General features: G+C 51.2%; 2 protein-coding genes across 11 annotated transcripts in view; one reads left to right on the forward strand and one right to left on the reverse strand.

Annotated features, from left to right (window-relative positions):
- The first annotated feature begins 5,537 nt into the window (after positions 1 to 5,537).
- On the forward strand, positions 5,538 to 51,425 carry LOC138647057 (von Willebrand factor C domain-containing protein 2-like). 9 transcript variants are annotated; one of them, XR_011314860.1, is made up of 5 exons: positions 5,538 to 9,357; positions 37,623 to 37,752; positions 48,827 to 49,497; positions 49,547 to 49,613; positions 49,666 to 51,425. XR_011314860.1 is itself a non-coding variant. In XM_069735859.1 (3 exons), the coding sequence occupies exons 1-3, from the start codon at positions 9,037 to 9,039 to the stop codon at positions 49,012 to 49,014; spliced, it is 639 nt and encodes a 212-aa protein (XP_069591960.1). In that variant the 5' UTR covers positions 5,538 to 9,036; the 3' UTR covers positions 49,015 to 51,425. The 9 variants fall into 9 exon arrangements, 1 of the variants encoding a protein (XP_069591960.1); XR_011314858.1 differs by having other exon boundaries at positions 48,827 to 50,901; positions 50,957 to 51,425; XR_011314854.1 differs by having other exon boundaries at positions 48,827 to 50,406; positions 50,659 to 51,425.
- Positions 51,426 to 62,428: 11,003 nt separating this feature from the next.
- B4GALT2 (beta-1,4-galactosyltransferase 2) overlaps positions 62,429 to 72,089 on the reverse strand; it is a 51,872-nt gene continuing 42,211 nt past the window's right edge. The window contains exons 5-7 of one of the 2 annotated variants that reach the window (XM_069735861.1): positions 71,960 to 72,082; positions 66,252 to 66,356; positions 62,429 to 63,865 (exon numbers count right to left, since the gene is read on the reverse strand). In XM_069735861.1, coding sequence (XP_069591962.1) covers positions 63,715 to 63,865; positions 66,252 to 66,356; positions 71,960 to 72,082 — 379 coding nt within the window. In that variant the 3' untranslated portion in view covers positions 62,429 to 63,714. The remainder of the gene's footprint in view (positions 63,866 to 66,251; positions 66,357 to 71,959; positions 72,083 to 72,089) is intronic. The other variant, XM_069735862.1, reaches the window with a different exon arrangement.

Consider the following 72,089-nt stretch of genomic DNA (forward strand, 5'->3'; position numbering starts at 1 on the left):
GGCCTCTCCGGTATAAGAACACGGGCTCCGCGGCCTCTCTACTATAAGAACACGGGCTCCGCGGCCTCTCCGGTATAAGAACACGGACTCCGCGGCCTCTCAGGTGTAAGAACACGGGCTCCGCGGCCTCTCAGGTGTAAGAACACGGGCTCCGCGGCCTCTCCGGTATAAGAACACGGGCTCCGCGGCCTCTCTACTATAAGAACACGGACTCCGCGGCCTCTCCGGTATAAGAACACGGGCTCCGCGGCCTCTCCACTATAAGAACACGTGCTCCGCGGCCTCTCCACTATAAGAACACGGGCTCCGCGGCCTCTCCGGTATAAGAACACGGACTCCGCGGCCTCTCCGGTATAAGAACACAGGCTCCGCGGCCTCTCCACTATAAGAACACGGGCTCCGCGGCCTCTCCGGTATAAGAACACGGGCTCCGCGGCCTCTCAGGTATAAGAACACGGGCTCCGCGGCCTCTCCGGTATAAGAACACGGGCTCCGCGGCCTCTCCGGTATAAGAACACGGGCTCCGCGGCCTCTCCGGTATAAGAACACGGGCTCCGCGGCCTCTCCGGTATAAGAACACGGGCTCCGCGGCCTCTCCGGTATAAGAACACGGGCTCCGCGGCCTCTCCGGTATAAGAACACGGGCTCCGCGGCCTCTCAGGTATAAGAACACGGGCTCCGCGGCCTCTCCGGTATAAGAACACGGGCTCCGCGGCCTCTCCGCTATAAGAACACGGGCTCTGCGGCCTCTCCGGTATAAGAACACGGGCTCTGCGGCCTCTCCGGTATAAGAACACGGGCTCCGCGGCCTCTCTGGTATAAGAACACGGGCTCCGCGGCCTCTCCGGTATAAGAACACGGGCTCCGCGGCCTCTCCGGTATAAGAACACGGGCTCCGCGGCCTCTCCGGTATAAGAACACGGGCTCCGCGGCCTCTCCGGTATAAGAACACGGGCTCCGCGGCCTCTCCGGTATAAGAACACGGGCTCCGCGGCCTCTCCGGTATAAGAACACGGGCTCCGCGGCCTCTCCGGTATAAGAACACGGACTCCGCGGCCTCTCCGGTATAAGAACACGGGCTCCGCGGCCTCTCCACTATAAGAACACGGGCTCCGCGGCCTCTCCGGTATAAGAACACGGGCTCCGCGGCCTCTCCGGTATAAGAACACGGGCTCCGCGGTCTCTCCACTATAAGAACACGGGCTCCGCGGCCTCTCCGGTATAAGAACACGGGCTCCGCGGCCTCTCCGGTATAAGAACACGGACTCCGCGGCCTCTCCGGTATAAGAACACGGACTCCGCGGCCTCTCCGGTATAAGAACACGGGCTCCGCGGTCTCTCCACTATAAGAACACGGGCTCCGCGGCCTCTCCGGTATAAGAACACGGACTCCGCGGCCTCTCCGGTATAAGAACACGGGCTCCGCGGTCTCTCCACTATAAGAACACGGGCTCCGCGGCCTCTCCGGTATAAGAACACGGACTCCGCGGCCTCTCCGGTATAAGAACACGGACTCCGCGGCCTCTCAGGTATAAGAACACGGGCTCCGCGGCCTCTCAGGTATAAGAACACGGGCTCCGCGGCCTCTCTGGTATAAGAACACGGGCTCCGCGGCCTCTCCGGTATAAGAACACGGGCTCCGCGGCCTCTCCGGTATAAGAACACGGGCTCCGCGGCCTCTCCGGTATAAGAACACGGGCTCCGCGGCCTCTCCGCTATAAGAACACGGGTTCCGCGGCCTCTCCGGTATAAGAACACGGGCTCCGCGACCTCTCCACTATAAGAACACGGGCTCCGCGGCCTCTCCGGTATAAGAACACGGGCTCCGCGGCCTCTCCGGTATAAGAACACGGGCTCCGCGGCCTCTCCGGTATAAGAACACGGGCTCCGCGGCCTCTCCGGAATAAGAACACGGGCTCCGCGGCCTCTCCGGTATAAGAACACGGGCTCCGCGGTCTCTCCACTATAAGAACACGGGCTCCGCGGCCTCTCCGGTATAAGAACACGGGCTCCGCGACCTCTCCGGTATAAGAACACGGACTCCCCGGCCTCTCCGGTATAAGAACACGGGCTCCGCGGCCTCTCCACTATAAGAACACGGGCTCCGCGGCCTCTCCGGTATAAGAACACGGGCTCCGCGGCCTCTCCACTATAAGAACACGGGCTCCGCGGCCTCTCCACTATAAGAACACGGGCTCCGCGGCCTCTCCGGTATAAGAACACGGACTCCGCGGCCTCTCCGGTATAAGAACACGGGCTCTGCGGCCTCTCCGGTATAAGAACACGGGCTCCGCGGCCTCTCCGGTATAAGAACACGGGCTCCGCGGCCTCTCCACTATAAGAACACGGGCTCCGCGGCCTCTCCGGTATTCGCCGCGCTGGCCCCTTAACTTAACTCTATAATGGCCACTTGTAGCACAGACTCCCGGGCACTGCGGGCAGGAGCTGGCTGGGGCGGTATAGGGGGCGGAGGCGGTAGAGAGGGGTCGGATCACATGCTGGAGGCCCCGGAGACCGAAAGAATGAGAGCCCGGCCCCTCCCTCCTCATAAAGTGCAGCAGGCGGGGGGCTCAGCCAGACCCCCGGCCTCACAGCTCTCTGCACACCAGGAATAGCCCAGCACAGTCTAGACCAGGAGGCGCGAGCGGGGGCGACACATGGTCACTTCTGGGACCTTCAACTTTACATAGGAGCAAGTCTGATCCCACCACCCTGCCTGGACATACAGGGCACCTCTGATCCCACCACCCTGCCTGGACATACCGGGCACCTCTGATCCCACCACCCTGCCTGGACATACAGGGCACCTCTGATCCCACCACCCTGCCTGGACATACAGGGCACCTCTGATCCCACCACCCTGCCAGGACATACAGGTCACCTCTGATCCCACCACCCTGCCTGGACATACAGGGCACCTCTGATCCCACCATCCTGCCTGGACATACAGGGCACCTCTGATCCCACCACCCTGCCTGGACATACCGGGCACCTCTGATCCCACCACCCTGCCTGGACATACAGGGCACCTCTGATCCCACCACCCTGCCTGGACATACAGGACACCTCTGATCCCACCACCCTGCCTGGACATACAGGACACCTCTGATCCCACCACCCTGCCTGGACATACAGGACACCTCTGATCCCACCACCCTGCCTGGACATACAGGACACCTCTGATCCCACCACCCTGCCTGGACATACATGACACCTCTGATCCCACCACCCTGCCTGGACATACTGGGCACCTCTGATCCCACCACCCTGCCTGGACATACAGGGCACCTCTGATCCCACCACCCTGCCTGGACATACAGGGCACCTCTGATCCCACCACCCTGCCTGGACATACAGGACACCTCTGATCCCACCACCCTGCCTGGACATACAGGGCACCTCTGATCCCACCACCTTGCCTGGACATACCGGGCACCTCTGATCCCACCACCCTGCCTGGACATACCGGGCACCTCTGATCCCACCACCCTGCCTGGACATACCAGACACCTCTGATCCCACCACCCTGCCTGGACATACCGGGCACCTCTGATCCCACCACCCTGCCTGGACATACAGGACACCTCAGATCTCACCACCCTGCCTGGACATACAGGGCACCTCTGATCCCACCACCCTGCCTGGACATACCGGGCACCTCTGATCCCACCACCCTGCCTGGACATACAGGACACCTCTGATCCCACCACCCTGCCTGGACATACAGGGCACCTCTGATCCCTCCACCCTGCCTGGACATACAGGGCACCTCTGATCCCTCCACCCTGCCTGGACATACAGGACACCTCTGATCCCTCCACCCTGCCGGGACATACAGGGCACTTCTGATCCCACCACCCTGCCTGGACATACAGGTCACCTCTGATCCCACCACCCTGCCTGGACATACAGGACACCTCTGATCCCACCACCCTGCTTGGACATACAGGACACCTCTGATCCCTCCACCCTGCCGGGACATACAGGGCACTTCTGATCCCACCACCCTGCCTGGACATACAGGTCACCTCTGATCCCACCACCCTGCCTGGACATACAGGGCACCTCTGATCCCTCCACCCTGCCTGGACATACAGGGCACCTCTGATCCCTCCACCCTGCCTGGACATACAGGACACCTCTGATCCCTCCACCCTGCCGGGACATACAGGGCACTTCTGATCCCACCACCCTGCCTGGACATACAGGTCACCTCTGATCCCACCACCCTGCCTGGACATACAGGTCACCTCTGATCCCACCACCCTGCCTGGACATACAGGACACCTCTGATCCCTCCACCCTGCCGGGACATACAGGGCACTTCTGATCCCACCACCCTGCCTGGACATACAGGTCACCTCTGATCCCACCACCCTGCCTGGATATACAGGACACCTCTGATCTCACCACCCTGCCTGGACATACAGGGCACCTCTGATCCCACCACCCTGCCTGGACATATCGGGCACCTCTGATCCCACCACCCTGCCGGGACATACAGGACACCTCTGATCCCACCACCCTCCCTGGACATACCAGGCACCTCTGATGCCACCACCCTGCCTGGACATACAGGACACCTCTGATACCACCACCCTGCCTGGACATACAGGGCACCTCTGATTCCACCACCCTCCCTGGACATATCGGGCACCTCTGATCCCACCACCCTGCCTGGACATACAGGACACCTCTGATCCCACCACACTGCCTGGACATACAGGATACCTCTGATCCCACCACCCTGCCTGGACATACAGGACACATCTGATCCAACCACCCTGCCTGGACATACAGGACACCTCCGATCCAACCACCCTGCCTGGACATATAGGACACCTCTGATCCCACCACCCTGCCTGGACATACAGGACACCTCTGATCCCACCACCCTGCCTGGACATACAGGACACCTCTGATCCCACCACCCTGCCTGGACATACAGGACACCTCTGATCCCACCACCCTGCCTGGACATACCGGGCACCTCTGATCCCACCACCCTGCCTGGACATACAGGGCACCTCTGATCCCACCACCCTGCCTGGACATACCGGGCACCTCTGATCCCACCACCCTGCCTGGACATACCGAGCACCTCTGATCCCACCACCCTGCCTGGACATACAGGGCACCTCTGAACCCACCACCCTGCCAGGACATACAGGTCACCTCTGATCCCACCATCCTGCCTGGACATACAGGGCACCTCTGATCCCACCACCCTGCCTGGACATACAGGGCACCTCTGATCTCACCACCCTGCCAGGACATACAGGTCACATCTGATCCCACCACCCTGCCTGGACATACAGGACACCTCTGATCCCACCACCCTGCCTGGACATACAGGGCACCTCTGATCCCACCACCCTGCCTGGACATACAGGGCACCTCTGATCCCACCACCCTGCCAGGACATACAGGATACCTCTGATCCCACCACCCTGCCTGGACATACAGGACACCTCTGATCCCACCACCCTGCCTGGACATACAGGACACCTCTGATCCCACCACCCTGCCTGGACATACAGGACACCTCTGATCTCACCACCCTGCCTGGACATACAGGACACCTCTGATCCCACCACCCTGCCTGGACATACAGGACACCTCTGATCCCACCACCCTGCCTGGACATACAGGGCACCTCTGATCCCACCACCCTGCCTGGACATACAGGTCACCTCTGATCCCACCACCTTGCCTGGACATACCGGGCACCTCTGATACCACCACCCTGCCTGGACATACCGGGCACCTCTGATCCCACCACCCTGCCTGGACATACAGGACCCCTCTGATCCCACCACCCTGCCTGGACATACAGGTCACCACTGATACCACCACCCTGCCTGGACATACAGAACACCTCTGATCCCACCACCCTGCCAGGACATACAGGACACCTCTGATCCCACCACCCTGCCTGGATATACCGGACACCTCTCATACCACCATCCTGCCTGGACATACAGGACACCTCTGATTCCACCACCCTGCCTGGACATACAGGTCACCTCTGATACCACCACCCTGCCTGGACATACCGGGCACCTCTGATTCCACCACCCTGCCTGGATATACCGGACACCTCTGATACCACCACCCTGTTTGGACATACAGGACACCTCTGATCCCACCACCCTGCCTGGACATACCAGGCACCTCTGATACCACCACCCTGCCTGGACATACAGGGCACCTCTGATTCCACCACCCTGCCTGGACATACCGGGCACCTCTGATACCACCACCCTGCCTGGACATACAGGGCACCTCTGATCCCACCACCCTGCCAGGACATACAGGACACCTCTGATGCCACCACCCTACCTGGACATACAGGACACCTCTGATCCCACCACCCTGCCTGGACATACCGGGCACCTCTGATCCCACCACCCTGCCTGGACATACCGGGCACCTCTGATCCCACCACCCTGCCTGGACATACAGGACACCTCTGATCCCACCACCCTGCCTGGACATACAGGTCACCTCTGATACCACCCTGCGTAGACATATCGGGCAACTCTAATCCCACCACCCTGCCTGGACATACAGATTACCTCTGATCCCACCACCCTCCCTGGACATACCAGGCACCTCTGATACCACCACCCTGCCTGGACATGCAGATTACCTCTGATCCCACCACCCTCCCTTGACATACCGGGCACCTCTGATCCCACCACCCTGCCTGGACATACAGGGCACTTCTGATCCCACCACTCTTCCTGGATATATCGGGCACTTCTGATACCACCACCCTGCCTGGACATACAGGACACCTCTGATCCAACCACCCTGCCTGGACATACCGGGCACCTCTGATCCCTCCACCCTGCCTGGACATACAGGGCACCTCTGATCCCACCACCCTGCCTGGACATACAGGTCACCTCTGATACCACCACCCTGCCTGGACATACCAGGCACTTCTGATCCCACCACCCTGCCTGGGCATACAGGGCACCTCTGATCCCACCACCCTGCCTGGACATACCGGGCACTTCTGATCCCACCACCCTGCCTGGACATACAGGGCACCTCTGATCCCACCACCCTGCCTTGACATACAGGATACCTCTGATTCCACCACCCTGCCTGGACATACCGGGCACTTCTGATACCACAACCCTGCCTGGACATACCGGGCACCTCTGATCCCTCCACCCTGCCTGGACATACAGGGCACCTCTGATCCCACCACCCTGCCTGGACATACAGGTCACCTCTGATCCCACCACCCTGCCTGGACATACCGGACACTTCTGATACCACCACCCTGCCTGGACATACAGGTCACCTCTGATACCACCACCCTGCCTGGACATACAGGGCACTTCTCATCCCACTACCCTGCCTGGACATACAGGGCACCTCTCATCCCACCACCCTGCCTGGACATACCGGGCACCTCTGATCCCACCACCCTGCCTTGACAAACCGGACACTTCTGATACCACCACCCTGCCTGGACATACAGGTCACCTCTGATACCACCACCCTGCCTGGACATACAGGGCACTTCTCATCCCACTACCCTGCCTGGACATACAGGGCACCTCTCATCCCACTACCCTGCCTGGACATACAGGGCACCTCTCATCCCACCACCCTGCCTGGACATACAGGACACCTCTGATACCACCACCCTGCCTGGACATACCGGGCACCTCTGAAACTACCACCCTGCCTGGACATACCGGGCACCTCTCATCCCACCACCCTGCCTGGACATACCGGGCACCTCTGATCCCACCACCCTGCGTCGACATATCGGGCACCTCTGATCCCACCACCCTGCCTGGACGTACCGGACACTTCTGATACCACCACCCTGCCTGGACATACAGGTCACCTCTGATACCACCACCCTGCCTGGACATACAGGGCACTTCTCATCCCACTACCCTGCCTGGACATACAGGGCACCTCTCATCCCACCACCCTGCCTGGACATACCGGGCACCTCTGATACCACCACCCTGCCTGGACATACAGGGCACTTCTGATACTACCACTCTGCCTGGACATACCAGGCACCTCTGATCCCACCACCCTGCCTGGACATACAGGATACCTCTGATTCCACCACCCTGCCTGGACATACCGGGCACTTCTGATCCCACCACCCTGCCTGGACATACAGGATACCTCTGATACCACAACCCTGCCTGGACATACCGGGCACCTCTGATCCCTCCACCCTCCCTGGACATACAGGGCACCTCTGATCCCACCACACTGCCTGGACATACAGGTCACCTCTGATCCCACCACCCTGCCTGGACATACCGGACACTTCTGATACCACCACCCTGCCTGGACATACAGGTCACCTCTGATCCCACCACCCTGCCTGGACATACCGGACACTTCTGATACCACCACCCTGCCTGGACATACAGGTCACCTCTGATACCACCACCCTGCCTGGACATACAGGGCACTTCTCATCCCACTACCCTGCCTGGACATACAGGGCACCTCTCATCCCACCACCCTGCCTGGACATACCGGGCACCTCTGATACCACCACCCTGCCTGGACATACAGGGCACTTCTGATACTACCACCCTGCCTGGACATACCGGGCACCTCTCATCCCACCACCCTGCGTCGACATATCGGGCACCTCTGATGCCACCACCCTGCCTGGACATAACGGGCACCTCTGATTCCACTACCCTGCCTGGACATACAGGTCACCTCTGATCCCACCACCCTGCCTGGACATACCGGACACTTCTGATACCACCACCCTGCCTGGACATACCGATCACCTCTGATCCCACCACCCTGCCTGGACATACCGGCATCGCCGATACCATCACCCTGCCTGGACATACAGGACACCTCTGATCCCACCACCCTGCCTGGACATACTGGCATCTCTGATACCACCACCCTGCCTGGACATACTTTGCTATTTGCCGAGTTATTCTGGCATAAAAGGAACACTTTTTAGGATTTTGCATATTTCTGTGCCCTTGTCTAGTGTAAACTTCCACTGTGGGCACAATGGTAGATATCTGGCTACCGTCCTCCCTGCTTTGCTTGCTGTTCTCTGTGCACGTGAGCCTGTCCTTGAACCCTCAGGTGAACACTTGTGAGGCCAATGGCAGCATCTATTATGTTGGGGAGTGGTACTTTCTGGACTCAGATCACTGCACCCAGTGTGAGTGCACCCCGGAGGGCCCAGTCTGTGCCAGGACAGAGTGCACTGCTCTGCCACCCGCCTGCATGCACGTCAGCCATTACCCCACGGACTGCTGCCCACGCTGTGAGAAGATCGGCTGTGAGTACAGAGGAGAAGTGTATGAACTTGGGGAGCACTTCCAGGTAACTTTGTGCATGTTTTACCCCTCCGAGCAATTCCCTTTCTGCCCATTATTTGGTCTGTTTACTGCTTCCCTGATTGTAACATGCCGGAGAATATGCCGAGAACAACACCAGATAAAACTTTCTACAGATACCCCAACATACATACACCGAGAAGAACCCACGTTATATACAAGCCGAAGGGCACCCACCTCTACGTCATACACAACCTGAAGGGCACCCACCTGTAAGTCATACTCAAGCTGAAGCACACCCACCTCTACCTCATACACAAGCTGAAGCGCACCCACCTCTACCTCATACACAAGCTGAATGGCACCCACCGCTACGTCATACACAAGCTGAAGGGCACCCACCTCTACGTCATACACAAGCTGAAGGGAACCCACCTCTACCTCATACACAAGCTGAAGGGCACCCACCTCTACGTCATACACAAGCTGAAGGGAACCCACCTCTACGTCATACACAAGCTGAAGGGCACCCACCTATACGTCATACACAAGCTGAAGGGCACCCACCTCTACGTCATACACAAGCTGAAGGGCACCCACCTCTACCTCATACACAAGCTGAAGGGCACCCACCTCTACGTCATACACAAGCTGAAGGGCACCCACCTCTACGTCATACACAAGCTGAAGGGCACCCACCTCTACCTCATACACAAGCTGAAGGGCACCCACCTCTACGTCATACACAAGCCGAAGCGCACCCACCTCTACCTCATACACAAGCTGAAGTGTACCCACCTCTACCTCATACACAAGCTGAAGGGCACCCACCTCTACGTCATACACAAGCTGAAGGGCATCCACCTCTACCTCATACACAAGCTGAAGGGCACCCACCTCTACGTCATACAGAAGCTGAAGGGCACCCACCTCTACGTCATACACAAGCTGAAGGGCACCCACCTCTACGTCTTACACAAGCTGAAGGGCACCCACCTCTACGTCATACACAAGCTGAAGGGCACCCACCTCTACGTCATACACAAGCTGAAGGGCACCCATCTCTACGTCATACACAAGCCGAAGGGCACCCACCTCTACCTCATACACAAGCCGAAGGGCACCCACCTCTACGTCATACACAAGCTGAAGGGCACCCACCTCTACCTCATACACAAGCTGAAGTGTACCCACCTCTACCTCATACACAAGCTGAAGGGCACCCACCTCTACGTCATACACAAGCTGAAGGGCATCCACCTCTACCTCATACACAAGCTGAAGGGCACCCACCTCTACGTCATACAGAAGCTGAAGGGCACCCACCTCTACGTCATACACAAGCTGAAGGGCACCCACCTCTACGTCTTACACAAGCTGAAGGGCACCCACCTCTACGTCATACACAAGCTGAAGGGCACCCACCTCTACCTCATACACAAGCTGAAGGGCACCCACCTCTACGTCATACACAAGCTGATGGGCACCCACCTCTACCTCATACACAAGCTGAAGGGCACCCACCTCTACCACATACACAAGCTGAAGGGCACCCACCTCTACGTCATACACAAGCTGAAGGGCACCCACCTCTACGTCATACACAAGCTGAAGGGCACCCACCTCTACCTCATACACAAGCTGAAGGGCACCCACCTCTATGTCATACAGAAGCTGAAGTGCACCCACCTCTACGTCATACACAAGCTGAAGGGCACCCACCTCTACGTCATACACAAGCTGATGGGCACCCACCTCTGCATCATACACAAGCCGAAGGGCACCCACCTCTACGTCATACACAAGCTGAAGGGCACCAACCTCTTCGTCATACACAAGCTGAAGGGCACCCACCTGTACGTCATACACAAGCTGAAGGGCACCCACCTCTACATCATACACAAGCTGAAGGGCACCCACCTCTACGTCATACACAAGCTGAAGGGCACCCACCTCTACGTCATACACAAGCTGAAGGGCACCCACCTCTACATCATACACAAGCCGAAGGGCACCCACCTCTACGTCATACACAAGCTGAAGGGCACCCACCTCTACCTCATACACAAGCTGAAGGGCACCCACCGCTACATCATACACAAGCTGAAGGGCACCCACCTCTACCTCATACACAAGCTGAAGGGCACCCACCTCTACATCATACACAAGCTGAATGGCACCCACCTCTACCTCATACACAAGCTGAAGGGCACCCACCTCTACCTCACACACAAGCTGAAGGGCACCCACCTATACATCATACACAAGCTGAAGGGCACCCACCTCTACCACATACACAAGCTGAAGGGCACCCACCTCTACGTCATACACAAGCTGAAGGGCACCCACCTCTACGTCATACACAAGCTGAAGGGCACCCACCTCTACCTCATACACAAGCTGAAGGGCACCCACCGCTACGTCATACACAAGCTGAAGGGCACCCACCTCTACCTCATACACAAGCTGAAGGGCACCCACCTCTACGTCATACACAAGCTGAAGGGCACCCACCTCTACATCATACACAAGCTGAAGGGCACCCACCTCTACATCATACACAAGCTGAATGGCACCCACCTCTACGCATACACAAGCTGAATGGCACCCATCTCTACGCCATACATAAGCTGAATGGCACCCAACTCTACGTCATACACAAGCTGAATGGCACCCACCTCTACCTCATACACAAGCTGATGGGCACCCACCTCTACATCATACACAAGCTGAAGGGCACCCACCTCTACATCATACACAAGCTGAAGGGCACCCACCTCTACATCATACACAAGCTGAAGGGCACCCACCTATACGTCATACACAAGCTGAAGGGCACCCACCTCTACGTCATACACAAGCTGAAGGGCACCCACCTCTACCTCATACACAAGCTGAAGGGCACCCACCGCTACGTCATACACAAGCTGAATGGCACCCACCTCTACATCATACACAAGCTGAATGGCACCCACCTCTACGTCATACACAAGCTGAATTGCACCCACCTCTACGTCATACACAAGCTGATGGGCACCCACCTCTACCTCATACACAAGCTTAAAGGCACCCACCTATACGTCATACACAAGCTGAAGGGCACCCACCTCTACCTCATACACAAGCTGAAGGGCACCCACCTCTACGTCATACACAAGCTTAAGGGCACCCAACTCTACGTCATACACAAGCTGAAGGGCACCCACCTCTACCTCATACACAAGCTGAAGGGCACCCACCTCTACGTCATACACAAGCTGAAGGGCACCCACCTCTACGTCATACACAAGCTGAAGGGCACCCACCTCTACATCATACACAAGCTGAAGGGCACCCACCTCTACATCATACACAAGCTGAAGGGCACCCACCTCTATGTCATACAGAAGCTGAAGGGCACCCACCTCTACCTCATACACAAGCTGAAGGGCACCCACCTCTACATCATACACAAGCTGAATGGCACCCACCTCTACCTCATACACAAGCTGAAGGGCACCCACCTCTACGTCATACACAAGCTGAAGGGCACCCACCTCTACGTCATACACAAGCTGAAGGGCACCCACCTCTACGTCATACACAAGCTGAAGGGCACCCACCTCTACCTCATACACAAGCCGAAGGGCACCCACCTCTACGTCATACACAAGCTGAAGGGCACCCACCTCTACCTCATACACAAGCCGAAGGGCACCCACCTCTACCTCATACACAAGCCGAAGGGCACCCACCTCTACGTCATACAGAAGCTGAAGGGCACCCACCTCTACCTCATACACAAGCCGAAGGGCACCCACCTCTACGTCATACACAAACTGAAGGGCACCCACCTCTACGTCATACACAAGCTGAAGGGCACCCACCTCTACGTCATACACAAGCTGAAGGGCACCCACCTCTACATCATACACAAGCTGAAGGGCACCCACCTCTACATCATACACAAGCCGAAGGGCACCCACCTCTACGTCATACACAAGCTGAAGGGCACCCACCTCTACCTCATACACAAGCTGAAGGGCACCCACCTCTACATCATACACAAGCTGAAGGGCACCCACCTCTACATCATACAGAAGCCGAAGGGCACCCACCTCTACGTCATACACAAGCTGAAGGGCACCCACCTCTACGTCATACACAAGCTGAAGGGCACCCACCTCTACATCATACACAAACTGAAGGGCACCCACCTCTACGTCATACACAAGCTGAAGGGCACCCACCTCTACATCATACACAAGCTGAAGGGCACCCACCTCTACATCATACACAAGCTGAAGGGCACCCACCTCTACATCATACACAAGCTGAATGGCACCCACCTCTACGCATACACAAGCTGAATGGCACCCATCTCTACGCCATACATAAGCTGAATGGCACCCAACTCTACGTCATACACAAGCTGAATGGCACCCACCTCTACCTCATACACAAGCTGATGGGCACCCACCTCTACATCATACACAAGCTGAAGGGCACCCACCTCTACATCATACACAAGCTGAAGGGCACCCACCTCTACATCATACACAAGCTGAAGGGCACCCACCTATACGTCATACACAAGCTGAAGGGCACCCACCTCTACGTCATACACAAGCTGAAGGGCACCCACCTCTACGTCATACACAAGCTGAATGGCACCCACCTCTACATCATACACAAGCTGAATGGCACCCACCTCTACGTCATACACAAGCTGAATTGCACCCACCTCTACGTCATACACAAGCTGATGGGCACCCACCTCTACCTCATACACAAGCTTAAGGGCACCCACCTATACGTCATACACAAGCTGAAGGGCACCCACCTCTACCTCATACACAAGCTGAAGGGCACCCACCTCTACGTCATACACAAGCTTAAGGGCACCCAACTCTACGTCATACACAAGCTGAAGGGCACCCACCTCTACCTCATACACAAGCTGAAGGGCACCCACCTCTACGTCATACACAAGCTGAAGGGCACCCACCTCTACGTCATACACAAGCTGAAGGGCACCCACCTCTACGTCATACACAAGCTGAAGGGCACCCACCTCTACATCATACACAAGCTGAAGGGCACCCACCTCTATGTCATACAGAAGCTGAAGGGCACCCACCTCTACCTCATACACAAGCTGAAGGGCACCCACCTCTACATCATACACAAGCTGAATGGCACCCACCTCTACCTCATACACAAGCTGAAGGGCACCCACCTCTACGTCATACACAAGCTGAAGGGCACCCACCTCTACCTCATACACAAGCCGAAGGGCACCCACCTCTACGTCATACACAAGCTGAAGGGCACCCACCTCTACCTCATACACAAGCCGAAGGGCACCCACCTCTACCTCATACACAAGCTGAAGGGCACCCACCTCTACGTCATACACAAGCTGAAGGGCACCCACCTCTACCTCATACACAAGCTGAAGGGCACCCACCTCTACATCATACACAAGCTGAAGGGCACCCACCTCTACATCATACAGAAGCCGAAGGGCACCCACCTCTACGTCATACACAAGCTGAAGGGCACCCACCTCTACGTCATACACAAGCTGAAGGGCACCCACCTCTACGTCATACACAAGCTGAAGGGCACCCACCTCTACATCATACACAAGCTGAAGGGCACCCACCTCTACATCATACACAAGCCGAAGGGCACCCACCTCTACGTCATACACAAGCTGAAGGGCACCCACCTCTACCTCATACACAAGCTGAAGGGCACCCACCTCTACATCATACACAAGCTGAAGGGCACCCACCTCTACGTCATACACAAGCTGAAGGGCACCCACCTCTACATCATACACAAGCCGAAGGTTTGAATAAGTAACTGATGTTTTTCAGGGGTTAAATTCCTTTGGGGCACTGATTACACACCACCATTACATACATATTGATCCCCCGCATCAAACCCAGGTCCCTCCAGCCTGGCCAAAATAGTTTCTTGGCATCAGAACTCAGTCGAGGGGTTCAAGAGAGGCCTGGATGTCTTCCTGGAGCAGAACAATATTGTATCATACAATTAGGTTCTGTAGAAGGACGTAGATCTGGGGATTTATTATGATGGAATATAGGCTGAACTGGATGGACAAATGTCTTGGCATCCAAGCATCCAAGTTGGCAAACCGCAGATTTTTTAACAGATTTGAATAAGTGATGATTTTGGGCTACTGATCCCACTCTAAGAATACATAAAAAAAATCACCTCCGGCACACTAAGGTGAAATTTAACAAATTTTATTGCAACTTAAAAATCCAGATGGTGGACTCCATAAAAGTAAAAAGTACAGGCTTGTGTACTTCTTACAGACACATATAATTCAACGTTTCGGCTATCAAGCCTTTGCCAAGAAATGTCTGTCTAGCTGACATTCTTTCTGATTTGGGTCGCTCACTTTTCCCATCTTTTTCATCTGGCCCAGAACGACATGACAACTTCTCCAGCCAGGACTAAATGACTGAGCGCGCTCCTGAATGCGCCTTATACCTTCCAAGCCTGCCCCATTCTGCCCTAATGCACCATGCTATTGGTGCAAAGCGGAAAGAACGTCAGTTAGACATTTCTTGAGAAAGGCTTGAAAGCCGAAACGTTGAATTATCCGTGTCTGTAAGAATTACACAAGTCTGTACTTTTTACTTTTTTGGAGTCCACCATCTGGATTTTTAGGTTGCAATAAAATGTGTTACGGTATATACCTGAGTATAAGCCGACCCGAGTATAAGCCGACCCCCCCATAATTTTGCCACAAAAAACTGGAAAAACGTATTGACTCAAGTATAAGCCTAGGGTGGAAAATGCAGCAGCTACCAGTAAATTTCAAAAATAAAAATAGATACCAATAACAGTAAAATTAATTGAGACATCAGTAGGTTAAGTGTTTTTGAATATCCATATTGAATCAGGAGCCCCATATAATGCTCCATACAGTTCATGATGGCCCCATAAGATGCTCCATATTAAAATATGCCCCATATAATGCTGCACAAAGGTTGATGGCCCCATAAGGTGCGCTCCGTAGAATAATATGCCCCATATGCACTGCTGTGATTAAAAAAAAAAGACATGCCTCTCATCGCTGGGAGCCAGGTGTTGTTGCCGCTAGCTCAGGACACCGGTACTTGTGATATTCACCTGTCCCCATTCCACTGCCGCACGCCACTGTGTCTGCCGGGTCTCTGCAGTGACTGTTCAGGCAGGGAGCGTGCACTAAACACATCAACGCACCCTCTGACCAGAATGTCACAGCCAGAGGACGCAGAAGACAGAGCCGCGCGGTGGAACGGGGACAGGTGAATATCGCAGGGGTTAGGGGTGCGTTGGGGTTTGGATTAGGGTTAGGGGTGTGTTCGGGTTAGGGGTATGGTTAGGGTTGGGATTAGGGTTAGGGGTGTGTTCGGGTTAGGGGTATGGTTAGGGTTGGGATTAAGGTTAGGGGTGTGTTGGGGTTAGGGGTATGGTTAGGGTTGGGATTAAGGTTAGGGGTGTGTTGGGGTTAGGGTTGGAGTTAGAATTGGGAGGTTTCCACTGTTTAGGCACATCAGGGGCTCTGCAAACACAACATGACGTCCAATCTCCATCCATACAATTCTGCGTTGAAAAAGTAAAAAACGGAACTCCTTCCGAGCTCTGCTGTGCGCCCAAACAGTGGTTTACCCCCACATATGGTGTATCATTGTACTCCGGACAAATTATACAACAACTTTTGGGGTCCAATTTCTCCTGTTACCCTTGGTAAAATAAAACAAATTGGAGCTGAAGTAAATTTTGTGTGAAAAAAAAAGTAAAATGTTCATTTTTTTAAAAAATATTCAAAAAATTCCTGTGAAGCACCGGAAGGGTTAATAAACTTCTTGAATGTGGTTTTGAGAACCTTGAGGGGTGCATGTTACAGAACCCCCCAGCACCAAGAATGTTATGCAGTATATGTATGTATAATAGTTTCCATGTGAAATGCATCAGTCCACAGGCTGTGCCCCTGGACAAGATATTCTCTTTCTGACCTCCCCCCACCTTTGTAATTCCCACAGTAAATAGCGGCAGGCTCCAGCCCCCTGCGGCTATTGTAATGTATGTCTGGCCTCCTGTGTTCCTATTGGCCTGTCCTTTGTATCTGTGTTATATATTCTGTGTGCTGAAAATAAAGGTTGTTCTTTTAGACTGGAAATACGTGGGGTAGCAGTCAGCTTTTATATGCTCTCATGTAACCAAGGAATTCCAGCCAGCGTCCTTCATTCAGAATCCAGCAAAAGCAGCGTGGACCTCCTGAAACACGGGGTGGTACTGAAAGAGGTACCCCAGCTTGTTAGACCCCATTACACTGGTGGCGGACAGCGGGATCTGATACCCCTTCTACAGGAGGAAAGGAATGAATTGAAGACAACTACCAGAAGTTAAAGAGGACTACATTAAAAGATCTGGTGGAAGCCCGAGGGTTAATCGCCAGCAACAAAACAAAAGCGGATTTGATAGCAGCCATCATGGAACACGACAGTGCAGCGCCCCCCAATGTGAACGTGGAGGAGACTGAATTCCAGAGGGAGGTAAAGAACAGACTGGCGTTCTATGGCCCAAACCCTGCAGTAGACATCATACGAGAGGTGATGGCTGATGTGCGTGCTGATCTGAAGGAAGAGATGGCCGAGCGGACCAGGATAGAGCTGGCCAAGATGGAGATGGCAGAACGGACCAAAGTGGAACTGGCCAAGATGGAGATGGCAGAACGGACCAAAGTGGAGCTGGCCAAGATGGAGATGGCGGAGCGGAGAGAGGAGAGTAAGCGAGCAGGGGGAGCTTTGGCTTCCGCCCAGGTACCTTCAACAGTAAGCCACAAAAAGATCCAGTATAATGCCTTCCGACAGTTGGGGGAGGCAGAGGAAGACATTGATGGCTTTCTGCAGGACTTTGAGCGGCAGTGTGCCCTTCATCAAGTAAAGGCGGAGGAACGAGTTCAGATTCTGGCCAGCAAGCTGACAGGCCGGGCAGCGGACGCCTACCGCACGGTACCTGATGAGGACTGTATGGACTATGAGCGGATCAAAGAGGTGATCTTGCCCCGGTATGCGCTGACACCAGAGGCATACCGCCAAAAGTTCCGAAGACTTATAAAACGAGTAACCGATACCCACGCTGAATGGGCCTGTAAATTACGGCGGTCACTGCTACAGTGGGTACAGGGGAGCCAAGCAGCCACTAAAGAGGACGTCCTCCAGCTCTTCTTGTTAGAACGATTATTTAATGGACTAAACCCCGAGACACAGGAATGGCTTCGGGACAGGCGGCCAATGACTCTTGAGGAAGCCGCTCGTCTGGCCGATGAACATCATGATGCCAGGAGGCCTCAGTTGTCAGGATCAAAGATGGTCACTAGGGGTCTGCCCATGGACCTGGAGGGCCCCAAACCACCGAAGATTGTAGGGGGACCAGCTAGAAACCCAGCCTACCACAGTTTCCCTGGGGCGCGATGCCACACCTGCCGTCAGCTGGGCCACCTGCAAAGACAATGTCCCAACCGGACTCAGCATACCCAGTGGCCAAAGGCGGGAACAGCTACCTTCCGCCGGGCCGCTGTACACTGCTACCAAGGTGAAGCTGACCCGGCATTGGGGGCTACAACTAACCAAGGGGTGGAAGACATGGAGGAAGTGCTGCATGAAGTAGACCCCGTGCAGGCAGCCCGGGCAGATAATCGACAACAGCATCTACACGTCGTGTGGGTTAATGGGAAACGTATGCAGGGACTAAGAGATTCCGGAGCAACTTTGACCCTTGTGAAGCCTCATCTCGTCCGGGACCAAGAGAAGACGGACCGGACAGTGGCAGTCCGTATAGCAGGGGGAGCCATACATCGACTGCCCACTGCCAGGATTCACCTGAACTGAGGAGTTGGGGATGGCCTTGTTGAGGTCAGCTTGATGGAGGATTTGCCTGCAGACGTTTTGCTGGGAAATGACTTGGGGCCCATGTTGTCTGCCTTCTCGGTTGCCCCTCTGGTTGAGACATATCCTGTGACCACCCGGAGACAAGCTCGAGCTGCGGAGGCGGAATCACACTCAGAGCAGGCCCAGGTAAGACATCCCAGCCCTACACGTATTCCCATAGACAGACACATTTCTTGGGCCACCCCAGATGAATTTAAGAGGGAGTTACTTGAGGATCCTTCATTGGAGGGATATCGTGGGAAGGCACAGGAGGGGAGAGGGGTACTGGAAGGGGAACAGTTTATATGGAAGCAGGGACTCCTCTACCGGATCACAGAGCAGCACCACACAGGGACGAGCCCCACTATAAAACGACATCTGGTAGTTCCCAAGAAGTATAGGCAGGAGTTACTGCGAATCTCTCATGACATACCCTTGGCCGGGCACTTCGGCGTCAGTCGCACCAGGCATCGTCTGACACAAAACTTCTTTTGGCCGGGGGTAACCTATGATGTTCGTCAATACTGCCAGACCTGTGACAGTTGCCAGCGCATTGGCAAGAGGGGAGATCGATGCAAGGCCAAATTACGCCCCCTCCCCATTGTGGAGGAACCATTTAGCCGAATAGTGGTCGATCTGATAGGGCCGTTAGCCAAAACCAGTCCGTCAGGGAAAAGGTATATATTGACAGTGGTAGATTATGCCACACGGTATCCAGAGGCGGTTGCGTTACCTAACATACTGGCAGAGACAGTGGCGGCTGCCCTGCTCCAGGTTTTCTCACGGGTTGGATTTCCCCGGGAGATTATCTCAGACCAGGGTACCCAGTTTACAGCAGAGGTGACCAACCAACTGTGGAAGCTGTGCGGCGTAAAGTCCATTAGAAGCGCCCCTGTTGTGAATTCTGTTGTCGGGCTCCCTCCTGTGGTCATGAATGGTACTTCGGCTGGTTCTGTCCATGGACTTCCTCTGGTGGGTGTTTCTGAGTTTCCTTCCACAGGTGACGAGGTTAATTCGTTAGCTGGCTGCTCTATTTAACTCCACTTAGATCTTTGCTCCATGCCACCTGTCAATGTTCCAGTATTGGTCTAGTTCACTCCTGGATCGTTCTTGTGACCTGTCTTCCCAGCAGAAGCTAAGTTCCAGCTTGTATTTCTTTGGTTTGCTATTTTTCTGTCCAGCTTGCTATTTTTATTGTTGTCTTGCTTGCTGGAAGCTCTGGGACGCAGAGGGAGCGCCTCCGCACCGTGAGTCGGTGCGGAGGGTCTTTTTGCGCCCTCTGCGTGGTGTTTTTGTAGGTTTTTGTGCTGACTGCAAAGTAACCTTTCCTATCCTCGGTCTGTTCAGTAAGTCGGGCCTCACTTTGCTAAATCTATTTCATCTCTGTGTTTGTATTTTCATCTTTACTCACAGTCATTATATGTGGGGGGCTGCCTTTTCCTTTAGGGGAATTTCTCTGAGGCAAGGTAGGCTTTATTTTTCTATCTTCAGGGCTAGCTAGTTCCTTAGGCTGTGCCGAGTTGCATAGGGAGCGTTAGGCACAATCCACGGCTATTTCTAGTGTGTTTGATAGGATTAGGGATTGCGGTCAGCAGAGTTCCCACGTCCCAGAGCTCGTCCTTTATTATCAGTAACTATCAGGTCATTCCGTGTGCTCTTAACCACCAGGTTCATTATTGTCCTGACCACCAGGTCATAACAGTACAGGTGGTCCAAAGTACTAATGCATCTCAATAGAGGGATAAGAGAAGTTCTGAGACCATTTTTTTTTCTTTGCAGTGTGTTTTGTCTCTCTTTTCCCCTTTACCTCTGGGTGGTTCAGGACACAGGTGTAAACATGGACATTCAAGGTCTGTCCTCTTGGATGGATAATCTCACTAAAAGGGTACAAAACATTCAAGATTTTGTGGTTCAGAATCCGATGTTAGAGCCTAGGATTCCAATTCCTGATTTGTTTTTTGGTGATAGATCTAAGTACTTGAATATCAAAAATAATTGTAAATTGTTTCTTGCCTTGAAACCTCGCTCCTCAGGTGACCCTGTTCAACAAGTAAAGATCATTATTGTCAGAAGTTTAGAAAGTGGTCTGTGCTCACTCAGTGTAATGAATGTGCCCTGGCAGCAATCTTCAGAAAGGGTCTCTCTGAAGCCCTTAAGGATGTCATGGTGGGATTTCCCACGCCTGCTGGTCTGAATGAGTCTATGTCCTTGGCCATTCAGATCGATCGACGCTTGCGTGAGCGTAAAGCTGTGCACCATTTGGCGGTACTATCTGAGCATAGGCCTGAGCCTATGCAATGTGATAGGACTTTGACCAGAGCTGAACGGCAAGAACACAGACGTCGGAATGGGCTATGTTTTTACTGTGGTGATTCCACTCATGCTATCTCCGATTGTCCTAAGCGCACTAAGCGGTTCGCTAGGTCTGCCACCATTGGTACGGTACAGTCTAAATTTCTATTGTCCGTTACTCTGATTTGTTCTTTGTCATCCTATTCTGTTATGGCATTTGTGGATTCAGGCGCTGCCCTGAATTTGATGGACTTGGAGTTTGCTAGGCGCTGTGTTTTTTTCTTGGAGCCCTTGCAGTATCCTATTCCATTGAGAGGAATTGATGCTACGCCTTTGGCCAAGAATATGCCTCAGTACTGGACTCAATTGACCATGTGCATGGCTCCTACACATCAGGAGGATTTCCGCTTTCTGGTGTTGCATAATCTGCATGATGTGGTCGTTTTGGGGTTGCCATGGCTACAGGTTCATAATCCAGTATTGGACTGGAAATCTATGTCTATGTCCAGCTGGGGTTGCCAGGGGGTACATGGTGATGTTCCATTTTTGTCTATTTCGTATTCCACTCCTTTTGAAGTTCCAGAGTTTTTGTCGGATTATCGGGATGTATTTGATGAGCCCAAAGCCAGTGCCCTACCTCCTCATAGGGATTGCGATTGTGCAATTAATTTGATTCCTGGTAGTAAGTTTCCTAAGGGCCGATTGTTCAATTTATCTGTGCCAGAACACGCCGCTATGCTGAGTTATATAAAGGAATCCTTGGAGAAAGGCCATATTCGCCCGTCGTCGTCACCGTTAGGAGCAGGGTTCTTTTTTGTGGCCAAGAAGGATGGTTCGCTGAGACCTTGTATTGATTACCGCCTTCTTAATAAAATTACAGTCAAATTTCAGTATCCTTTGCCGTTGCTGTCTGATTTGTTTGCTCGTATTAAAGGGGCTAGTTGGTTCACCAAGATGGATCTTCGTGGTGCGTATAATCTTGTGCGTATTAAACAGGGCGATGACTGGAAAACAGCATTTAATACGCCCGAGGGCCATTTTGAGTACCTGGTTATGCCATTCGGGCTTTCCAATGCTCCATCAGTATTTCAGTCCTTTATGCATGACATCTTCCGAGAGTACCTGGATAAATTCCTGATTGTGTATTTGGATGATATTTTGGTCTTTTCGGATGATTGGGAGTCTCATGTGAAGCAGGTCAGAATGGTGTTCCAGGTCCTTCGTGCGAATTCCTTGTTTGTGAAGGGGTCAAAGTGTCTCTTTGGAGTTCAGAAGGTTTCATTTTTGGGTTTCATTTTTTCCCCTTCTACTATCGAGATGGACCCTGTTAAAGTCCAGGCCATTTACGATTGGACTCAGCCGACATCTGTGAAGAGCCTGCAAAAGTTCCAGGGCTTTGCTAATTTTTATCGCCGCTTCATCGCTAATTTTTCTACTGTTGCTAAACCGTTGACTGATTTGACCAAGAAAGGTGCTGATGTGGTCAATTGGTCTTCTGCAGCTGTGGAGGCTTTTCAGGAGTTGAAGCGTCGTTTTTCTTCTGCTCCTGTGTTGTGCCAGCCAGATGTTTCGCTCCCGTTTCAGGTTGAGGTTGATGCTTCTGAGATTGGAGCAGGGGCTGTTTTGTCGCAAAGAAGTTCTGATGGCTCGGTGATGAAACCCTGTGCCTTCTTTTCTAGAAAGTTTTCGCCTGCTGAGCATAATTATGATGTTGGTAATCGTGAATTGTTGGCCATGAAGTGGGCATTCGAGGAGTGGCGTCATTGGCTGGAAGGAGCCAAGCATCGCGTGGTGGTCTTGACAGATCACAAGAATTTGACTTATCTTGAGTCTGCCAAACGATTGAATCCGAGACAGGCTCGATGGTCGTTATTTTTCTCCCGTTTTGATTTTGTGGTTTCGTACCTTCCGGGCTCTAAGAATGTGAAGGCTGATGCCCTGTCAAGGAGTTTTGTGCCTGACTCTCCGGGTGTTCCTGAGCCGGCGGGTATTCTCAAAGAGGGGGTAATTTTGTCTGCCATCTCCCCTGATTTGCGGCGGGTGCTGCAAAAATTTCAGGCTGATAGACCTGACCGTTGCCCAGCGGAGAAACTGTTTGTCCCTGATAGATGGACTAGTAGAGTTATCTCTGAGATTCATTGTGGAAATACATACTGGATGCTTTCCTGAAACGGAAAGTACTTGCAAGCAGCATAATACAAAGAATAACAGGTTTACCCAGAATCCTTTGCAGTAGGCAGAGCTATGCAAATCATCTCTTTCCACCCCAGTCTAATCCACAGCGCTTGGAACCGCCAAGCGTGCAATGCTGCGGATTAGTTTCTAAATTTACATAGCCAACCAATTCCTACCTGTGGACACGTGTTTCGGGCTTTAGGCCCTCATCAGCACAGGGCTGGAATTGGTTGGCTGTATGGAGTGGGGCTCGGTGAGCAAGCGATACATATATGCTAGCCACCTTAGGGAGAGACCCAAGTTGGGCTAAATGTAGCGGGACGAAAGAGACCGAAAAGCCCTCTACTTAAAGGAAATACATAGTGGATGCTTTCCTGAAACGGAAAGTACTTGCAAGCAGCATAATACAAAGAATAGCAGGTTTACCCAGAATCCTTTGCAGTAGGCGGAGCTATGCAAATCATCTCTTTCCACCCCAGTCTAATCCACAGCGCTTGGAACCGCCAAGCGTGCAATGCTGCGGATTAGTTTCTAAATTTACACAGCCTAAGGTGACTAGCCTAAGCATATATGTATCGCTTGCTCACCGAGCCCCACTCCATACAGCCAACCAATTCCAGCCCTGTGCTGATGAGGGACTAAAGCCCGAAACACGTGTCCACAGGTAGGAATTGGTTGGCTGTGTAAATTTAGAAACTAATCCGCAGCATTGCACGATTGGCGGTTCCAAGCGCTGTGGATTAGACTGGGGTGGAAAGAGATGATTTGCATAGCTCCGCCTACTGCAAAGGATTCTGGGTAAACCTGCTATTCTTTGTATTATGCTGTTTGCAAGTACTTTCCGTTTCAGGAAAGCATCCACTATGTATTTCCTTTAAGTAGAGGGCTTTTCGGTCTCTTTCGTCCCGCTACATTTAGCCCAAAAAAACGAAAAGATGATCCAGCTTCCAAATAAAATATAAAAGTTTAATCCAACATATTAAAATAAGGAGACAACTCCTGGGACGGCATCATACACATAGTAAGGCGAGCGACGTGTTTCGACCAAGCGGTCTTTATCACAGCTGATCTGCTAAATGACATATCCGGTATATATACAATATAGCACCAATCAAATGCTAGAAAAATGTCATGTGATACATAGGTTAAAAAAAAAAATAAAAATTCACAAATGTACCCAATAAATTCAAAACAATAATGTGCAGAAGGATATATACAATAGATAATGAACAATAAACAATGCACAATGAATAAGAATAAAGACATAAAGAAAATGAAGAAATACAGAGGGAGGGACATTGCTAGTAATGAAACATTAGTTCATTTCGTTTGTTCAAACCACCTGGAAACCTTGTACCTAGATTAAAGATCCAGAACGCTTCTCTGGTAAGTAACGCTCTGTGAATATCCCCACCGCGCGGAGGTTTTTTATTTTTCTCAATATCTATTACTTTTAAAGAAGCTGTATTGCGGGAATGAAAATCAATAAAATGCCTCGCCACCGAGGAAATGGTGCGACTATTATTTGTAGTGCATTTGATGTCATACAAGTGTTCCGATATGCGGTTTTTTAATTTCCGAGTAGTACACCCGATATATGATTTGTCACAAATCGTACATTCAATTTTGTAGACTACAAATCGTGTATTACAGTTTATAAATGTTTGAATTTTGTATTGATTTTTATTTCCTCCGGTACCAAAAAACTTGACGGTGGTAAGATGTCTGCACGTAGTGCAATTAGTTACATTACATTTATAACAACCTATACAATGCAACCAAGTATTAGTTGAATGTTCAGAAGAGAAGTGATTAGGAGATATTATGTTGCCTAAGGTGGGCGCTTTTCTGGCTACTATATTGCATCCCTTAGACAGAATCTGAGCAAGAGTGGGATCTTCAAGTAAAATGGACAAAGCTTTATTAATAATAGTTTTGATTTTATTGAACTGTGGACTAAATTGTAGACACACGTATGGTTTATTGCCTATATTAGTTCTATTTATAATTTTCTTTTTTTTATTATTATCGCTTGTTCCACTGTCTATCTCTGAGGGGATAAGACTTGATTGCTCTTTCTGATTTACTATATGTGCTGCTCTGTCCAGCATCCAATGCGGATATCCACGTTTTAAAAATTTGTTTCGTGATTGGATTAGATCTTTAAATAAATCATTATTATTGTTACAGTTTCGCTTCAATCTCGTGAATTCACCTACAGGAATTGCCTTAACTGTGTGCTTGGGATGACTACTTTTAGCGTGAAGTAAACCATTACCTGCCATTGCTTTTACAAAAGTTCGTGTGGAAATAAGTTCATTAGGAACACCTGTCAACTCCAGATCCAAAAAGGAAATCTTGGACACAGCCTGAACATATGTGAATTTTAAATTAAAATTGTTGTCGTTAATATAATTTACAAAGTCCTGTATGGCAGATACATCGCCACGCCAAATAAACAGCGTATCATCGATGTATCTGCCATACCAATGAATACATGCAGAAAACGGATTGGAAACTGCAAAGAGGTGTGAATACTCCCAATAAGACATGACCAGATTTGCTAGGGAAGGTGAAAATTTAGCCCCCATGGCCACACCTGTGCATTGTAAAAAATATTCAGAATCAAAAGAAATTATGCGTCAAAAGAAAATAAGTTACCTGTAAAATGAAATTAATCAGATCACTTGAATATGAACTATACTTGTTCAGATGGAATTGTAACGCTTGTATTGCAACATTGTGAGGGATACAAGTATATAAAGAAACGACATCGCAACTTAGCCAAGTATATTCCAATTTCCATTTCTTTTTTGTTATGATACCCAGTATATCTTTGGTATCCTTAATATATCCTGGGGTCCTGGATACCAATGGCTGTAGTAAAGAATCAAGCCACTGGCCAAGAAATTCATTTAGAGATCCTACGCTAGAGACTATGGGTCTCATAGGTGGAAAAGCAGCTTGTTTATGAATTTTAGGAAGCCCATATAAAATGGGCATCACTGGATGAGAAACTCGTAAAAAATCAGCCTGTTTAATGGTCAGAACCCCCAAAGATATTCCCTCTTCAATAATTTTGTCAATTTCAGATTTAAATGAGGGGGTAGGATCAGAAGTCAATTTTTTGTAAATATTAGTGTCCGCTAAAGATTTTAAAATGTCATTTTTGTAGTCAGAGGAATTCATGATGACAATTACGCCTCCTTTATCACTAGTTTTTATAACTATGTCATTCATATCTTTTATCTCCTGAATAGCTCGTTTCTGGTTTATAGATAAATTGTGTTTGACTGAAACCCTTTGGTTCTGCAGGGTTTTAAGATCTCGTTCCACTATTTCTTGAAATTTATTCATACATTCAGCCCGAGACTGCAAAGGATAAAAAAAGGGGTTCTTTGTTACCAAATCTAGAGATTGATTGACCAATTTATTGGATTCAGTATCCTGATCCTGTAAATCCTGCAGAATCAAAAGGGACATTTGTTCATGAAAATCCAAAGAATGAAAAACATTTGTTGTCCCATAATTTTCCTCAGACAAATATTCTTGTTGTTCAGCTGAAAAAAAAATGTTTTTTTAATTGTAAGATTCCGAATGAATTTGTTGATGTCCAAGATTGTTGCAAAAAGATTAAAGTTTTGATCCGGCGCAAAATTTAAACCAAAAGACAATACTTCCAATTGGTCTTGTGTAAAAGATCTAGATGATAAGTTTATAACATTATTATTCATCTCATTGCACCCTTCCTGCGGCGGGTCTGCACACCATATAGACTTTCTGTGCTTCCTCCCACCGCGCCTTTTGCGTTTTTTTGGCTTATTCACATGTCTAATGGGACTGGTATCTGTGAGCTCATTGAGGGGGCATCCGATGTGCTGCAGCCATTATCGTCAGAATCCCCCTCTCTTGAGCTAAAGCTTACAAAACGCTTGTTCTGTTTTTTTGCGGCGATTGGAAAACCGCAGAATGGATCTGGGTGTTTTAGAGGAGTCTATGCCTTCATTCCAGTTGAACACTTTATTGGTTGCATAGTCGTCCAAATCTCGTTGAAATTTGCGTTTTTTTCGTTGTATAATTTCATCCTCTAATATTGTGACGTCTTCCTGAATTTTCTTGTACGAGATGTTATTTTCTAGAATGATGTCCATACTCTGCAGATTTGCTTTAGATACATCAATTTCTTTTTTGTATGTCATTAAGTTTTTTATCCTCATATTTCACAATTAAACGCATGAGATTAAGTGAACAGGTGCTTAATATTTCGTTCCACTCCTCAGAGAATGAAGTGCCCAAATCAGTAGTGGCTTTTTTCTTAATTCGCAAGCCTCTTGGCACCATACTTTTGGATATGTAATTCTGAAGTGTGGTTAAATCCCACCAAGTTTTGGTTTCTTGGATCATGAGTTTTTTCAGTACAGACCATGAGTTAGAAATTTCAGACGTAGCAACATTTCCTTCAAATGTACCAGAAAAAACCTTAGCTGCTTTTTGCGCAGCCATTATCGTCAGAATGGCAGACGCGGTACTGAATAAGGTGCGCGTCTCTGACTGGGGAGCACATAGAGAGAGCTGCACGAAAAGGATGTCCGTGCCAGTTCCCCCCTAGCATCACTCCCCCCTTAGTGATGCACTAATTGGAAGATCCCCAGCCGGCCAGTGGGCACTAGAGGGGAGGGGTCCTACGGCCACTCCTACAGTGGTTAAATCCAGGTGTCCGGCCGGGAACTTTCTCTTTCACTCTCGGCAGGACACCTGGAAGCTTTTGTAAATACTGCTGAATTCATCATTTATCTCACCCAAAGGGCGATTCGGTTAACGACGCAATTTCCCCAGAAGAAGCTTCCGTCTCATACGCGTCGTTCGATAAAGCGGTAGAATTAGTCCGGGCTGCCGGACCTGGCGCCCTGCTAGCCAAATTCGACATAGAATCGGCATTCCGGTTACTACCCGTGCACCCCGAATGTTTCCACCTTCTGGGCTGCAAAGTGGACCAATACTATTACTTTGACAGGTGCCTCCCAATGGGATGTTCCATCTCATGTCACTATTTCGAGCTATTCAGCATCTTCCTAGATTGGGTAGTTCGGTACGAGACGGGCAATAAATCCCTAATCTACTACCTCGACGATTTCCTGTTCGTCGGCCCCAGAAATTCTAAACTCTGCTATGACCTACTAGAAAAATTCAAATCTATCTCACTCAAATTCGGCGTGCCCTTGTCACCGGAGAATACGGAGGGTCCATGTAATGTATTGCCCTTCTTGGGCATTGAAATAGATACCAACAGGATGGTGTTCCGCTTACCAGAGGGTAAAATACAAAAAACCCTGCAAATGTTGAAAGGCTTCCGCGAAGTTAACAAGGTAACCCTACAGCAAATGCAGGCGTTATTGGGTCTTCTGACGTTTGCCTGCCGCGTAATGCCGGTCGGCAGAGCTTTCTCGCGCAGACTATCTCTGGTTACAAAAGGCGCTTCTCAGCCCGGCCATAGAATTAGACTCACTCGTTCGCTAAAAGCAGATCTGCTGGTATGGCAGACGTTCCTACAATCGTACAACGGTCACACGTGCGTCATGGCTAGTGAGATCGCAAGCAAGGAATTAGGGCTGACAATAGGGTGGAACAAAAAAGAGGGTTTCGCAGCAATCTATAAAAACCAATGGTGCAAATCTGGTTGGCCAGAGAATTGGACGACAACAAAGTGGGGGCAAGACCCAGCCCTATGGGAATTGTTTGCGGTAGCAGCGATGGAGTTATGGGCCGATCAGTTGAGGAACATGAACATTTGTTTCCAAACTAAAAATGTGAAAACAGCGAGGAGTTTAAATCACGTCTTCTTCATCCCTGCCCATACTCGCTCTCTTGCGCCGGCTAGCGGTGATATGCCTTGATAACAATATTTGGTGTAGAGCCACCGTGGTGGTGGAGGTCGACGATAATACCATTAACCCATTGTTATTTTACAATTGGCAGGCTTTCAGAATCCAGCAGCCCAACGCGCAACCCCCGGGGTATTCTGTGTCCACAGTCCCTGTGGGATACAGTGGCCAATCATTGATGCCCTTAATCCGGGCCTCCGTTTCGCCAGCTACCTGGCAGGTGTATGGTAAGGCTTGGGAGGAGTGGTGCTCACTAATTCGGGGTAGGCCAGTCGATGAATGCGACGGAGCACGAAGCGCGGTGACAACTGATTTTCTACTACGGTTGAGGGAAGATGGGGCGTCGGGCACCTCGGCACAACGGAAGTTATCGGGGCTAGCATTTTTCTTTCAATTATTGGGATGGGTAGATGTAACTAAGTCCTTCTGCATAAGACAAGCCATAAAAGGTTGGAAAAGGCTTCAGCCAAGCCAAGAATGTCGCCGCCCCATTTCACTGAGACTATTGCAGGACCTGATTGCGTTATCCCCGTCAGTCTGCTCATCACAATATGAGGCGGCCCTCATATCAGCAGCTTTTGCGACCGTCTTTTTCGGAGCACTGCGTATCAGCGAATTGCTACCGTGGTCAAAAAACGCGTCGGAAGGAGGCCTAATTAATGAGGACATAGTTATATGCAGCGACGCCCTGCGCATCATGGTTAGAAAATCCAAATGCGATCCCACCGGTAGGGGTACATGGGTCCTGGTTAACTCCACAGATGGCCCAGCTTGTCCGCTAAAAATGGTTAGAATATACGCCATGATAAGACACGCTGGTAGATTTTTCTTCACTCATACAGACGGGTCCCCCCTGACCAAGTACCAATTCCAGGCGATGTTCAAGCTATGCTTGGAAAAAACCGGCGCAAATCCAAAAGAGTATGGGACACATTCGTTCCGGATAGGGGGCGGCCCCCTAAAAGCTAGGGCAGGTGTGTCAGAGGACGAAGTGCAGAGAATGGGTCGTTGGAAGTTCGCATGCTTCGCCAGATACATTAGACCCGACTTGCTTAATTAACATGTGTTGTCTCTTACAGGGGTTGAAGTTTGGGTTGTAGGAGATTCCTACGTTTACTGGGCCGAAAAGAGGGCCGAACTGCGGCCAGGAGGAACAAATCTTTACCTCCCGGGCATAAAAGTTAACTGGAGGGGTGTCAGAGGCCTCCAGTGGAAACAGGTGTTCAAGGAGATGGTTGGCATAGCAAGGATGGCGGAACACCCGGTGATAATGGTGGTACACGCGGGTGGCAATGACCTTGGCAAACAAAAGGTGGCCGAATTGTACAAATGGGTGACAACTGATATGGAAAGGTTCAGCTGTCTATTCAGGAACATGATACTGGTGTGGTCGGATATAACACCACGGGTCGTTTGGTGAGGAGCAAGAGATAAAAAAGCCATAGAGCGGACAAGGAGCAAAATCAATGCTCGGATGGGAAAATATGTGAGAGGAAGAGGCGGTATCGTGATCCGTCACCACCAGCTACAAGGGGATAACACGCCACAATTAAGACCGGACGGAGTTCACCTAACGGACATTGCCCTCAATATTTTTTTGTTGGGTTTACAGGATGGGGTTGAACAGGCCCTAACATTGAGGGGTGGGGTCGGAGTCCCGCGTAGGTAGTACACGGGATCCTCCGTGGCGGAAGAAGCGGAGGAGGGCAAAGGTAACCGCTCGTTGGGCCAATTCCCCTGTCGATCACGGACAGGAGCTCGGCGCGAGCCGCTCGTTACGATATGTAATTGCCCTTTCTCTGCTTATTAATTAATAAACTGTGACCGACCTGTTCAACCCACCTAGGACTGTGTGTGTTTGATGACGGGACTGATGGGAGGGGGGAAGGCACTGGTTACGACACCCAGGTCTCCGCAGTCTGGCAGACGCGGTACTGAATATGGTGCGCGTCTCTGACTGGGGAGCACACAGAGAGCTGCACGTAAAGGTGGTCTGTGCCAGTTCCCCCCTAGCATCACTCCCCCCCCCTTTAGTGATGCACTAATTGGAAGACCCCCAGCCGGCCAGTGGTCACTAGAGGGGAGGGGTCCTACGGCCACTCCTACAGGGGTTAAATCCTGGTGTCCAGCCGGGAACTTTCTCTTTCACTCTCGGCAGGACACCTGGAAGCTTTTGTCCCACCCACCCTCCCTTTTAAAGGCTAATGATGAAACTAACCCGCAGGATAATGTAAATGTGTAATTAAATGTGTGAATTATGTTGTAATATTTATAAAAAAAAAAAAAAAAATGTATTTACATACGTATGTTGATATAACTAACCCTGGTAGCCTTTATTAAGTCACAGCGGAAGAAGCGGAGGAGGGCAAAGGTCGTAACCGCTCGTTGGGCCAATTCCCCTGTCGATCACGGACAGGAGCTCGGCGCGAGCCGCTCGTTACGATATGTAATTGCCCTTTCTCCGATTATTTAATTAATAAACTGTGACCGACCTGTTCAACCCACCTAGGACTGTGTGTGTTTGATTACGGGATTGATGGGAGGGGGGAAGGCACTGGTTACGACACCCAGGTCTCCACAGTCTCCCCCTCTCTTGAGCTAAAGCTTACAAAACGCTTGTTCTGTTTTTTGCGGCGATTGGAAAACCGCAGAATGGATCTGGGTGTTTTAGAGGAGTCTATGCCTTCATTCCAGTTGAACACTTTATTGGTTGCATAGTCGTCCAAATCTCGTTGAAATTTGCGTTTTTTTCGTTGTATAATTTCATCCTCTAATATTGTGACGTCTTCCTGAATTTTCTTGTACGAGATGTTATTTTCTAGAATGATGTCCATACTCTGCAGATTTGCTTTAGATACATCAATTTCTTTTTGTATGTCATTATGTTTTTTATCCTCATATTTCACAATTAAACGCATGAGATTAAGTGAACAGGTGCTTAATATTTCGTTCCACTCCTCAGAGAATGAAGTGCCCAAATCAGTAGTGGCTTTTTTCTTAATTCGCAAGCCTCTTGGCACCATACTTTTGGATATGTAATTCTGAAGTGTGGTTAAATCCCACCAAGTTTTGGTTTCTTGGATCATGAGTTTTTTCAGTACAGACCATGAGTTAGAAATTTCAGACGTAGCAACATTTCCTTCAAATGTACCAGAAAAAACCTTAGCTGCTTTTTGCATGCGGTTTGTAGTGGTGTCCGACATAGTGCAATGTCCCAAAAAAGTATAAGAATGTAATAAAACATTAAACAGGCTGATTTTTTACGAGTTTCTCATCCAGTGATGCCCATTTTATATGGGCTTCCTAAAATTCATAAACAAGCTGCTTTTCCACCTATGAGACCCATAGTCTCTAGCGTAGGATCTCTAAATGAATTTCTTGGCCAGTGGCTTGATTCTTTACTACAGCCATTGGTATCCAGGACCCCAGGATATATTAAGGATACCAAAGATATACTGGGTATCATAACAAAAAAGAAATGGAAATTGGAATATACTTGGCTAAGTTGCGATGTCGTTTCTTTATATACTTGTATCCCTCACAATGTTGCAATACAAGCGTTACAATTCCATCTGAACAAGTATAGTTCATATTCAAGTGATCTGATTAATTTCATTTTACAGGTAACTTATTTTCTTTTGACGCATAATTTCTTTTCTTTTGATTCTGAATATTTTTTACAATGCACAGGTGTGGCCATGGGGGCTAAATTTTCACCTTCCCTAGCAAATCTGGTCATGTCTTATTGGGAGTATTCACACCTCTTTGCAGTTTCCAATCCGTTTTCTGCATGTATTCATTGGTATGGCAGATACATCAATGATACGCTGTTTATTTGGCGTAGCGATGTATCTGCCATACAGGACTTTGTAAATTAATAATATTAACGACAACAATTTTAATTTAAAATTCACATATGTTCAGGCTGTGTCCAAGATTTCCTTTTTGGATCTGGAGTTGACAGGTGTTCCTAATGAACTTATTTCCACACGAACTTTTATAAAACCAATGGCAGGTAATGGTTTACTTCATGCTAAAAGTAGTCATCCCAAGCACACAGTTAAGGCAATTCCTGTAGGTGAATTCACGAGATTGAAGCGAAACTAACAATAATAATGGTTTATTTAAAGATCTAATCCAATCACGAAACAAATTTTTAAAACGTGGATATCCGCATTGGATGCTGGACAGAGCAGCACATATAGTAAATCAGAAAGAGCAATCAAGTCTTATCCCCTCAGAGATAGACAGTGGAACAAGCGATAATAATAAAAAAAAGAAAATTATAAATAGAACTAATATAGGCAATAAACCATACCTGTGTCTACAATTTAGTCCACAGTTCAATAAAATCAAAACTATTATTAATAAAGCTTTGCCCATCTTACTTGAAGATCCCACTCTTGCTCAGATTCTGTCTAAGGGATGCAATATAGTAGCCAGAAAAGCGCCCACCTTAGGCAACATAATATCTCCTAATCACTTCTCTACTGAACATTCAACTAATACTTGGTTGCATTGTATAGGTTGTTATAAATGTAATGTAACTAATTGCACTACGTGCAGACATCTTACCACCGTCAAGTTTTTTGGTACCGGAGGAAATAAAAATCAATACAAAATTCAAACATTTATAAACTGTAATACACGATTTGTAGTCTACAAAATTGATTGTACAATTTGTGACAAATCATATATCGGGTGTACTACTCGGAAATTAAAAAACCGCATATCGGAACACTTGTATGACATCAAATGCACTACAAATAATAGTCGCACCATTTCCTCGGTGGCGAGGCATTTTATTGATTTTCATTCCCGCAATACAGCTTCTTTAAAAGTAATAGATATTGAGAAAAATAAAAAACCTCCGCGCGGTGGGGATATTCACAGAGCGTTACTTACCAGAGAAGCGTTCTGGATCTTTAATCTAGGTACAAGGTTTCCAGGTGGTTTGAACAAACGAAATGAACTAATGTTTCATTACTAGCAATGTCCCTCCCTCTGTATTTCTTCATTTTCTTTATGTATTTATTCTTATTCATTGTGCATTGTTTATTGTTCATTATCTATTGTATATATCCTTCTGCACATTATTGTTTTGAATTTATTGGGTACATTTGTGAATTTTTTTTTTTTTTTTTTAACCTATGTATCACATGACATTTTTCTAGCATTTGATTGGTGCTATATTGTATATATACCGGATATGTCATTTAGCAGATCAGCTGTGATAAAGACCGCTTGGTCGAAACGCGTCGCTCGCCTTACTATGTGTATGATGCCGTCCCAGGAGTTGTCTCCTTATTTTAATATGTTGGATTAAACTTTTATATTTTATTTGGAAGCTGGATCATCTTTTCGTTTTTTGGATATTCTTCACGTCACGTCAGGACGGAGATCCGTGCTTCCTGCATTTCCTCGGTGTGCTGACTCCCTGCCTTTTGTCCACATTTAGCCCAACTTGGGTCTCTCCCTAAGGTGGCTAGCATATATGTGAGATTCATTGTTCAGTGTTGGCTGGGCATCCTGGAATCTTTGGTACCAGAGATTTGGTGGCTAGATCCTTCTGGTGGCCATCTTTGTCACGGGAAGTGCGTTCTTTTGTGCAGTCCTGTGGGACTTGTGCTCGGACTAAGCCCTGCTGTTCTCGTGCCAGTGGGTTGCTTTTGCCCTTGCCGGTCCCGAAGAGGCCCTGGACGCATATTTCTATGGATTTTATTTCGGATCTCCCCGTCTCTCAAAAGATGTCGGTCATTTGGGTGGTTTGTGATCGCTTTTCTAAGATGGTCCATTTGGTTGACCTTGTCTAAATTGCTTTCCTCCTCTGATTTGGTGCCATTATTTTTCCAGCATGTGGTTCGTTTACATGGCATTCCGGAGAACATCGTTTCTGACAGAGGTTCCCAGTTTGTTTCGAGGTTTTGGCGAGCCTTTTGTGCTAGGATGGGCATTGATTTGTCTTTTTCCTCGGCTTTCCATCCTCAGACAAATGGCCAAACCGTACGAACTAATCAAATTTTGGAAACATATCTGAGATGCTTTGTTTCTGCTGATCAGGATGATTGGGTGTCCTTTTTGCCTTTGGCTGAGTTCGCCCTCAATAATCGGGCCAGCTCGGCTACTTTGGTTTCGCCATTTTTCTGCAATTCTGGTTTCCATCCTCGTTTCTCTTCAGGGCAGGTTGAGTCTTCGGACTGTCCTGGTGTAGATACTGTGGTGGATAGGTTGCAGCAGATTTGGACTCATGTGGTGGACAATTTGACATTGTCCCAGGAGAAGGCTCAACGTTTCGCTAACCGCCGGCGCTGTGTGGGTCCCCGACTTCGTGTTGGGGATTTGGTTTGGTTGTCATCTCGTTATATTCCTATGAAGGTTTCCTCTCCTAAGTTTAAGCCCCGTTTCATTGGTCCGTATAAGATTTCTGAGGTTATCGATCCTGTGTCATTTCGTTTGGCCCTTCCTGCTTCTTTTGCCATCCATAATGTGTTCCATAGGTCGTTATTGCGGAGATACGTGGCGCCTGTGGTTCCATCCGTTGATCCTCCTGCCCCGGTGTTGGTTGAGGGGGAGTTGGAGTATGTGGTCGAGAAGATTTTGGATTCTCGTGTTTCAAGACGGAAACTCCAGTACCTGGTCAAGTGGAAGGGTTATGGTCAGGAAGATAATTCCTGGGTTTTTGCCTCTGATGTTCATGCTGCCGATCTGGTTCGTGCCTTTCATTTGGCTCATCCTGGTCGGCCTGGGGGCTCTGGTGAGGGTTCGGTGACCCCTCCTCAAGGGGGGGGTACTGTTGTGAATTCTGTTGTCGGGCTCCCTCCTGTGGTCATGAATGGTACTTCGGCTGGTTCTGTCCATGGACTTCCTCTGGTGGGTGTTTCTGAGTTTCCTTCCACAGGTGACGAGGTTAATTCGTTAGCTGGCTGCTCTATTTAACTCCACTTAGATCTTTGCTCCATGCCACCTGTCAATGTTCCAGTATTGGTCTAGTTCACTCCTGGATCGTTCTTGTGACCTGTCTTCCCAGCAGAAGCTAAGTTCCAGCTTGTATTTCTTTGGTTTGCTATTTTTCTGTCCAGCTTGCTATTTTTATTGTTGTCTTGCTTGCTGGAAGCTCTGGGACGCAGAGGGAGCGCCTCCGCACCGTGAGTCGGTGCGGAGGGTCTTTTTGCGCCCTCTGCGTGGTCTTTTTGTAGGTTTTTGTGCTGAACGCAAAGTAACCTTTCCTATCCTCGGTCTGTTCAGTAAGTCGGGCCTCACTTTGCTAAATCTATTTCATCTCTGTGTTTGTATTTTCATCTTTACTCACAGTCATTATATGTGGGGGGCTGCCTTTTCCTTTGGGGAATTTCTCTGAGGCAAGGTAGGCTTTATTTTTCTATCTTCAGGGCTAGCTAGTTCCTTAGGCTCTGCCGAGTTGCATAGGGAGCGTTAGGCGCAATCCACGGCTATTTCTAGTGTGTGTGATAGGATTAGGGATTGCGGTCAGCAGAGTTCCCACGTCCCAGAGCTCGTCCTTTATTATCAGTAACTATCAGGTCATTCCGTGTGCTCTTAACCACCAGGTTCATTATTGTCCTGACCACCAGGTCATAACACGCCCCGTACCACCCGCAAATCAATGGGTTGTGTGAACGCTTTAACGGGACATTAAAACAGCTCATTGGGACTTTTACCAGGACCTACAGGGACTGGGAGAAATTCTTGCCTCACCTCCTGTTTGCCTATCGAGAGGTGCCCCAAGAATCCACGGGGTATAATTGTATTGGGACACTCTGCAAAAAAACGTGAGAAAAACATGCAAAAAAACGTGAGCAAATTTCCTGTGAAAAGAGTCTGATTTTGATGAGTAAAATTCTGCAAACATTCTGCAACGTGGGCAGATAAGACGAAAGCCAGATACGGGATGTGATGCCTCTGAATACAGGGCGTGTGTGAGGTGGCGCCACCTGGTGCTCATCCTGCTGCCGTGCACACTACCCTATGGCTGCGCTGGACGGTGACGGCGGTGTCTTGTCTTCCAGCCCTCGGAGTGCGAGCAGTGCACCTGTGACCTCGATGGGATCGCCCGCTGCCTGGTAGCCGACTGCGCCCCTCCGCCATGTGTGAACCCCGTGTACGAGAAGGGAGAGTGCTGCCCCCGATGTAAAGACGGTCAGTATGCGACGTGCCAGACGCTGCCGCCATACCGCATACATAAAGTTGTGAGGGGCTCGTGACAGCCCTCATAATGCAGTCTTCACATTATGGGGGGTCACTGCACCAAGCAGCTGTCACTCACATGTCAGACACACGCAGCACACTCACCGCTCACATATCAGACACACGCAGCACACGCATGTCAGACACACGCAGCACAAGCACCGCTCACATGTCAGACACACGCAGAACACACGTCAGACACACGCAGCACACGCATGTCAGACACAGCACACGCACCGCTCACATGTCAGACACACACAGCACACGCATGTCAGACACACACAGCACACGCACCGCTCACATGTCAGACACACGCAGCACATGCACCGCTCACATGTCAGACACACACAGCACACGCATGTCAGACACACACAGCACACGCACCGCTCACATGTCAGACACACACAGCACACGCACCGCTCACATGTCAGACACACGCAGCACACGCACCGCTCACATGTCAGACACACACAGCACACGCATGTCAGACACACGCAGCACGCGCACCGCTCACATGTCAGATACATACAGCATGCGCACCGCTCACATGTCAGACACATATTATTATTTATTTCTATAGCACCATTGATTCCATGGTGCTGTACATACAAGTTACAGATATCACATACAGTAAACAAACTAGCAATGACAGACTGATACAGAGGGGCGAGGACCCTGCCCTTGCGGGCTTACATTCTACAGGATTATGGGGAAGGAGACAGTAGGTTGAGGGTTGCAGGAGCTCCGGTGTTGGTGAGGCGGTAGCTCCAGTGTTGGTGAGGCGGTAGCTCCAGTGTTGGTGAGGCGGTAGCTTCAATAGTGATGACGCGGCAGCGGTGTCAGTGCAGGCTGTAGGCTTTCCTGAAGAGATGAGTTTTCAGTTTCCGTCTGAAGGATCCGACTGTGGTTGATAGTCGGACGTGTTGGGGCAGAGAGTTCCAGAGGATGGGGGATATTCTGGAGAAGTCTTGGAGGCGATTGGATGAGGAGCGAATAAGTGTGGAGGAGAGAAGGAGGTCTTGGGAGGACCAGAGATCACGTGAGGGAAGATATCGGGAGATTAGTTCAGAGATATATGGAGGACACAGGTTGTGGATGGCTTTGTAGGTCATTATTAGTAATTTGAACTGGATACGCTGAGGGAATGGGAGCCAGTGAAGAGATTTGCAGAGGGGAGAAGCGGAGGAGTAGCGAGGAGAGAGATGAATTAGTCGGGCAGCAGAGTTAAGTATGGACTGGAGGGGTGCAAGGGTGTTAGCAGGGAGGCCACAGAAAAGGATGTTGCAGTAGTCAAGGCGGGAAATGATGAGGGCGTGCACAAGCATTTTAGTAGATTGGGGGTTGAGGAAAGGACGGATCCTGGAGATATTTTGAGCTGGAGGCGACAGGAGGTGGAAAGAGCTTGGATGTGTGGTTTGAAGGACAGGGCAGAGTCGAAGGTTACTCCGAGGCAGCGGACTTCGGGTACGGGGAAAAGCATGATAGGTCAGGTAAGGAAGATTTGTGGGATGGAGGAAAGATTATGAGTTCAGATTTGTCCACATTGAGTTTGAGGAAGCGAGAGAAGAAGGAGGATATGGCTGATAGGCACTCTGGGATTCTGGACAGCAGAGCGGTGACGTCTGGGCCAGAGAGGTAGATCTGAGTGTCATCAGCATATAGATGGTACTGGAATCCATGGGACTTTATGAGTTGTCCCAAGCCAAGTGTATAGATTGAGAAGAGTAGGGGTCCTAGAACAGAGCCTTGGGGGACTCCAACAGAGAGCCGGTGGGATGAGGAGGTAGTGTGGGAGTGGGAGACGCTGAATGTGCGGTTGGAAAGGTATGAGGAGATCCAGGATAGGGTGAGTTCTTGGATGCCAAAGGAGGAGAGGATCTGTAGTAGGAGGCAGTGGTCAACTGTGTCGAAAGCAGAGGACAGGTCTAGAAGGAGGAGTACAGAGTATTGTCCAGTAGCTTTGGCGGTAAGTAGGTCGTTAGTGATTTTGGTCAGGGCTGTCTCAGTTGAGTGATGGGGGCGGAAACCAGATTGTAGATTGTCGAACAACAAGTTAGATGAGAGGTGGGAGGAAAGTTCAGAGTGGACGTGCTGCTCCAGGAGTTTGGAAGTGAATGGGAGCAGCGATATTGGGCGATAGCTGGACATAGCAGTTGGATCGAGGGTTGGCTTTTCAAGGATAGGCGTGATTGTGGCATGTTTGAACGCAGAGGGGAAGGTGCCAGAAGTTAGTGATAGGTTGAAGAGGTGGGTTAGGGATGGGATAAGTGTGGTGGTGAGGTTGGGGAGGAGATGGGATGGGGTCGAGCGCACAGGTGGTGAGGTGCGACTTGGAGAGGAGACAATTAAGCCCCCCTTTAGTGATGTTGGATAGGGAGGTTATGGGGTTTGGGCATTGGTCTGGTATACAAAGGGGTTGTGGTGGTTGAACAATAAAGACTTGCCTTGTCTGGTCGATCTTATTTTTAAAGTGTGTGGCAAAGTCCTCAGCAGAGATGAGGGAGGTTGGAGGGGGCAGTGGGGGGCGGAGGAGGGAGTTAAAGGTTTTGAATAACTGTTTGGGGTTGTAGGATAGGGAAGATACGAGGGTTGTGAAGTCGCCTGTTTAGCAGAGGTGAGTGCAGATTTAAAAGCGAGTATTGCTTGTTTGAATACAGTGAAGTCGTCTTGCGAGTATGTTTTCTTCCAACGCCGCGCCGCAACCCTGGACACTTGCCGGAGCTTTTTGGTGGTGATATTGTGCCAAGGTTGTCTATTGATACGTCACACTCTGCCATGGACGAGAGGGGCAACCGTGTCAATAGCTGATGCGAGAGTGGCATTGTAGAGAGCAGTGGCAGTGTCTGTGTCGTGGAGTGAGGATATGGATGCCAGTGGTAGGATAGAGTCAGAGAGTGTGTGGGTGTCTAGGTGTGCCAGGTTTCTGCATGGGTGCGCATGTTGCTGGACATGGATGACTGGTGAGGAGGACAGGGATGAGAAGGTAAGCAGATGGTGGTCGAGGGGAGGTGGTGAAGTTAGATAGAGAGCAGAGACGGGTGAATACCAGGTCTAGTGTATGTCCGTCTGTGTGGGTGGCTGAGGAGGACCACTGAGTAAGTCCAAAGGATGAGGTAAGGGACAGAAGTTTGGAGGCTGTTGACTGAAGGGTATCAATGGGGATGTTGAAGTCACCCATGATGATGGTGGGAATGTCAGCAGAGAGAAAGTGAAGAAGCCAGGTGAAGAATTGGTCAATAAAGGCAGTGGCTGGGCCCGGAGGTCGGTATATGACAGCCACTTGGAGGTTGGAGGGAGAGTAGATGCGGACAGAATGGACTTCAAAAGAGGGGAGGATAAGGGAGGGAAGAGGTGGGATTTGGTTAAAGGTGCAGTTTGAAGAAAGGAGAAGACCCACTCCTCCACCATGTTTGTTGCCGGGTCGAGGGGTGTGGGTGAAGTGGAGGCCTCCGTAACACAGCGCAGCAGGGGAGGCGGTGTCAGAGGGTGTTAGCCATGTTTCTGTGAGGCCAAGGAAGGCAAGATTGCGGGAGAGAAAAAGGTCGTGAATCACATGAAGCTTATTGCAGATTGAGCGGGCATTCCAGAGCGCTCCAGAGAGAGGGAGCAGGGGGGTGGGCGTCAGGGGCACGGGTTTTATGTTGGAAAGATTGCGGAAGTTCATGTTGGATAGGGAGTGATAGGAGGGAGTAGTAATGGGAGGTATGAGCAGTGGGGGTCCAGGGATGGGAGATATGTCTCCAGCAGTGAGGAGAAGCAGAGAAAGGGATAGCAGGTGGGAGAAAGAGAGTGGGCGGCTTGTTTTATGTGTTTTTAGGACAGATTTGAGCTTGAGGAGCAGATCAGCAGAGGAGGACAGGTGGGGAGGTAAGAGGGAAGGGGGAGATGATTACTAGGTTAGGGAGTGCTGGGATTTGTGATAGCGAAGGAGAGAGAGGACTAGTGGAGCAAACACTGTAAGGGCATAGGTAAACATGGTGAAAGAGTAAGATGGGTTAATAGAAAAGCTAGATCCAAGTAATAAGAAGTGTTTACTCGGAAGACACACCCAGAAGAAACAGAACATAGAGTGGGGTCCTGACTCCTGCCGTGACTAACTGCCGTTGAAATAACTGCGGCGTCTGTATGCTTAGCTGCCGTGATGCTTTGCTGCAGGGGTGCGCGTGCCTGACCCCACACGCGTGTCCCCCTTAAGATGCTCACATGTCAGAAACACGCAGCACACGCACCGCTGACATGTCAGACACACAAAGCACACGCACCGCTCGTATATCAGACAGACGCAGCACAAGCACCGCTCACATGTCAGACACATACAGCACACCGCTCACATGTCAGACACAGGCAGCACATGCACCGCTCACATGTCAGACACACGCAGCACACGCACCACTCACATGTCAGACACACGCACCACTCACATGTCAGACACACAAAGCACACGCACCGCTCGTATATCAGACACACGCAGCACAAGCACCGCTCACATGTCAGACACATACAGCACACGCACCGCTCACATGTCAGACACGCAGCACACGCACCGCTTACATGTCAGACACACGCAGCACAAGCACCGCTCACATGTCAGACACATACAGCACACCGCTCACATGTCAGACACAGGCAGCACATGCACCGCTCACATGTCAGACACACGCACCACTCACATGACAGGCACACAAAGCACACGCACCGCTCGTATATCAGACACACGCAGCACAAGCACCGCTCACATGTCAGACACATACAGCACACGCACCGCTCACATGTCAGACACGCAGCACACGCACCGCTTACATGTCAGACACACGCAGCACACGCACCACTCACATGTTAGACACACGCAGCACACACACCGCTCACATGTCAGACACACGCAGCACACACACCGCTCACATGTCAGACACATACAGCACACGCACCGCTCACATGTCAGACACACACAGTACACGCACCGCTCACATGTCAGGCACACGCACCACTCACATGTCAGACACATACAGCACACACACCGCTCACATGTCAGACACACGCAGTACACGCACCGCTCACATGTCAGACACATACAGCACACGCACCGCTCACATATCAGACATATACAGCACACGCACCGCTCACATGTCAGACACATAGAGCACATGCACCGCTCACATGTCAGATACACGCAGCACACACACCGTTCACATATCAGACACACACAGCACATGCACCGCTCATATATCAGACACACAGAACACGGATGTCAGACACACATAGCACACGCATGTCAAACACACACAGCACACGCACCGCTCACATGTCACATACAGCACACGCACCGCTCACGTCAGACACACGCTGCACAAATACCGCTCACATGTCAGACACACACAGCACACGCACCACTCACATGTCAGACACACGCAGCACACACACCGCTCACATGTCAGACATATACAGCACACGCACCGCTCACATGTCAGACACATAGAGCACATGCACCGCTCACATGTCAGATACACGCAGCACACACACCGTTCACATATCAGACACACACAGCACACGCACCGCTCATATATCAGACACACAGAACACGGATGTCAGACACACACAGCACACGCACTGTTCACATGTCAGACACGCAGCACACGCACCGCTCACATGTCAGACACACAGCACACGCACTGCTCACATGTCAGACACACACAGCACACGCACCGCTCACATATCAGACACACGCAGCACACGCACCGCTCACATGTCAGACACACGCAGCACACTCACCGCTCACATATCAGACACACACAGCACACGCACCGCTCACATATCAGACACACGCAGCACATGCACCGCTCACATATCAGACACACACAGCACACGCACCGCTCACATATCAGACACACAGCACACGCACCGCTCACATGTCAGACACACGCAGCACACGCACCGCTCACATGTCAGACACACACACACCGCTCACATGTCAGACACATGCAGCACACACACCGCTCACATGTCAGACACATACAACACACGCACCGCTCACATTTCAGACACATACAGCACACACACCGCTCACATTTCAGACACATGCAGCACACGCACCGCTCACATGTCACATACAGCACACGCACCGCTCACGTCAGACACACGCTGCACAAATACCGCTCACATGTCAGACACACACAGCACACGCACCACTCACATGTCAGACACACGCAGCACACACACCGCTCACATGTCAGACATATACAGCACACGCACCGCTCACATGTCAGACACATAGAGCACATGCACCGCTCACATGTCAGATACACGCAGCACACACACCGTTCACATATCAGACACACACAGCACACGCACCGCTCATATATCAGACACACAGAACACGGATGTCAGACACACACAGCACACGCACTGTTCACATGTCAGACACGCAGCACACGCACCGCTCACATGTCAGACACACAGCACACGCACTGCTCACATGTCAGACACACACAGCACACTCACCGCTCACATATCAGACACACGCAGCACACGCACCGCTCACATGTCAGACACACGCAGCACACTCACCGCTCACATATCAGACACACACAGCACACGCACCGCTCACATATCAGACACACGCAGCACATGCACCGCTCACATATCAGACACACACAGCACACGCACCGCTCACATATCAGACACACAGCACACGCACCGCTCACATGTCAGACACACGCAGCACACGCACCGCTCACATGTCAGACACACACACACCGCTCACATGTCAGACACATGCAGCACACACACCGCTCACATGTCAGACACATACAACACACGCACCGCTCACATTTCAGACACATACAGCACACACACCGCTCACATTTCAGACACATGCAGCACACGCAATGCTCACATGTCAGACACATACAGCACACACCGCTCACATGTCAGACACATACAGCACACACACCGCTCACATTTCAGACACATACAGCACACGCACCGCTCACATGTCAGACACATACAGCAGACGCACCGCTCACATGTCAGACACATACAACACACGCACCGCTAACATGTCAGACACACATAGCACACGCATCGCTCACATGTCACATACAGCACACGCACTGCTAACATGTCAGACACACATAGCACACGCATGTCAAACACACACAGCACACGCACCGCTCACATGTCACATACAGCACACGCACCGCTCACGTCAGACACACGCTGCACAAATACCGCTCACATGTCAGACACACACAGCACACGCACCGCTCACATGTCAGACACATGCAGCACACACACCGCTCACATGTCAGACATATACAGCACACGCACCGCTCACATGTCAGACACATAGAGCACATGCACCGCTCACATGTCAGACACACGCAGCACACACACCGTTCACATATCAGACACACACAGCACACGCACCGCTCATATATCAGACACACAGAACACGGATGTCAGACACACACAGCACACGCACTGTTCACATGTCAGACACGCAGCACACGCACCGCTCACATGTCAGACACACACAGCACACGCACTGCTCACATGTCACACACAGCACATGCACCGCTCACATATCAGACACACGCAGCACACGCACCGCTCACATGTCAGACACACGCAGCACACTCACCGCTCACATATCAGACACACACAGCACACGCACCGCTCACATATCAGACACACGCAGCACATGCACCGCTCACATATCAGACACACACAGCACACGCACCGCTCACATATCAGACACACAGCACACGCACCGCTCACATGTCAGACACACGCAGCACACGCACCACTCACATGTCAGACACACGCAGCACACGCACCGCTCACATGTCAGACACACGCAGCACACGCACCGCTCACATGTCAGACACACAGCACAAGGATGTCAGACACACACAGCACACGCACTGCTCACATGTCAGACACGCAGCACACGCACCGCTCACATGTCAGACACACACAGCACATGCACCGCTCACATGTCAGACACGTACAGCACATGCACTGCTCACGTCAGACACGCAGCACACGCACCGCTCACATATCAGACACACTCAGCACACATGCAGCACACGCACCGCTCACATATCAGACACACGCAGCACACGCACCGCTCACGTCAGACACACGCAGCACACGCACCGCTCACATATCAGACACACACAGCACACGCACCGCTCACATATCAGACACACACAGCACACGCACCGCTCACATATCAGACACACAGCACACGCACCGCTCACATATCAGACACACGCAGCACACACACCGCTCATATATCAGACACACAGCACACGGATGTCAAACACACAGCACACGCACTGCTCACATGTCAGACACGCAGCACACGCACCGCTCACATGTTAGACACATACAGCACACGCACCGCTCGTATATCAGACACACACCAGACACGCAGCACTCGCACCGCTCACATGTCACACAGCACACGGATGTCAGACACACACAGCACACGTACTGCTCACATATCAGACACACACGCACCGCTCACATGTCAGACCCACACAGCACACACGTCAGACACACACAGCACACACACCACTTACATGTCATACACACGCAGCACACACACCGCTCACGTCAGACACACACAGCACACACACCACTCACATGTCATACGCACACAGCACACGCACCGCTCACATGTCTGACACACGCAGCACACACACCGCTCACATGTCAGACACACACAGCACACGCACCGCTCACATGTCAGACAAGCAGCACACGCACCGTTCACATGTCAGACACACAGCACATGCACCACTCACATGTCAGACACACACAGCACATGCACCACTCACATGTCAGACACACGCAGCACATGCATCGCTCACATGTCAGACACATGCAGCATACGCACCGCTCACATGTCAGACACATGCAGCACACGCACCGCTCACGTCAGACACACAGCACACGCACCGCTCACATATCAGACACAGCACACGCACCGCTCACATGTCAGACACACGCAGCACACGCACCGCTCACATATCAGACACATAGAGCACACGCACCGCTCACATATCAGACACACAGCACACAGATGTCAGACACACACAGCACACGCACTGCTCACATGTCAGACACGCAGCACACGCACCGCTCACATATCAGACACACACAGCACACGCACCACTCACATATCACACACAGCACACACACCGCTCACATATCAGACACATGCAGCACACGCACCGCTCACATGTCAGACACACACAGCACACGCACAGCTCACATATCAGACACACAGCACACGCACCGCTCACATGTCAGACACACGCACCGCTCACATATCAGACACACAGCACACGGATGTCAGACACACACAGCACACGCACAGCTCACATATCAGACACACAGCACACGCACTGCTCACATGTCAGACACGCAGCACACGCACCGCTCACATGTCAGACACGCAGCACACACACCACTCACATGTCAGACACACACAGCACACGCACCGCTCACATGTCAGACACGCAGCACACGCACCGCTCACATGTCAGACACGCAGCACACACACCACTCACATGTCAGACACACACAGCACACGCACTGCTCACATGTCAGACACACACAGCACACGCACCACTCACATGTCAGGCACACGCACCGCTCACATGTCAGACACACGCAGCACACGCACCGCTCACATATCAGACACACAGCACACTGATGTCAGACACACACAGCACACGCACAGCTCACATATCAGACACACAGCACACGCACTGCTCACGTCAGACACGCACCGCTCGTATATCAGACACACGCCAGACACGCAGCACTCCCACCGCTCACATGTCACACAGCACGGATGTCAGACACACACAGCACGCGCACTGCTCACATGTCAGACACACACGCACCGCTCACATGTCAGACCCACACAGCACACACGTCAGACACACACAGCACACGCACCACTTACATGTCATACACACGCAGCACACACACCGCTCACAAGTCAGGCACACGCACCGCTCACATGTCAGACACATGCAGCACACGCACCGCTCACATGTCAGACACACGCAGCACACACACCGCTCACATGTCAGACACACAGCACATGCACCGCTCACATGTCATACACATGCAGCACACACACCGCTCACAAGTCAGGCACAGGCACCGCTCACATGTCAGACACATGCAGCACACGCACCGCTCACATGTCAGACACACGCAGCACACACACCGCTCACATGTCAGACACACAGCACACGCACCACTTACATGTCATACACACGCAGCACACACACCGCTCAAATGTCAGGCACACCGCTCACATGTCAGACACACAGCACATGCACCGCTCACATGTCAGACACGCAGCACACACACCACTCACATGTCAGAAATACACAGCACACGCTCACATGTCAGACACATGCAGCACACGCACCGCTCACATGTCAGACACACGCAGCACACGCACTGCTCACATGTCAGACACACACGCACCGCTCACATGTCAGACCCACACAGCACACATGTCAGACACACACAGCACACGCACCACTTACATGTCATACACACGCAGCACACACACCGCTCACATGTCAGGCACACGCACCGCTCACATGTCAGACACATGCAGCACACGCACTGCTCACATGTCAGACACACGCACTGCTCACGTCAGACACATGCAGCACACGCACTGCTCACATGTCAGACACATGCAGCACACGCACCGCTCACGTCAGACACATACAGCACACGCACCGCTCATGTCAGACACATACAGCAGACACACCGCCCGTATATCAGACACACACACAGCACACGCACCACTCACATGTCAGACACATACAGCACACGCACCGCTCACATATTGATGACGATGTTGCAGTTTATCCTTCAGACATGTTTGTGGTGAGGTGACCTCAGGGTCAGTAATCACCCCCTCCCCCCCCCCCCCTTGTACTGTGGTGTCCGTTCTGCGCATTTTGACTTTTTTTCTTATCATTCACAGGTCCCAACTGCTTTGCTGATTCCTCTCAGAGCTGCGTGATTCCTGCTGGCCAGTATGTGTGGGTGGATGCTTGCACGAAGTGTCGGTGTCATGATGGACAGGACGTGGGCTACTGGGAAGGAAACCGCCTGGCCAAATGTGAGAAGACCAAGAACTGCAGCTTGGAGGAAGGACGGAAGAACTTGTAGACAGATAGAGCCTCCAGAACTCAGACCAACCCTAGTTAGAGAGTGTAGCAAGATGTGACATGGCGCCCCATAATCCTGCCATTTGTCTGATGTGGAGATAAGCAGTGAAAACTCTATCGCCCCAATCCTATTACAACATGAGACAAATCAATAATCTGTAGACAAAGCAGGGGCGGGACTATACGCTCCTCGTGGGCGGAGACTGCATAGTATGTATGTTACAAGAAAATTTACTGTAGTTATAAATGTAGTGAGATTGCCCCGACGTTGTAACGTGACAGGTTGCTCCAACGTAATAACGTGACCACAGGTCGTTCCGACGTAACGTGAGAGGTCGCTCCGACGTTGTAACTTGACAGGTCGCTCCGACGTTGTAACGTGACAGGTCGCTCCGACGTTGTAACGTGACAGGTTGCTCCGACGTAACGTGACAGGTTGCTCCGATGTAACATGACAGGTCGCTCCGACGTTGTAATGTGACAGGTCGCTCCGACGTTGTAACTTGACAGGTCGCTCCGACGTAATGTGACAGGTTGCTCCGACGTTGTAACGTGACAGGTTGCTCCGACGTAACGTGACAGGTCGCTCCGACGTAACAGGTCGCTCCGACGTTGTAACTTGACAGGTCGCTCCGACGTTGTAACGTGACAGGTCGCTCCGACGTTGTAACGTGACAGGTTGCTCCGACATAACGTGACAGGTTGCTCCGATGTAACATGACAGGTCGCTCCGACGTTGTAATGTGACAGGTCGCTCTGACGTTGTAACTTGACAGGTCGCTCCGACGTTGTAATGTGACAGGTTGCTCCGACGTTGTAACGTGACAGGTTGCTCCGACGTAACGTGACAGGTCGCTCCGACGTAACAGGTCGCTCCGACGTTGTAATGTGACAGGTTGCTCCGACGTTGTAACGTGACAGGTTGCTCCGACGTAACGTGACAGGTTGCTCCGACGTAACAGGTCGCTCCGATGTTGTAATGTGACAGGTCGCTCCGACGTAACGTGACAGGTCGCTCCGACATTGTAATGTGACAGGTCGCTCCGACGTGGTAATGTGACAGGTCGCTCTGACATTGTAACGTGACGACAGGTCGCTCCGACATTGTAAAGTGACAGGTCGCTCCGACGTGGTAATGTGACAGGTCGTTCTGACATTGTAACGTGACGACAGGTCGCTCCGACATTGTAAAGTGACAGGTCGCCCCGACGTTGTAACGTGACAACAGGTCGCCCCGACGTTGTAACGTGACGACAGGTCACTCTGACGTTGTAACGTGACAAGTCGCTCCGATGTTGTAACGTGACAGGTCGCCCGACGTTGTAACGTAACGACAGGGCTTCCAATGTTGTAACGTGACGACAGGTCTTCCAATGTTGTAACGTGACGACAGGTCGCCCCGACGTTGTAACGTGACGACAGGTCGCTCCGACGTGGTAATGTGACAGGTCGTTCTGACATTGTAACGTGACGACAGGTCGCTCCGACATTGTAAAGTGACTGGTCGCCCCCAACGTTGTAACGTAACGACAGGGCTTCCAATGTTGTAACGTGACGACAGGTCGCCCCGACGTTGTAACGTGACGACAGGTCGCTCCGACGTGGTAATGTGACTGGTCGTTCTGACATTGTAACGTGACGACAGGTCGCTCCGACATTGTAAAGTGACAGGTCGCCCCGACATTGTAACGTGACGACAGGTCACTCTGACGTTGTAACGTGACAAGTCGCTCCGATGTTGTAACGTGACAGGTCGCCCGACGTTGTAACGTAACGACAGGGCTTCCAATGTTGTAACGTGACGACAGGTCTTCCAATGTTGTAACGTGACGACAGGTCGCTCCGACATTGTAAAGTGACAGGTCGCCCCGACGTTGTAACGTGACAGGTCGCTCCGACGTGGTAATGTGACAGGTCGTTCTGACATTGTAACGTGACGACAGGTCGCTCCGACATTGTAAAGTGACAGGTCGCCCCGACGTTGTAACGTGACGACAGGTCGCCTCGACGTTGTAACGTGACGACAGGTCACTCTGACGTTGTAACGTGACAGGTTGCTCCGATGTTGTAACGTAACGACAGGTCTTCTAATGTTGTAACATGACGACAGGGCGCCTCGGCGTTACGATATCAAGAGCATTTACAAATGGGTGGTTCAGGGGTCTCTAGTTATCATCCGGACAGCTGGTATTGCTAGGCAGCTCTGTGCGGCTGTTATTAGGATGCTGAGCGTTGTAGTCCTCTGGATCAGGCTGTAGTAGACGCCCCCTTAGTAATGAGGACGTGGAGGTGGCGCTGTGATCCCGGTAGGAGCCTCGCGTTCTGCTCTGTGATATCGTGCGGTCGGATGGGACGGGTCCTAATGGCGGCAGCGGAACGTGTATGGACCACACATTAAAAACTTGTATCCTTGGCTTGCCTCCTCTTTTGGCCGCGTTCACACAGTGCGCCGCTGATATTGCTGCCTCGCCCGACCACGCTCCACACCAATAATGACTCATCCTGAAAAAATTTCAAGAATTATTTTATGAAAACTGTAAAGATGGAGAATCGACCATCATCATCTCCAAACCCCACACCGGGCATAGAAAAAGAAGTACAAGACGATTCCAAAGTGGAGGGACCGGCACCGACAGCGAAGCAGAGCCACAGCCAGGCACCAATCCTAGGTCACTGTCAGCGCTGCAGCCCATCGCCATCAGTGTCGGTGACATTGTAACGAACCTTCAGCAATGTCTGATTGGATGCGGCCCTCTCTCCAGTTTAATCTCACTCCACCCCTGCCTACATAACCATAAAGCTCCGCCCACATTGGGGCATAGAACTCTAGCCTGCAGCGGATGCGGGGGCTCATGTCACTGGCGGTCCAAGATTATTATGTATGGGCCTCATTCACACATCAGCGATTTCTGCTTCTCACAGCAGGGCAACAATGGGGCACACCAGGGATGCACATGGTTGGCGTCCACGCATGACACAGTTTTACTTTTCCAGATGATCCGTGACTCAGATCAGAACCCGGCGTCTCCGGTATTTTTCTTTTTGCACTCTGTACATGAGAAAACAGCGTCAGAAAGAATAACGTGTACGAGTGAATGAGGCCCAACGCTCTATATGACAGCGCTGGACGGTGGCCACAGAAGGCGCGTGTCAGAGATCGGAATCATGGATCCCGTCACCAGCGTTTTAGCTGTTCTAATGCCTTAGTGTCACCATGCCATCGGTCACACTCCGCATGAACCCGGAACGTCCAAGAAACCGACCACCTCTGACACTTGCTGCGCTCCCTGCCATCCCACTGGTGCAAATCCTCAGGTCACTAACAGCAGTCTGATGTCATGATCGCACTGGGGGCTCAGCAACTAGTAAGGCCTCGTTCACACCTCCGTCCAGTCTGCGCGGCCGGTAAGGCCTCGTTCACACCTCCGTCCAGTCTGCGCGGCCGGTAAGGCCTCGTTCACACCTCCGTCCAGTCTGCGCGGCCGGTAAGGCCTCGTTCACACCTCCGTCCAGTCTGCGTGGACGGTAAGGCCTCGTTCACACCTCCGTCCAGTCTGCGCGGCCGGTAAGGCCTCGTTCACACCTCCGTCCAGTCTGCGCGGCCGGTAAGGCCTCGTTCACACCTCCGTCCAGTCTGCGCGGCCGGTAAGGCCTCGTTCACACCTCCGTCCAGTCTGCGCGGCCGGTAAGGCCTCGTTCACACCTCCGTCCAGTCTGCGTGGACGGTAAGGCCTCGTTCACACCTCCGTCCAGTCTGCGCGGCCGGTAAGGCCTCATTCACACCTCCGTCCAGTAAGGCCTCGTTCACACCTCCGTCCAGTCTGCGTGGCCGGTAAGGCCTCGTTCACACCTCCGTCCAGTCTGCGCGGCCGGTAAGGCCTCGTTCACACCTCCGTCCAGTCTGCGTGGCCGGTAAGGCCGCGTTCACACCTCCGTCCAGTCTGCGCAGCTGGTAATGCCTCGTTCACACCTCTATCCAGTCTGCGCGGCCGGTAAGGCTTCGTTCACACCTCCATCCAGTCTACCCAGCTGGTAAGGCCTCGTTCATACCTCCGTCCAGTCTGCGTGGCTGGTAAGGCTTCATTCACACCTCCATCCAGTCTGCGCTGCTGGTAAGGCCTCGTTCACACCTCCGTCCAGTCTGCGCGGCCGGTAAGGCCTTGTTCACACCTCCGTCCAGTCTGCGTGGCCGGTAAGACTTCGTTCACACCTCCGTCCAGTCTACCCAGCTGGTAAGGCCTCGTTCATACCTCCGTCCAGTCTGTGCGGCCGGTAAGGCTTCGTTCACACCTCCGTCCAGTCTGCGCGGCCGGTAAGGCCTCGTTCACACCTCCGTCCAGTCTGCGCGGCCGGTAAGGCCTCGTTCACACCTCCGTCCAGTCTGCGCGGCCGGTAAGGCTTTGTTCACACCTCCGTCCAGTCTGCGTGGCCGGTAAGGCCTCGTTCACACCTCTGTCCAGTCTGCGCGGCCGGTAAGGCCTCGTTCACACGTCTATCCAGTCTGCGCGGCCGGTAAGGCTTCGTTCACACCTCCGTCCAGTCTGCGCGGCCGGTAAGGCCTCGTTCACACCTCCGTCCAGTCTGCGCAGCTGGTAATGCCTCGTTCACACCTCTATCCAGTCTGCGCGGCCGGTAAGGCTTCGTTCACACCTCCGTCTAGTCTGTGCAGCTGGTAATGCCTCGTTCACACCTCCGTCCAGTCTACCCAGCTGGTAAGGCCTCGTTCACACCTCCGTCCAGTCTACCCAGCTGGTAAGGCCTCGTTCACACCTCTGTCCAGTCTGCGTGGCCGGTAAGGCTTCATTCACACCTCTATCCAGTCTGCGCTGCTGGTAAGGCCTCGTTCACACCTCCGTCCAGTCTGCGCAGCCGGTAAGGCCTTATTCACACCTCCGTCCAGTCTACCCAGCTGGTAAGGCCTCGTTCACACCTCTATCCAGTCTGCACGGCAGGTAAGGCCTCGTTCACACCACCGTCCAGTCTGTGCGGCCTGTAAGGCCTCGTTCACACCTCCGTCCAGTCTGTGCAGATGGTAAGGCCTCGTTCACACCTCCGTCCAGTCTGTGCGGCCGGTAAGGCCTCGTTCACACCTCCGTCCAGTCTGTGGTTAAGGCCTCGTTCACACCTCCATCCAGTCTGTGCGGCTGGTCAGGCCTCGTTCACACCTCCGTCCAGTCTGTGCAGATGGTAAGGCCTCGTTCACACCTCCGTCCAGTCTTTGCGGCCGGTAAGGCCTCGTTCACACCTCCGTCCAGTCTGTGCGGCCGGTAAGGCCTCGTTCACACCTCCGTCCAGTCTGTGGGTAAGGCCTCGTTCACACCTCCGTCCAGTCTGTGCAGATGGTAATGCCTCGTTCACACCTCCATCCAGTCTGCGTGGCCGGTAAGGCCTCGTTCACACCTCCGTCCAGTCTGCGTGGCCGGTAAGGCCTCGTTCACACCTCCGTCCAGTCTGTGCAGATGGTAATGCCTCGTTCACACCTCCATCCAGTCTGCGTGGCCGGTAAGGCCTCGTTCACACCTCCGTCCAGTCTGTGCAGATGGTAAGGCCTCGTTCACACCTCCGTCCAGTCTGTGTGGCCGGTAAGGCCTCGTTTACACCTCCGTCCAGTCTGTGCAGATGGTAATGCCTCGTTCACACCTCCATCCAGTCTGCGTGGCCGGTAAGGCCTCGTTCACACCTCCGTCCAGTCTGTGCAGATGGTAAGGCCTCGTTCACACCTCCGTCCAGTCTGTGTGGCCGGTAAGGCCTCGTTCACACCTCCGTCCAGTCTGTGCAGATGGTAAGGCCTCGTTCACACCTCCGTCCAGTCTTTGCGGCCGGTAAGGCCTCGTTCACACCTCCGTCCAGTCTGTGCGGCCGGTAAGGCCTCGTTCACACCTCCGTCCAGTCTGTGGGTAAGGCCTCGTTCACACCTCCGTCCAGTCTGTGCAGATGGTAATGCCTCGTTCACACCTCCATCCAGTCTGCGTGGCCGGTAAGGCCTCGTTCACACCTCCGTCCAGTCTGCGTGGCCGGTAAGGCCTCGTTCACACCTCCGTCCAGTCTGTGCAGATGGTAATGCCTCGTTCACACCTCCATCCAGTCTGCGTGGCCGGTAAGGCCTCGTTCACACCTCCGTCCAGTCTGTGCAGATGGTAAGGCCTCGTTCACACCTCCGTCCAGTCTGTGTGGCCGGTAAGGCCTCGTTCACACCTCCGTCCAGTCTGTGCAGATGGTAATGCCTCGTTCACACCTCCATCCAGTCTGCGTGGCCGGTAAGGCCTCGTTCACACCTCCGTCCAGTCTGTGCAGATGGTAAGGCCTCGTTCACACCTCCGTCCAGTCTGTGTGGCCGGTAAGGCCTCGTTCACACCTCCGTCCAGTCTGTGCAGATGGTAAGGCCTCGTTCACACCTCCGTCCAGTCTTTGCAGATGGTAAGGCCTCGTTCATACGTATGTTCCTCATACAAAGCATGTACATATTACAATCTATGAACTATTAAATGTGTCTGCAAAAAAAAAAAAACATGGAGACATCTGAATTTCAGTAAAGTAACAGATGAAAATCATCTATCTGAGTGCACTGGGGCCGATCACACCTCAACCTTTACCAAGAGCATTAGAGCGGGGCCCTTTCTCATTGGTTGTGTAGATCAGACCATTAGTCTGGTGGCTGTATCTGCCGGGGACACACAGAGCATGGACTGGAGCAAACCACCAAGCTTCGTCAGTTATGTGGATCAGGACATTAGCTTAGGGCCCCTATCTGCTGGGAACACACAGAGCATGGACTGGAGCAAACCACCAAGCTTCGTCAGTTATGTGGATCAGGACATTAGCTTAGGGCCCCTATCTGCTGGGAACACACAGAGCATGGACTGGAGCAAACCACCAAGCTTCGTCAGTTATGTGGATCAGGACATTAGCTTAGGGCCCCTATCTGCTGGGAACACACAGAGCAGGGACTGGAGCGCGACCACCAAGCTTAAACCATTTATGACCCCTTCCCACCGCAGCCAGTTTCCATTATTTGAAGAGCTAGACCTTTTTCGTTTTTACGGGATGAGGGGATAGTGGACTGGATAACGGGAAAAATGTAAACCCCATGCATTTCCGCCAGTGTTCAGACTTGTTTCTACAGAAAACATTTTGTGGAGAAATCGAGCTGGTGATGCCATGGTCTGGGTCATCGCTGTTACGGCTGTACCAAACTTGTCTGGGGTTTTCATTATTTTCCTAAAACTTTTATTTTAGAAAAATCTAAGGCCGGCCTCACACTAGCGTGTTTTACGGACGTAAGAGAGGTGCTGAAAATACGGATTGCATACGATACAATGCTTCTCTATGCCCCAGCTCCTATCAGCCGTATTTTACTGATCCGTATTATACGGTGTTCTACAGCCGTAGAAAATCGCAGCATGTTGCGTTTGTCACCGTATTGCGCAAAAAAATACACCAATGAAAGTCTATGGAAGCCAGAAAAATACGGATTACACACGGACCAGCAGTGTGACTTGCGAGAAATATGCAGCGGTGTTCTATAGAAAAGCCGGCAATTCAGTGCGGTGTACAGTAAAATCACACTGACAGGTTACAGTAGAATAGGTAGAATAAATGTCTACACATAGTATAGGGGTATATGTATATATATATATGTCAGTGAGACACACACATATATATATATTAATATATCATACAGCCGCTAGATAGGAAAAGCCGGCAATTGAATTACCGGCTTTTCTGCTATCTCCTTCACAAACCCGACATGATATGAGACATGATTACATACAGTAAACCATCTCATATCCCCCTTTTTTTGCATATTACACACTACTGTTAGTAGTGTGTATGTGCAAAATTTGGGCGCTCTAGCTATTAAAGGGTTAAATCGCAGAAAAAATTGGCATGGGCTCCCGCGCAATTTTCTCCACCAGAATGGTAAAGCCAGTGACTCAGGGCAGATATTAATAGCCTGGAGAGGGTCCACGGTTATTGCCCCCCCCCCCTGTCTAAAAACATCTGCCCCCAGCCACCCCAGAAAAGGCTCATCTGGAAGATGCGCCTATTCTGGCACTTGGCCACTCTCTTCCCATTCCCGTGTAGCGGTGGGATATGGGGTAATGAAGGGTTAATGTCACCTTGCTATTGTAAGGTGACATTAAGCCAGTTTAATAATGGAGAGGTGTCAATTATGACACCTATCCCTTATTAATTCAATAGTATGAAATGGTTAAAACACACATTATTATAAAGTATTTTAATGAAATAAATACACAGGTTTTTGTAATATTTTATTATACTGGTAATCCACCTGAAGATCCTCGTTCTGTAAAAAAGGTAAAATAAAAAAACAACAATATCCCATACCTTTCATCGTTCTGTCACGTCCCACGCTGTAAATCCATGTGAAGGGGTTAACTAATTTTACAAGCAGAAGCTCTGCTAATGCAGCTGTGCTCCTGTCTGTAAAACCCCAGCGAATGAATGGAATGTAGGTGAATGACCTGTAGTTACCTTCAGTTGTGGTGATGCGCCCTCTGCTGGATGTCCTCATATGAACTCGAGCGTGGGAAAATATTCTGAAAAGTTCCCAGGCTCGAGTTCATATGAGGACATCCAGCAGAGGGCGCATCACCGCAACTGAAGGTAACTACAGGTCATTGACCTATATTCCATTGAGACATATATATATATATATGTCTCACTGACATATATATATAGACAGTATGTTTTTATGATTTTTTGAGCACATGGATCCATTGTATGTCCATGTCAGTTTTGCAAGCCTGCGAGAAAATCTCGCAGTACGGATGCCATACAGATTTCATACGGAGGATGCCATGCGCAAAATACGCTGACACACCCTGCCTACGGAGTACTTACGGATCACCATTTTTTGAATTTTGTGGCGTATTACGGCCGTAAAATACGGACCGTATTTTTATACGGAGTGTGTGGCTGGCCTAAAACTTGTAAAAACAAGGAATCATTTTTGCTGCTGCCATGTTTGGGCTGTCTCTTGGGGGCCTCGCGGACGTTCATGTTTAGGCTGTCTCTTGGGGGCCGCGCGGACGCTTCTCTCCAGACCTGTAATGGCTTCATGTTTGGGCTGTCTCTTGGGGGCCGCACAGACGCTTCTCTCCAGACCTGTAACGGCTTCATGTTTGGGCTGTCTCGTGGGGGCCGCGCGGATGCTTCTCTCCAGACCTGTAATTGCTTCATGTTTGGGCTGTCTCGTGGGGGCCGCGCGGATGCTTCTCTCCAGACCTGTAACGGATTGATGTTTGGGCTGTCTCTTGGGGGCTGCGCAGACGCTTCTCTCCAGACCTGTAACGGCTTCATGTTTGGGCTGTCTCTTGGGGGCTGCGCAGACGCTTCTCTCCAGACCTGTAACGGCTTCATGTTTGGGCTGTCTCTTGGGGCCCGTGCGGACGCTTCTCTCCAGACCTGTAACGGCTTCATGTTTGGGCTGTCTCTTGGGGGCCGCGTGGACGCTTCTCTCCAGTCCTGTAATGGCTTCATGTTTGGGCTGTCTCGTGGGGGCCGAGTGGACGCTTCTCTCCAGACCTGTAGCGGCTTCATGTTTGGGCTGTCTCTCGGGGGCCGTGCGGACGCTTCTCTCCAGACCTGTAATTGCTTCATGTTTGGGCTGTCTCTTGGGGGCCGTGCGGACGCTTCTCTCCAGACCTGTAACGGCTTCATGTTTGGGCTGTCTTTTGGGGGCTGCGCAGATGCTTCTCTCCAGACCTGTAATTGCTTCATGTTTGGGCTGTCTCGCGGGGGCCGCGCGGACGCTTCTCTCCAGACCTGTAACGGCTTCATGTTTGGGCTGTCTCTTGGGGGCCGCGCGAACGCATCTCTCCAGACCTGTAATGGCTTCATGTTTGGGCTGTCTCTTGGGGGCCGCGCGGACGCTTCTCTCCAGACCTGTAATTGCTTCATGTTTGGGCTGTCTCGTGGGGGCCGCGCGGACGCATCTCTCCAGACCTGTAGCGGCTTCATGTTTGGGCTGTCTCTTGGGGGCCGCGTGGACGCTTCTCTCCAGACCTGTAGCGGCTTCATGTTTGGGCTGTCTCATGGGGGCCGCGCGGACGCTTCTCTCCAGACCTGTAACGGCTTCATGTTTGGGCTGTCTCTTGGGGGCCGCGCGAACGCATCTCTCCAGACCTGTAATGGCTTCATGTTTGGGCTGTCTCTTGGGTGCCGCGCGAACCCATCTCTCCAGACCTGTAATGGCTTCATGTTTGGGCTGTCTCTTGGGGGCCGCGCGGACGCTTCTCTCCAGACCTGTAATGGCTTCATGTTTGTGCTGTCTCTTGGGGGCCGCGCGGACGCTTCTCTCCAGACCTGTAATGGCTTCATGTTTGTGCTGTGTCTTGGGGGCCGTGCGAATGCTTCTCTCCAGACCTGTAACGGCTTCATGTTTGGGCTGTCCCTTGGGGGCCGCACGAACGCTTCTCTCCAGACCTGTAATGGCTTCATGTTTGGGCTGTCTCTTGGGGGCCACGCGGACGCTTCTCTCCAGACCTGTAATGGCTTCACGTTTGGGCTGTCTCTTGGGGGCTGCGTGGACGCTTCTCTCCAGACCTGTAATGGCTTCATGCTTGGGCTGTCTCTTGGGGGCCGTGCGGACGCTTCTCTCCAGACCTGTAATTGCTTCATGTTTGGGCTGTCTCTTGGGGGCCGCGCGGACGCTTCTCTCCAGACCTGTAGCGGCTTCATGTTTGTGCTGTGTCTTGGGGGTCATTTGAATGCTTCTCTCCAGACCTGTAGCGGCTTCATGTTTGGGCTGTCTCTTGGGGGCCGCGCGGACGCTTCTCTCCAGAGATGTAGCGGCTTCATGTTTGGGCTGTCTCTCGGGGCCGTGCGGACACTTCTCTCCAGACCTTTAATTGCTTCATGTTTGGGCTGTCTCTTGGGGGCCGCGCGGACGCTTCTCTCCAGACCTGTAACCTCTTCATGTTTGGGCTGTCTCTTGGGGGCCGTTTGAATGCTTCTCTCCAGACCTGTAGCGGCTTCATGTTTGGGCTGTCTCTTGGGGGCCGCGCGAACGCTTCTCTCCAGACCTGAAACGGCTTCATGTTTGGGCTGTCTCTTGGGGGCCTCGCGGACGTTCATGTTTGGGCTGTCTCTTGGGGGCCGCGTGGATGCTTCTCTCCAGACCTGTAATTGCTTCATGCTTGGGCTGTCTCTTGGGGGCCGCGCGAACGCTTCTCTCCAGACCTGTAACGGCTTCATGTTTGGGCTGTCTCTTGGGGGCCGCGCGGACGCTTCTCTCCAGACCTGTAATTGCTTCATGTTTGGGCTGTCTCTTGGGGGCCGCGCGGACGTTTCTCTCCAGACCTGTAATTGCTTCATGTTTGGGCTGTCTCTTGGGGGCCGCGCGGACGCTTCTCTCCAGACCTGTAGCGGCTTCATGTTTGGGCTGTCTCTTGGGGGCCGCGCGAACGCTTCTCTCCAGACCTGAAACGGCTTCATGTTTGGGCTGTCTCTTGGGGGCCGCGCGAACGCTTCTCTCCAGACCTGAAACGGCTTCATGTTTGGGCTGTCTCGTGGGGGCCGCGCGGACGCTTCTCTCCAGACCTGTAGCGGCTTCATGTTTGGGCTGTCTCTTGGGGGCCGCGCGAACGCTTCTCTCCAGACCTGAAACGGCTTCATGTTTGGGCTGTCTCTTGGGGGCCGCGCGAACGCTTCTCTCCAGACCTGAAACGGCTTCATGTTTGGGCTGTCTCTTGGGGGCCGCGCGGACGCTTCTCTCCAGACCTGTAGCGGCTTCATGTTTGGGCTGTCTCTTGGGGGCCGCGCGAACGCTTCTCTCCAGACCTGAAACGGCTTCATGTTTGGGCTGTCTCTTGGGGGCCGCGCGGACGCTTCTCTCCAGACCTGTAGCGGCTTCATGTTTGGGCTGTCTCTTGGGGGCCGCGCGAACGCTTCTCTCCAGACCTGAAACGGCTTCATGTTTGGGCTGTCTCTTGGGGGCCGCGCGGACGCTTCTCTCCAGACCTATAACGGCTTCATGTTTGGGCTGTCTCTTGGGGGCCGCGCGGACGCTTCTCTCCAGACCTGAAACGGCCTCATGTTTGGGCTGTCTCTTGGGGGCCGCGCGGACGCTTCTCTCCAGACCTGTAGCGGCTTCATGTTTGGGCTGTCTCTTGGGGGCCGCGCGGACGCTTCTCTCCAGACCTGTAGCGGCTTCATGTTTGGGCTGTCTCTTGGGGGCCGCGCGGACGCTTCTCTCCAGACCTGTAACGGCTTCATGTTTGGGCTGTCTCTTGGGGGCCGCGCGGACGCTTCTCTCCAGACCTTTGGGGACAGACATTGTTCACAGCATTGTAACAATTTGGGACTTTGATGTTTTGTGTTTTTTTCGAGCTCTTTGATCGGTTCAATTTCAGGACTCGATAGACCTGTGGTCCGGGGACGCAGCGACACCAGGGGGGAGATCACCTATTTATAATGGGAGACATGAGAGGGTGCGAGCCTGACATCGTCTGACCCCACATGGGGCGAGGTACTGCTGCATATAAAGATTGACACGTGTGTAAACGAGGCCTTACCCCGCCGCAGAGACTCCAGCGGCACCATCGATGTCCGTGGTCTCTGTAGTTAGTGGGAGGAATGAGCGTGACGTGTGGCTGCTCAGATGGCAGTGGGCGACCCTCCAATCACTTACAGAGCTGCAGAAAATTCCCAAATACAGTGCCATACCCTCCAGAGCTGCAGCCAATCCCCAGATAGTCTCACCCTCCAGAGCTGCAGACAATACCCAGATACACACTGCCTTACCCTTTAGTCACCTCCAGAGCTGCAGCCAAGCCCCAGATACACATTGCCTTACCCTCCAGTCACCTCCAGAGGTGCAGACAATACCCAGATAGTGTCTCACCTTCCAGTCACCGCCAGAGCTGCAGTCACATTCTGCTGTTACATCGTGTCTTATGCTCCAGAGCTGCAGTCACTATTCTGCTGTTACATCATGTCTCATCCTCCAGTCACCTCCAGAGCTGCAGACAATACCCAGATAGTGTCTCACCCACCAGTCACCGGCAGAGCTGCAGTCACATTCTGCTGTTACATTGTGTCTTATGCTCCAGAGCTGCGGTCACTATTTTATATTTTATTGTTGCATTTTCTTTTGTCAGAATAGTGAATGCAGCTCTGGAGGTGATTAGGGGGCAGACATGCTTTTTCTCTCCTCCGTCACATAATATCGAGGTGTCGCCGGTCACCTGACATCTCACAGCCAATAGTTGCTCTAGAATTGGTGCCTGAATTCTCCTAGAAGCCACAAGTGCAGGGTGTGTGGCCCCGGAGCCGCAGTACCGCAGGTCCCACCATCCACAGAGCCGCCCCTCTATCCTCCTCCGCAGATGTGGTGCTGCGTCCTCAGACGATGACATGGGCTCATGCACAGACGCCGCTCCTCCTCGGGGTCGCATGCATTTCTCATCTTTTATGTGTCCAATAAACGCACAGCCGGTAAAAAACGTGAAAAACTGAAGATTCAGGAAGGAGAAAGTATAAGAGGAAACGGCAGGACACAAAGAGTTAAAAAAGTGAGCGTCCAACCAGCGAGACCCGCCGACACCGCGCTGCGCATCAGAACTCCGAGGGTCCTGAGGTAACCACACCGCGACCCCGGGACGAGGGGCCAATCAGACTCCGGCATCAACAGGTGGAGAGCAGCCTCACACACAGCTGTCCGCACAGAACTGTCATCGTGCTCCAGCGCAGCATATCACACTGCGTGCCGCCGTGCTCCACAGCAGATCACACTGCGTGCCGCAGTGCTCCAGCGCAGCATATCACACTGCGTGCTGCCGTGCTCCGGAGCAGATCACACTGCGTGCTGCCGTGCTCCGGAGCAGATCACACTGCGTGCTTCCATGCTCCGGAGCAGATCACACTGCGTGCTGCCGTGCTCCGGAGCAGATCACACTGCGTGCTGCCGTGCTCCAGAGCAGATCACACTGCGTGCTGCCGTCCTCCAGAGCAGATCACACTGCGTGCTGCCGTTCTCCAGAGCAGATCACACTGCGTGCTGCCGTGCTCGAGCGCAGCATATCACACTGCGTGCTGCCGTGCTCCAGAGCAGATCACACTGCGTGCTGCCGTGCTCCAGAGCAGATCACACTGCGTGCTGCCGTGCTCCGGAGCAGATCACACTGCGTGCTGCCGTGCTCCGGAGCAGATCACACTGCGTGCTGCCGTGCTCCGGAGCAGATCACACTGCGTGCTGCCGTGCTCCGGTGCAGATCACACTGCGTGCTGCCGTGCTCCGGTGCAGATCACACTGCGTGCTGCCGTCCTCCAGAGCAGATCACAATGCGTGCTGCCGTCCTCCAGAGCAGATCACACTGCGTGCTGCCGTCCTCCAGAGCAGATCACACTGCGTGCTGCCGTCCTCCAGAGCAGATCACACTGCGTGCTGCCGTGCTCCATAGCAGCCAACAGTGGTGAACGCCAGCAGCCGAGACCAGGATAGCGGAAACATCTCCATGGTAAAGAGGAAAGAAACAATGTGGGTGAAGCAGTGAGGACCTGCTCAAAGCTATGTCCGGAGGGCAGATCACTGCAGATCCCCGGCAGCAACAGATCTGGATTCTCCTGGTGACAAGCTCAATAACAAGCGAGGAGCGTCGTGTTGTGACCCGCGGTGGAGTCTGAGACCCCACAATCCTCAGCAGGTGAAGCAGACGTGCGCAGAGTCCAGGAGGCGCTATCCCCTTGCGGGCCGCGGTGGGGGCTTCCCAATATCCACTGTGATGTTCGTGTACATGGGGAATTTAGAAAAATGGACGACTTGGTAGTGGAGCGTGTGGATCCCGTCCTTCTTCATCGTCACCTTAGTGTTCTGGATCTTTGTGAACCTGAAAAAAAAAAATGGTGAAGTTACAAAAAGCAAACAAAGTGCAGACGACAAAAACCTCTGCTCATGGTTCATCCTCCAGACACCTCCTGAGCTGCAGTCACTGTTCTGCTGTTACATCGTGTCTTATCCTCCAGTCACCTCCAGAGCTGCAGTCACTGTTCTGCTGTTACATCGTGTCTTATCCTCCAGTCACCTCCAGAGCTGCAGTCACTATTCTGCTGTTACATCGTGTCTTATGCTCCAGTCACCTCCAGAGCTGCATTCACTATTCTGCTGTTACATCATGTCTTACCCTCCAGTCACCTCCAGAGCTGCAGTCACTATTCTGCTGTTACATCATGTCTTACCCTCCAGAACTGCATTCACTATCCTGCTGTTACATCGTGTCTTACCCTCCAGTCACCTCCAGAGCTGCAGTCACTATTCTGCTGTTACATTGTGTCTTACCCTCCAGTCACCTCCAGAGCGGCGGTCACTATTCTGCTGTTACATCGTGTCTTATCCTCCAGTCACCTCCAGAGCTGCACTCACTATTCTGTTGCTTCACAGCTTACGATCCAGTCACCTCCAGAGCTGCGGTCTCTATTCTGATGTTCCATGGTGTCTGATCCTCCAGAGCTGCACTCACTATTCTGTTACTAAACGTCTTACCCTACAGTCACCTCCAGAGCTGCGGTCACTATTCTGCTGTTCCATTGTGTCTGATCCTCCAGTCGCACCTCCCTTTGAGAAAGCACACGTGAAACGTGCGTCGGGGCAGTTGCCTCCTCTAGACCCCACCTCCTCTACCTCGTGTAGTGAATACGAGGGGTGGTCCGTGCACCCTCCACGTTTAGGGTCTGATGCTTTCCTCCTTTGTACACCTTACAGCCATCACACTGCTCCTCTGTATTGTGGAAACTGATTACTCCACTTTTTTGTTTCTCCGTTGCATTAATGTTATGGGGGGCTGCACTATTTATCTGGTTTATTAGGGGGGTGCACCAATTTTCCCCACTCTACACTGATCATGCGTTTTTTTCGACAATTTTGCGTGCCTAATATGGAGCTTTTGGCTTCAGCCCTGTGGGACTCGTGCCCTCCTCTGGGGCGGTGTCTCAGGTTATGTGTTGGATTCAACACTTTCAACCTGAAAAACTATAAAACTAGAGATGCGGAGAGATTCAGCTGACACTCTGCACATCTCCGTCGACACAAAGCCTCCCAAACGCACAGGACAAATACGCTGCCACCAGCTCCGATTTCTTAATTAATAACGAGTCAGGAGCCCACCCAGATTAGTAGCGTAATTCACCTCAGAGGACGTGACAGTTCGTTATAGAGCAAGTAGAGACAAAGCTAGTAATTTTATATTTTACTCCAAAAAAGGTAGGCAGTGTTTACAGAAGGGTAAAAATATATTATAAAATGAGACGATTAGGTATATACAGACGATTACAAATAAAAAGGGATTAACAGAAGAAAAAAAACACTTACAGTTCCTTATATCATTTCAGCTTATGGCAGACCATGTGGCTCGGGGGAGGGGCGATACATCAAGATGCATTATAGAGAATCTCTCAGCTAGCTTCCTGGTCAGGTCAAAGGCTAGTGAAAACTGAGCTTTCAGGGTCTCATACCCCTTGGTCTTGACATCACTGAGGGCGGAGCTACGAAATGCTCTTCTACTTTCTCAGAGGGACTCAGAGTTATGGAACATTCATATCCCCTGTGGCTCCAGGATGCAACCTTGTATAGTGATCACGGAACCAGCCTTCTTTCGGGCATGAGCTGGGTGTTAATTTGAGCCCAAACACGACGTGCTTATGAGCCCCTGTTAAGCAGCATTGTTTCTCCGTATCCGCAAGGCCTAGAAAATGCACTGTGTGATGGCCCGGCCGATGCACCTATCAAATATATAACTTCAATATCTCTGTCACTAATTGGGGTCATGTGATGCCTTACTATTAAGGTGGTACATGACCAAGAGCACATGGTTTTCAGACAAAGGATTTCTACACACTCCTGCATTCGAGAGGAAGGGGGGGGGGGCAGAGTCCCACACTGGAGTTTCAAGTTACAGCAGTATTCAGGGGGGAGTGAGTTGCCTGCAGGCCAAGACAGAGAGGAAGAGCTTTCTAAGCAAAGTGTCTGGAACCATGACACCTTCTAAAAAAATCCCTCAGACCGTTGCATTTTTACATTATCGTGACAACATCTCCAGGCATGCTGACTGTTTCCTGTCTCGGCAGTAACATTCCACAACATTCTGCACATCTCCAGGCATGCTGACTGTTTCCTGTCTCGGCAGTAACACTCCACACATCTGCAGGCATGCTGACTGTTTCCTGTCTCAGCAGTAACAATCCACCATGTACATATTGTATTCGCGGAGGAGGATTTACCGCTGGGGGTTCGGCTCGTTGTGCTTGTCGCGCTCATGTTTGATCATTCGATAACGACCGATGCGAATGTCGGGTCTGGAGACCTTCATCCCGTTCAGCGTAATCCTGGAAGAGAAGCAAAAGTGGGTGAGAAACATGCGGGTCACCTCTAGTAATGATGGGAGGGGGGTAGGATCACCACTAGTAATGATGTAGGGGGGTAGGATCACCACTAGTAATGATGTAGGGGGTAGGATCACCACTAGAAATGATGTAGAGGGGGGTAGGATCACCACTAGTAATGATGTAGGGGGGGTAGGATCACCACTAGAAATGATGTAGGGGGTGTAGGATCACCACTAGTAATGATGTAAAGGGGGTAGGATCATCTCTAGTAATGATGTAGGGGGTAGGATCACCACTAGTAATGATGTAGAGGGGGGTAGGATCACCACTAGTAATGATGTAGGGGGGGTAGGATCACCACTAGTAATGATGTAGAGGGGGTAGGATCATCTCTAGTAATGATGTAGGGGGTAGGATCACCACTAGTAATGATCTGGGGAGGTAGGATCATCTCTAGTAATGATGTAGGGGGGTAGGATCACCTCTAGTAATGATGTAGGGGGGTAGGATCACCACTAGTAATGATGTAGGGAGGCAGGATCACCACTAGTAATGATCTGGGGAGGTAGGATCATCTCTAGTAATGATGTGGGGGGTAGGATCACCTCTAGCAATGATGTAGAGGGGGGTAGGATCACCACTAATAATGATGAGGGGGGGTAGGATCACCACTAGTAATGATGTAGGGGGGTATGATCATCACTAGTAATGATGTGGGTTGGGGGGTAGGATCACCTCTAGTAATGATGCAGAGGGGGTAGGATCACCATTAGTAATGATCTGGGGGGGGGGGGGGTAGGATCACCGCTAGTAATGATGTAGGGGGGTAGGATCACCACTAGTAATGATGTGGGGGGTAGGATCACCACTAGTAGTGATGTAGGGGGGTAGGATCACCGCTAGTAATGATCTGGAGGGGTAGGATCACCTCTAGTAGATCTGGGACACTAGGTGGGAGATTGTCCCCCAGAGCTGCCTCACTATACGACACCCCCACCAGACCTGTAACACATCTGCCCCGTCATAGAATATAATGCAGCCCCTTGTATCGAATATAATGTACCCCCCATAGAATATAATGCAGCCCCTCAGAATATAATGCAGCCCCCCCATAGAATATAATGCAGCTCTCCACAGAATATATTCTATGAAGGGCTGCATTATATTCTATGGGAGGCTGCATTATATTCTATGGCGGCTGCATTATATTCTATTGGGGGGATGCATTACATTCTATGGGGGGCTGCATTATATTCTATGGGGGGCTGCTTTATATTCTATGCGGGACTGCATTATATTCTAGGGAGAGCTGCATTATATTCTATGGGGGGTACATTATATTCTATGCAAGGGGTGACTTGGGGTTGTGCCTGCAAGGGTTAATCTATCTCCCCACTCTCAGTCCAGCATTCAACCTCTGTCCTATGCTGTAATGGACTCAAATCACACACCGACCCAGGCCACACACCCGCTCATACGCGCTGCCACCACTCATCGAATACACAGGCGATGAGTCCTGGAACTAATAATACTAATAAAAATATGTCTATCACTCATAAGGCTCACACACCTTAGGCTATGGATTCTTTTAGAACATTCAAGGTTCAACTTGTTAAAGTTTTATACTATAATAGCAAAAAGTTCAATGCTTACAAAAAGGCCGGTTTCACACGTCAGTGTCTCCGGTACGTGAGGTGACAGTTTCCTCACATCCCGGAGCCACTGACACACGTAGACACATTGAAATCAATGCATCTGTGCAGATGTCATTGATTTTTTGCGGACTGTGTCTCCGTGTGCCAAACACGGAGACATGTCAGTGTTCGTGGGAGCGCACGTATTACACGGACCCATTAAAGTCAATGGGTCCGTGTAAAACACGTACCGCACATGGACGTTGTCCGTGTGCAGTCCGTGTGCCGTGCAGGAGACAGCGCTCCAGTAAGCGCTGTCCCCCCCACATGGTGCTGAAGCAGCGATTCATATCTTCTGTGCAGCAGCGTTTGCTGCAGAGAAGATATGAATAATCCATATTTTTGTGGTTTTTCGTGTATAAAATAAAGGTCCATGTCCCCACCCCCTGTGCGCCCCCCCGCTGTTCTGAAAATACTCACCCAGCTCTCTTGTTGGCTGTCGCTGCTTCCTCTCCTGGCTGCACCTTCTACTGTATGCGGTCACCTGGAGCCGCTCATTTACAGTCATGAATATGCGGCTCCACCTCCCATAGGGGTGGAGCCGCATATTCATTACTGTAAATGAGCGGCCCCACGTGACCGCATACAGTAGAAGGTGCAGCCAGGAGAGGAAGCAGCGACAGCCAACAAGAGAGCTGGGTGAGTATTTTCAGAACAGCGAGGGGGGGGGGGGGGGGAAGGGGCGCACAGGGGGTGGGGACATGGACCTTTATTTTATACAAGAAAGACCCCCAAAAAAATGGATTATTCATATCTTCTCTGCAGCAAACGCTGCTGCACAGAAGATATGAGTCGCGGTTTCAGCACGATGCAGAGGACAGCGCTAAACTTTAGCGCTGTCTCCTGCACGCTCCGTGTGGTACCCAGTGGGCACACGGGCGGCACACGTGTGCCGCTCGTGTGCCACACTGATGTGCCACAGAAACGCAGGGGCACACGGACACAGGTAATTCCGGTACCGATTTTTTCCGGTACCGGAATTATCTGGACGTGTGGGACTGCTCTAAGAAAAAGGTATAAAAATATGGTAATAAAAAGACATACAACTTATGCAAACAATGTCAAAATAAACAGGATAAACTTACAGAAATCATCTAACTGGTAGTCTGCTTTCTGCTCCCTGAGGGGGGGTGAATGTAGTTGTGGAACACACCAGCTTCTCAAGGCGTCCTCACATGTGAACACAATTCTCTGTCTGCAGCCTAAATTTATTACTTTGGTCTGAGGTCAGGTTTCTAAACCGGCCTCCCAGGTTAATATCATAATTGCGGTCTGTTTGATTGGGCACGGCTGCTCTACTAATGAATATATATTATTTTCCTCTGGAGACACTTGTGAGATGGATGTGAAAATGCATTAAACTATATGAAGAACTATGGGGTGCATTATACTCTATGGGGGGCTACATTATAGTCTATGATGGGGCTGCACTATACTATATAAGGGGGGCTGCATTATATTCTATGGGTGGCTGTATTATACTATATGAGGGGGCTGCATTATACTCTTAGTGAAGACTATGGGCAGTGCATTATACTATATGTAGTATATGGGACTTGCATTATACTATATCGAGGACAATGTGAAAATGCATTAAACTATATGAAGAACTATGGGGTGCATTATACTATAGTAAGTGCATTGTACTACATTGAGGACTATGAGGAGTGTATTATACCAGATGGAGGACTATGGGAAGTGTATTATAGCAGACAGAGGACTATAGGGAGTGTATTATACCATATGGAGGACTATGGGAAGTGTATTATACCAGATGGAGGACTATAAGGAGTGTATTATACCAGACAAAGGACTATTTGCAGTGTATTATAGCATGTGGAGGACTATTGCGAGTGTATTATAGCATACGGAGGACTATTGGGAGTGTATTATACCATACGGAGGACTACTGGGAGTGTTTTACACCATATGGAAGACTATGGGGAGCACATTATACTCTATGGAGGACTGTGGGATGCATTATACTATGTGGAGGACTATGGGGTGTGTCACGGTTCACAGGGGGGATCCCTTTATCATCCCCACCACTCACAACAAATAGTCGACTGAACAGACGGCTGTGAGGTGGCCTTCCAGGCTTTGAAAACAGCCCTGTGGAACTCTCCCGTGTTAAAAGCAGTTGACAGCAGTCGACTGTCACGATTCACGAGGATACCTTTATCATCCCCAGCACTCACACCAATTTGTCATGCACCGAGGTTCTTTGGTTGCCCCTGGTTCTTTCTGAAGGGGATTTATCTATATCCCACTTCCCAGTTCCGGTTTGGAACTTGCAGCTCTCTGGCGCCCCCCCTTACCCTCAGGTCAGACAAAGGCACGGCACCTAGGATAATTAGCCACCAGAAAGGCTGTCTTACTTTGTACTGGCTAAGGCGCCCACTGCAGCTAGGGCGATATAACTACTCCCACTCAGGCGGGAACAATAATCATCAACGTTGTCGATACAAAGCCTCCCAAACGCACAGGACAAATTCCGCTGCCACCAGCTCCGATTTTCTAATAATTAACGGGTGTGGAGCCGACCCGATTAGTAGCATAATTCACCTCAAAGCACTTGACAGTACGCTATAGAGCAATGAGAGACAAGATAGTAATTTTATATTTTACTCCAAAAAAGGTAGGCAGTGGTTACTGAAGTATAAAAAAGATATTATAAAGTAGACAAGTATCGTATGTACAGTACAATTACAAATAAAATGGGATTTAAGGTTGAAAAAACACTTACATTTCCTTATGTCATTTCATCTCATGGCTGACCGTGTGCTGTGGGGAAAGGGCGAGCATATATCCAGATGCATCACCCGTCTCTCAGCTAGACCCCCGGACAAAAGACGTGTGAATTTTACTCACTTATTTCCGAGCCTAAAACCAAAAAATTCCCCCTGTGGTGACCTCACTTAGAGGCAGAATCCTCCCCTTTTCTTAGAGTTATGGCAACCATTTTTATACATAGCTCGCTGTATGAACCTCGTATACGAAAGACACAATGATCAGGATGTGCACCCCGTCGGGGGGATTCTTTTAAGAGTAAAAGCGTAGTTACATGACTCGCTTACAGAGAAACCCGCTCCTTGCACTCGTCGGGTTTGGCTACTAGCGATTTCCGTGAGCTATAGATCTCTTGATCCGGAATATATAATCCTTATATCTCTAGCCCTGATCGGTGCCAATATACATAACCTTAAAAGAACAATTAAATCCCATGGTTGCTGTTCCAGTTTTAGCTGGTATTCGGTTGGAGGGGAGAATGAGAAGTGTAGGGAGACTTGTCTGTCGCAGCACAGAGCCATAAACATTCCTGGTCTCGCATTACAACTATATAGCAGGGGGGAGGGAGTTGCCTGCAGGCTTAGAATTCAGCCTACTGTTGGCAGGCACAGGAAACTGCAGCTGAGAGCTCTGTATGTGTAATTGAAGTAATCAGAAGTTCTTCCTATTTCCTGACAGGGTGTATTTACTAAACAAGCAAAATGCTGCCTATTCATCGAGTGATTGGATTGGTTATATCAGAACAGAAATCATTGTTCTCGGCAGCACATCGCTGGTGTAAACTGAAGATGTGCTGCTGATAACATGATACTGTCTGGGGACAGACTCATCTACTAGTGATCCTTCTGTCCCCATTATCCTTCCTCAGTGTAAGGAGCCCGGGAAACTCGTTTAGCGGCCTGAAATCAGGGCGTGTAAATACAACCAAAATGTTTCTGTGCGATGTGCAATATGTCAGCATTTGGGGCCCTTTTAAAGCTTTTGCCCAGGGCCCCACTTTGCCCAATAGCGGCCCTGGGTGGATGATGATACATGTGGCATTGGTGCATGATGATGCATGCGGTGGATGATGATACACACAAGATCCCACAGTGCCGGCAGCAGTATGGAGTTCTGCACCTGTTGTAGATGTCGTCGTCCTCTCCGCCCCAGCCCCAATATTCGTTAGGAAAACCATTGATCTTCAAGAACTGCGCCTTCGTCAGACCAGAAACTCCTCCGAAGTATCCGGCGTACGGGAGCCTGGAAG

The sequence above is a fragment of the Ranitomeya imitator genome, chromosome 8 (genome assembly GCF_032444005.1).
Source record: "Ranitomeya imitator isolate aRanImi1 chromosome 8, aRanImi1.pri, whole genome shotgun sequence".
NCBI lineage: Eukaryota > Metazoa > Chordata > Amphibia > Anura > Dendrobatidae > Ranitomeya > Ranitomeya imitator.

Excerpts from the sequence above, each read along its gene's own strand:
- LOC138647057 (XM_069735859.1), top strand. The coding sequence starts at position 9,037 with ATGGTAGATATCTGGCTACCGTCCTCCCTGCTTTGCTTGCTGTTCTCT. Across the intron at positions 9,358-37,622 it reads AACTTGGGGAGCACTTCCAG|CCCTCGGAGTGCGAGCAGTG; the intron begins GTAACTTTGTGC and ends CTTGTCTTCCAG. Across the intron at positions 37,753-48,826 it reads CTGCCCCCGATGTAAAGACG|GTCCCAACTGCTTTGCTGAT; the intron begins GTCAGTATGCGA and ends TATCATTCACAG.